The sequence below is a fragment of the Dipteris shenzhenensis genome, chromosome 2, assembly GCF_047967505.1.
Source record: "Dipteris shenzhenensis isolate YYH24624 ecotype China chromosome 2, Dip_SZ_1.0, whole genome shotgun sequence".
Taxonomy (NCBI): Eukaryota; Viridiplantae; Streptophyta; class Polypodiopsida; order Gleicheniales; family Dipteridaceae; genus Dipteris; species Dipteris shenzhenensis.
This window is the reverse complement of record NC_141597.1, coordinates 6424478-6496566: the sequence shown is the minus strand read 5'-3', so window position 1 is coordinate 6496566 and position 72089 is coordinate 6424478. Positions and strand designations below refer to the sequence as shown.

Genomic DNA, 72089 nt, shown 5'->3' with positions numbered 1-72089 from the left:
GCCCATCCCTTTGATGTAGCCATAGTAATGAATGCTCCTACGGTTGCCATCCTTGCAATCGGGCTGAATGTTTCTTCATAATCAATGCCATATGTCTATGCATACCCCTTGACAACTAATCTTACCTTGTATCTGTTCATAGAACCATTTGCATTGTGCTTCACCTTATAAACCCACTTGCAGCCAATTGCATTCTTGTCTTTAGGCAAAGGCACCAATTCCCATGTAGCATTTGCTTCCAAGGCATCCATTTCTTCATCCATGGCTTTCTCCCAGTTTTCTTTTCCCATGGCTTGCTCAAAAGAAGTGGGTTCTGGTTCATGTATCACTTTGACCATATAGGCATAGTGAATGGCTATAAATCCATCATATTTCAGCCTATCCATACGATACCTAGCTCTGGTAGACCTGTGCAATATAGGCTCACTAGTAGGTGCTCTCAAAACATCCCTTGTCTTCCTTACTCCAGGTGTAACAATAGAAGGAATACCTAACTCATCATCAAGGCTCTATTCTCAGCCACTGGATTCACCATCCACATAAGAGTGACCTGCATTCACATCAACCATGGGCTGATCTACTTTCTCTTTCCTTTTCATGATACTTGTATACCACTATCTGCATTGCTTTCAGAAAATCCTCCTGATCTCAATCTACCTGTCCATGGTGAAGTATGTGAACCACTACTAGAGGACACTACAGGCCCACTAATATTTTGTGATTGCTGCTGTGAATTCTATGCAGCATTACCATTTTATGCATGTACATCATCAATCACATTTATTGGTTTATACCAGCTGCTCATCTCATCAAAGACAACATCTCTGCTCACTGTAAACTTATGAGTAGAAGGGATATAGCATCTATACCCTTTCTGGTGAAGAGAATAACCACTTCTTAACTTTTGGATCCAACTTGGATCTCAACTCATCTAGCACATGAACATAGGCAATGCAACCAAAAATTTTCAAATGAGAAATATCTGGTTTCCTACCAGTATACCTCTCCTCTGGCGTCATGCCATGTATTGCTGTAGTGGGAGTCCTGCTCATTATGTAGACTAATGTAGTAACTCCTTCAACCCAATAATAATCTGGCAGGTCTTTTCTATTGAGCATGGCATGAGATACCTCTCCAATATGCTTGTTTTTCCTTTCTACAAGTCCATTTTGCTGTGGGGTATGACTACATGAATATTACTGCTTTATGCCATGTTCCTACAGGAAACTTGCAAACCCGTTTGAGATGTACTCTCCCCCTTCATCTAACCTTAGGCAATTTATTTGCAGGCCTGTTTCTTTTTCAACCATAGCTTTAAAAGCTTTGAAATGCCCAAAGACTTCACTTTTCTTCTTCATAAAATACACCCAAACTTTTCTACTATAGTCATCAATAAAAGTGACAAAATAATGACAGCCTCCAATAGATGCAGCTTTAGTAGTCCACACATCAAAGTGGGTTAATTCCAATGGCCTCTTACTCTCATGAACATGTCTAGGAAATGGTTTCCTTGCCTGTTTTCCAATTTGACAGGCTTCACATACCTTATGCATTTTTGTAACCTTGAACTTAGGCAATCCTGCAATAATATTTTGGGCCTACATTGATTTAAGTCGCTATACATTAACATGACCAATGCGTTTATGCTAGATATCAATATCTGTAACTACACCGGTCCCATGTGCAAACATTGCTGCACTCAATTTAGGCATGTCTGCGTCCAACGTAAACATCCTACCCTTCTTCTTCCCTTTTGCTATCAAGCGACCTTTATTTTTCATATCCTCAACAAAGCATCCATGAGGATTAAATCTGACTTGCAAGCCCTACTCAACCATTTGGCCAACAAAAACCAAGTTCTTGGTGATATTCGGGACATGAAATACATCAGATAGGTATTTCTTTTTTTCCATCCTGCATAGACAAAGGAATTTTACCAATCTGCACAATTGGATGTGCAATATCATCACCAGTCTCCACAAATCCTGGTCTTTCCATTTTCCTTGCATCCTACATCCATTCTGCATGACATGTCGTGTGGTTTGATGCACTTGAGTCAACATACCACACATCATTGCTTTCTTCTACACTTGTCACAGAATTGGTCATGTGCTGTACCATAAACAGATGCTCATTTCTGTCATCACGTTGTCTACTAGAGGATGCATAATTGCCTTGCTGCAATTTTCTAGTCATGATGTCATTCTGCTTTTTATAGTAGCCTTTAACCATATGACCCATGTTACCATGGTAGTAGCATTCAACATTGCTATTTGCATTTTGGCCTCTCTACCATCACCATGACCCTTTGGCTCCCCCTGCCTCTAAAGTAACCACGTCCTCCTCCATAGTACTAGTTTTCTTGAATTTGCTGCATATTCTAATTTCTACCACAACCTCTAAATCGGTCCAAATCGGCCTGCTCTACCTCTGCCTCTACCTCTTCCAACATTTGAGTAGAAGATAGCTTCTTTTGAAGTTTCTCCTGAAGAAGATGCACCACCATTTCTTTGCTCTTCAGAATTAGAAGAGCAATCAACTCCTCAAAATTAGGAAAATTCTCATAGACTGCAATGGATGTCCGAAATTGTGCATAATCCTTTCCTAGACCATTCAAGGTCATAGAAACTAAATCATCATCTTCCACTGGTGACCCAATAGAAACCACGTCCTCCTCCTCTAAAGTAACCATGTCCTCCTCCATAGTACTAGTTTTCTTGAATTTGCTGCATATTCTAATTTCTACCACAACCTCCAAATCGGCCTACTCTACCTCTGCCTCTACCTCTTCCAACATTTGAGTAGAAGACAGCTTCTTTTGAAGTTTCTCCTGAAGAAGATGCACCACCATTTCTTTGCTCTTCAGAATTAGAAGAGCAATCAACTCCTCAAAATTAGGAAAATTCTCACAGACTGCAATGGATGTCCGAAATTGTGCATAATCCTTTCCTAGATGATTCAAGGTCATAGAAACTAAATCATCATCTTCCACTGGTGACCCAATAGAAGCAAGTGCATCTGCAATCTTCTTCACCTTCACGTGGTAGTCATTGATGCTCATATTTTCTCTCTGCACATTATGCAACTCCTACTTGAGCTGCATTTTCCTCGCTTGCATATTTGTCCTATACATTTTTATCAAAGTATCCCACACCTCCTTCGACGTGCTTGCATTCCTGAATATGCACAATCATAGAATCTAAAACACTAATAGACAACCAGTACATAACTTTTCTGGCTCTCTCATGCCATCCTCTAAATGCCTGCAACTCCTGTTGATTGGGAATATTAGGAATAACTGGTTCTTGTTCAACTCTAGTAATGAACTCCCAATAGCCATTTCCCTTAAGGAAATTTGTCATTCTAAACTTCCATGCTTGGAAGTTGTTCTTGTCAAGCTTTTTAGTGACAATCTATGAAAGAGCATCAGACGCCATTAGAAAACACTGCAAAATATTCTCTCACTGCAAAAAAACACAACTTCTGCCTCACAAGGGCAAATCTGCAAACCTAATGAGAGTGGTATTTGACCACACAGTCACTTCCTAGTGATGATTATGCATCAACAGGCAATACCATAGCATATGCTACCCTCTCACCACACTGTGAAGGGTGTCCCAATCTGAGACAATGCACTCTTGAACTTTTGGGCTGTGCTACCTGCAGAGATTTGCTCCCAAACTCAAAAAAAATTGAAAGCAACACTGATCCTGCAGAGATTTGCTCCCAAACTCAAAAAAAAGAAAAGCAACACTGAACTTGGTTTGCTTTCTTGAGCTCCTTACCACGAACCGAGCTCTAATACCATGTCAAGAGAGTGGGAGAAAAGGAAGGAGTCTCACTTGCAACCTTCTCACATACACAATGGAGGAATATACACACAAGTGGAGGCTGAAAACACTTTTCCTCTTCTTAGTTGTAAAAGCCAAAAAAACTCTTTTAGTATAAAACAATAGGTGAACCCTATATGTGGGTCTCAAACCAAACTCAGCTAACTAAGGTGGCATACTAACTGAGCCACCAACTAGAGTACATAAAGATAGCTGTCATCCTACTATTATTCATGGGCGGTGTACCAACCGCATCTGCAGCTAACAAGTTGGTGACATAAATGCACAACGGTCACCCTGGCATATCACGAGTGGAGCTCGATATCTCAACATGGTGTGCCTGGTTAGGTGTCAGTAGGTGTGATTGAGTGAATCTAGGTGTGTGGTGTGTGATTGAGAGATTCATGGAGGTGGTGGCTTGATTATAGGATCTTGGTGGCTTCTGTTGTAAGATCACATATGATATACACTGGGTATAACATGGTGCCTATATAATGGCCCTCTATTCATGAATAAACAATCTCTCTCTTTTCATCATCTTGTGTCCATGCTACTCCAACAACACCATTCTTGGTTAGATGCATGTAGTGACTCGTACTTTTTTATCTTTCTTGGTTTGATGCATCTCTCACCATTGATGCTCTTCTAAACTCAACATGTCATTCATCAAGTCTTGTGCACCCAGTTCCATCAAATGCTCATCCATCTCACAACTCTAATCTCATGTGTTGCTCTCAATCAAATGCATATCAGGACTTGGAACTTGTTTTTGTGTACACTCTATGGTGGCCTAGCTCCTACGCTAGCTCTCAAGGTCATGGGGGCCTTGATGACTTCTATTAGTACTCATCATTCATGAAACAAGACTCATTCGTAGCTCACCCTCTATAGTGTGACATTCCTTATCTGAGGTACACCTTACCTCAAGGATTGATACTTACTCAACTGGTCAATAGCCATGCTCATAGCTTGGCTCATAGGTAGGTTATTTGAACTATTCTGAATCTTATCAATTTGAAGAAAAATTTTCATAGTATTCAAAATGTGAAAGCCTCAAGGGCCTTTTTGAGAGTGCTCTCAACGGAAGCAAGAATGGAAGAAGGAGAGAGAGTGAGACAGAGAGCCACACAAGTTTTGGTGGGTGCAGAACCACCCTAATCTTCTTTTTCATTCATTTATATATGTGTTTGAGTATTGTACATAACTGGGGTTAAGGCACAGTGACCTTTAACCCCCACAACCTCCCACTTAAAGGACAATGTGCCTTTAAGGGAGAACAACCAGTGAGCATACTATCCAATGCCCATCAATACACGATAATACTCAAACCGCTGACTAGGTAGACTCTTCGTCAGCATATCTGCAGGGTTATCATCTGTATGAACCTTGACAAGCTCTATGCGCTTGTCCTCAAGTACCTCCCTGATGAAATGGTACCTGACCTCAATATGTTTGGTCTTTGCATGAAAGACCGGATTCCGTGCTAGCTGAATAGCACTCATGGAATCACTATGCAATGTCGGTACACCTGTATGAATCCCCAAATCTCCCACTAGCCGATCAAGCCATATAGCCTCCTTGCAACCCTCTGTGGCTGCAACATACTCAGCCTCTGTGGTAGACAAAGCCACGCACTTCTGTGCACGAGACATCCACGACACTGCACCACCTGCAAAGGTGAACACATAACCAGAAGTGGATCTCCTACTATCCACATGCCCTGCATAGTCTGAATCTGTGTACCCAAGTACACGCATGTCTCCTTTACCAAAGCAAATGCACATCTCCTTGGTACCCTTCATGTACCTCATGATGCACTTAACTGCCTCCCAATGCCTCTTTCCTGGATTAGCCATATACCGGCTAACAACTCCCACTGCAAATGCAATGTCTGGTCTAGTAGCTATCATAGCATACATAAGACTCCCAACTACTGATGCATAAGGAACCTTGGCCATCATGGCCCTTTCCTCATCTGATTTGGGACTATCTGTATGACTCAGTTTCACATATGGAGGCAATGGAGTACTCACTGCCTTCCCCCCCTCCATATTGAAACGCTGTAATACTTTTGTAACATACTCTTTTTGTGAAAGCCAAAGGAGTTTCCTACTCCGATCACGCATGATGCGCATACCAAGAATATGACCTGCAAGTCCCAAATCCTTCATATCAAAGGCCTCATGCAACTTGGCCTTTAATGCATCTAGCTCATAAGTATTCTTGCTAGCCAATAGCATATCATCCACATATAGTGCCAAGATTATCAGGCTATTATCCTTAGCCCTTTTAGTGTAGAGGCAATGATCAATTTCACTCCTCCTAAAACCCTGGGACCGAATGAAAGCATCAAACTTCTGATACCATTCTCTAGGCGCTTGCTTAAGACCATAGAGACTCTTCTTTAGCTTGCAAACTAAATGCTCTTTGCCCTTTTCTTCAAAGCCTTCCGGCTGAACCATGTAAATTTCCTCATGCAAATCCCCATGCAAGAAAGCTGTCTTGACATCCATCTGCATAAGCTCCATATCCTCTATTGCCACTAGTCCAAGCATGCATCTAAGTGTGGTCATCTTCACAACCGGAGAGAATATCTCATCAAAGTCCACACCCTTCTCTTGCTTGAACCCTTTAGCAACCAAACGGGCCTTGTACCTAGGCACATCATCACTTGTGACCTTCATTTTGTAGACCCATTTACATGGCAATGCTTTCTTTCCATGTGGCAAAGAAACCAAGTCCCAAGTCTTATTCTTCATAAGTGAACTCATCTCTGATTGCATAGCATACTCCCACTTGCATTGATCCTCACGCATCATAGCCTCTTTGTAGCAAGAAGGCTCCCCGCAATCAGTAAGCATCACATAGTCTATCCCTGGAACAAACCTATCAGGCGGTCTAGACACTCTAGATGATCTTCTCAAGGGCATTTCAGCTTGCTGTCCCACTTGCATATCAGCCACATTTGGCTCATCATTTCCACCAATAGATGATCCATCATCTACCCTTGATTGTATACCTGTGGGAGTACTTGGTTGTACCATTTCTTGCACATTTGGTGCATGGACAGCTTGCTGTCTATCAACATATGCAGGTGGATTCACATCCTGGAAAGTGATTCTCCTCATTTCCACATCCCTCATGGGTGCCTTATGCATCTTCTTCTCATTGAAGACCACATCATGGCTGCGTATGATCTTCTTTGCTTCTGGATCCCAGAGACGATAGCCCATCTCTCCACTTTCACCATAACCTAGAAAGATGCATTTCCTAGACTTAGGATCTAGCTTCTTTCGAAGCTCTTTTGGCACATGTGCATATGCCTCACACCCAAATATACGCAAATGAGAGTAAGAGGGCTTCTTGCCACTCCATGCCTCTTCAGGAATACCACCATCCAAACTCTTACTAGGTGATCTATTGATCACATGCACTGCAGTCTTCATTGCCTCAGCCCAAAAACCACCAGAAAGACTTGCATTGGAAAGCATGCATTGCAACCTTTCTTGAATGGTACGATTCATCTTTTCTGCAACTGGATTTTGCTCTGGAGTACGAGGGGATGTGAGCTCCCTCTTAATCCCACGAGTATCACAGAAATGCTGAAAGTCATGAGAGAGATACTCTCCACCATTGTCAGTCCGTAGGCATTTAAGCGTTCTACCTGACTGATTCTCAACCAAGGCCAGCCATTTCTGAAATACCTGGAACACATCACTCTTCCGAGCTATAGCATAAGCCCACACTTTCCTAGTTGCATCATCAATGAATGTCACATAGTATTCAGCCCCGCCTAATGACCGTGTAGGCATGGGACCACATACGTTTGAATGCACCAAATCAAGCATTTCAAACTCTTTCTTTCCCCTTCTTTTATGGGCTGATTTAGTCTGCTTCCCATAGAGACAGTGCTCACAAAATTCAAAATCAGAGAAACTCAAATGCGGTACATAACCCAAATGGCATAAGAGTTTCATTCCATTCTGGCTCATGTGCCCCAACCTGCAATGCCACAAAGAAGTGCTTGGCTGCTCGGTTATTGCAACAACATGATCAAATACCCCTGATACATGTAAGGGATACAAAGTCCCACACTTGGCACCCCTGGCCAAAAGCATAGAGCCCTTCTGAATTTTCCAACTCTGAAATCCAAAAGTGGTGTGAAAACCAGCATCATCTAGCTGACCCACTGAAATAAGACTCTTGGTCAGCTTAGGCACATGTCTCACATGTTTCAAAACAAATGCAGACCCATTTGCAAAAGAAAACTTTATGTCACCTGCTCCCACTATGTCACATGCATAGTCATTTCCAAGATGCACACAACCTGTCTTTCCACTGTCATAAGTGGAGAACCATTCCCTATGGGGAGTAACATGGAATGAAGCACCAGAATCCAAAATCCAATCCTGGGAATATGCATCATCTGAAGTGGTAAGCAACTCTGCAGATAAAGTAGACATGAAGAGAACATCATTGTCACTATCATGTGTGACTGCATTGATCTCCTCGATCTTCACTTTTCCTTTGTCCTCCCTTGGACTCTCTTCCTTTTGATTTGCACCCCAATTTGCATTCTTTTTCTTATCCTTTTGCTCTCTTTTCAGCTTGTAGCAATCCTTTTTCATATGGCCCTTCTTGCCACAATGGTAACACTCAATGTTCCGTGCCCTGGATTTACTACGAGACTTCCCTCTTTCTTGGGACTTCCCCCTGAACTGTGATCTGCCCCTTTGCACATTTAAGGCTGCATCCTGCTTGTTGCCATCCATAGACTTCCGTCTAATCTCCTCGGCCAACAAGCTACCCACAACATCATCAAATTTCAGTACTCCACCAGGTGCAGAGTTACTGACAGCTGTACGGAAGGTATCCCATGAGGATGGCAATGAACATAAGAGAAATATTGCCTTAGTCTCCGCATCAAAATTCATTTTCTGAGCCTGAAGCTGGCTGAAAATAATATTGAATTCATTCAAGTGAGAAGCAATGGAGACCCCTTCCTTCATCTGCAGCTCAAACAACCTCTTCATGAGGTAAACTTTATTAGAGGCAGTTTCCTTTTCATAAGTGGCACATAGTTTCTTCCACAAATCTTCCGTAGTCTGCTCATTTACTACTGTGAAATAAACTGACTCTGCAAGATGAAGTCTAATAGTAGACTTTGCTAATGCATCCAACTCATTCCAATCATCCTCAGACATATTTGCAGGCTTAGCTTCAATCCCTGCCAAGGGTTTAATCTGCTTCTTTTGAATAAGCACATCCCTTATCTATTCTTTCCACAAAGAAAAGTTTGTCCCATCAAACTTTTTAATGCTGAAAAACTCCTTTTCAGGCATGGAAGAGGATGCCATGATGCAAATAAAGCAAAATCCCAAATGCTAGTGCCTGCAAGAGAGAATCACACCAAATACCAGGTGCACCCAAATGTGTATGCCACAATAGAGTGAAATATCACCAAAACTCAAAACTCAAAGCATCTGACTCATGTGCATATACTATGCATCCATATGAGCAAATCTGGCCCAAAAGAAAATGCCAATAAGTGCCAAATGACTCAAGCATAAACACTGTCCACTGGCATATGCATCAATAATGTCTCATCCAAGAGAGCATAGCACTATCAGTGCATCACCTGCAATGTGTCAAATCTGTCCCTCAGCTTAAAATAGCATCCATGTGCAAAGCGTCCATAAAAAATAGCATCCCACAAGGCAATTTGGGCCTATCAGTGCATCCAACAAGGACCGCAATGCATCCAAATGGCCTATAAATCATCCACTGCAACCCAATGCACACCACGAATGAGCACACACTGCTCAAACTGCAACCAGAGTGATCTGCATAAGGTATGCTCAAGAAATCATAGTCCCATGGTAATGAGCGCTACTGAAAATAGAACCTGAGATCCTTCAAAACATGGGTGCCATCGCATAATTGGACTCAGCAAGAAAATCTGCAAATATCTCTCTTCTGCCAGAACTCCAAAATCCCAACCGATGAGTGAGAAATGGGAGTCAACACTTATCCACTGCCATGTGGCATAAATCTAAGGTTTCAAAACCTTAGTATGAAAAATGCATAACAGAGAGACGAAATCGAATACACAGAGATCTATAACTCTGAAAATCCTCCACCAAATCGCGCAAGAACTGATAGGTAGGGGTTTTTGGGCGTCCGGAACGCAATGGGACAGACGGTTTTGGAAACCGTGGTCTCAATCACTGGGTCCAACACACGGACTGAAAAACGTTTTTGGAAACAGAGCTATCTGTAAACTCCACCGGAGTGCGAATGATGAGCAACATAGAAGTTTTAGGACCTCCTGAGTCCACCGGAACTGACAGATCTGCAAATGGTTGCTCCAAACTTGAGTTCCAACACCCGGGCAAAAAACGCAGGAACTGACACAATGAGTCAGAAATCCAATGAAATGATCCCAGATTCAAGAATGAAGGTGTTTCCAAGCTCCTGAAGTAATGTGGACACCAAAAGCAACCAATAGTTGCCTCTACAAGTCAATACGGAGTCTCTGTCATCGAACGGAACAGGGAAAAGCTCAAAAAACGACTTTTTCTTTGAAAGCTCTTAACAGGCTCTCAAAACCACTTCGTAAAGCCAAAGTGACTTTTCCAAAGGTTCCTCCAAGGTCTCTGCACACTTCGATGCAAGTAAAGTCACCCACAAAGCTTCCCACAAAGCTTCTCCTTCCTCCCACAGAGCTGCTGAGCTTCCAAGCATTCACGCACGCTCAGCTAGATCACCCGAGCTCTGATACCAGTTGAGAGTGCTCTCAACGGAAGCAAGAATGGAAGAAGGAGAGAGAGCGAGACAGAGAGCCACACAAGTTTTGGTGGGTGCAGAACCACCCTAATCTTCTTTTTCATTCATTTATATATGTGTTTGAGTATTGTACATAACTGGGGTTAAGGCACAGTGACCTTTAACCCCCACACTTTTTTGTCCATCTCCTTGATGCATATTGTTTTGCCAGGATTCATGCATGAGGTACTCAGACACCGCGAGATGATACTTTGAGCATGGAGAAAAGAGCACAATTTTTCCTTGGTTGATCCCTCTTAGAGCTCTATCACAAAGTTCTTTCAACCAGATGACATAGACCCCAATGAGATGAGGCCTCGACATAATCGTGACTCGGAGCATGTGACCCTATAGCTCAGACAGGGGGTTGACACACAGATCACACTTGGGGATGTCCCCTCCTTGTTTATAGTCGGAGCCCTGGTTAAACACAGAGCTACAACTAGGAGACGTGTCAGGACTGCACGTTTGAGTGGCTGACAATACTCTATTGCCGATTTCATGCCCCCATTGCCTCAAACCCTGATGTCCTGCTGCTAATGATGATGATGATGTTGATGACGATGATGATGCTGAGATTTATTTATAGTCGACCATTGACATGACTATGTTGTACTTAGGACTTAGTACTACCATTCTGCATTTTTGCATTTTGCATTGGTGTGGATGCTCGTTTAGTAGTAGCTCCACTACCACAACTCATTTGTACCAAGTTTTTCATAGTCTCATAGACCCATCTATCTTCTGAAGACTTTGATAAACTCTCTCTCTCTCTCTCTCTCTCTCTCTCTCTCTCTCTCACACACACACACACACACACTATTAACTAGAAAAGAATTTGAGGCATGAGGCTAGACGCTAGGCATGGCGACGCTCGAGGGCCATGGAGGAAAAGGGAACGTGAGGGAAGAAGCATTAACATAGGTGGGGAAAAAGGGATTAAGAGGGGTGGGAATGAAGAGGGGGACTATGGCACAAGGGGAAAGGAAGAGGGGGAAGAGGAGCATGTACAGGATGGGAGGTGGAATGTAGAGATGGAGACATGAAGGGAAGAGGGTCATGCTTTATTGGAAAGGAAGGATGGGGGGGGAAATCAAAGTACTAGCTAGGTGGCTTTACAAGAATGAGCATGTCCCATCAAGGAATAGCCTCCTCCTTTTATAGCCAAGAGAGGGGGTCTCTCCCAATAAATACATCCTCCCACATGCATGGTGTGTGTGGAAAAGTCTCCCATGTGGGCTAAGCGGTTACGCACTCTCAATTGTGTGCGACAACCCTTGGCTTCATTTTTCCACATATATCAACACCCATATCCCGTCTAAGATACTCCCTTGGTCTCTTCCCAATTTTATAATACGTTCAAACATCTAGGAGGACAAGTGGAGGGCTGGCACAAGGAATCTTGCCACCTCATCCTACTTTCCCATTATTTAACTTGCATTCTTGGACTTTCTATACCCCCCCCCACATGGGCCTATCTTACATGGAGGGAATAATCCAATATAATATCCATCTCCACCTATTTTATATTACTTCTCCCATGGTCCTTGGGCCATATCTCACTAAATGCAATCATAGGACTGCCTAGGTGGAGGGGTGGTACATGGAGGACCCATGCCACCTTATCATTTTATATTATTACTACCGTGGATTATGTACAACACACCTTATGGGTCCTCTTAGATGAAAGGATGGCACATGGTCATGCCTTGCCACCTCAACCCTGGGCCTTATGCACACCATATTTTATCATACTATTGCCACACATACAAGCACACACACATATTTATGCCTTTTACTTTGGTCAAATTTATCCATAATAGTTCCCCCCCCAGGCAGGGAATGCATAGCATTTCCATGCCTGGGACCATCACGCACAAAGAAGGGCTTGAGATAATGTTTGTTGATCACCTTCTTACCATATGGCTCATGCAGCTCTTGTACTTGTACAGACCCATTGCTACGTTCCTTGATGACTGTGTATGGACTGGTCCACAGTGGAAGGAACTTTTTATCCATCTGGTGGTCCAATCTATTATCAAAGTATAGCACAACATCCCTCTCAATAGTGTCTTTCCCATCCCTTGCGAATCTTAGCATCCATGTGGGCCTTTTGTCGGTTCTTGTGGATCTCTGTTTGATGGAGTGCAAGGCGTCGGGTTTCATCTAGCTTCTCAAGTTGTACCAACCTGGCCTCTATATGTTCATCTTCTGTCATCCTCTGTTCTCGTGCTAATCTCAAGGCTAGAATCTCTATCTCTAGTGGTAAAACTGCCTCAGTATCATACACCAACTCAAAAGGAGTGTGACCTGTAGACATTTTATGAGTGATGTTGTAAGCCCACATAGCTTCAGTGACCTTCTGATCCCACTGGCTCTTGTTCCCTGTGGCCATTTTTCCCATGGATTTACAAAGGAGGCCATTGGTCCGCTGTGTTTATCCCATGGTGGATGCTGGATAATAGATGCTAGAAGTGTGATGATCGATACCCATGTGATCCATGAGCAACTCCACTGCTTCATTTAAGAATGGACTCCCATGGTCAGATACTATTTCCATGGGTGTCCGAAGCCTTGTGCAAATACATTCAAATATGAAATTTGAAACTACCATACCATTTGCATCAGGGAGGGCGATAGCTTCAGCCCACTTAGTGACATACTGAGTGGCTACCAGAAGATACGCACAAAAGGTTGATTAGGTACAAAGGGATTCCTTGGTCGAAACATTACCAACCATAGCCGAGCCCTAGAAACCTTTGTAATGAGATCAAGAAGAAGTCATTCATGACGAGCTTATCCACAGGAATTAATAAGCAGATGCGCTAAATCTCCCCCTAAGCTTGGGGAGCATCCCACCCTTCGAAGAATGTCACCCTTTTAATTACCTACGATGTAGCAAGTAGCTCGATCACCACACAATGAGTAGAATTGAAATCAAAGTCCTCCCAGTGTTTCACTAGTTCTTCACCTTGAATCATCCACAGTGTATGATCCCACCTGTCATCTCCTTGAACAATAAAGATCGACATGAAGATCAAGAAAGAGATCTCGCTAATTGGTAGCCGTAATGAGCGGAGGACCAAGCACCAAATCCTTGAACTCGTCGAGAAGTGACATAAATATCCACCCTCCTCGTGTGGCGTGCATCCAAGGAGTGATCTTGAAAAAGTTCAAAATCTATGATCTAGTATCAGATATGAATAGAGCACATGAAATGAAGTACTTTTGCTTTTTATAACAAGAGGAAACTCCCTACGGTTAGAGAGTTACAATTCATGAGATTTCACCATATAAGCAATATCATTACACTTTTATCACTTCCTATTTGTTGGCCCATTGGTAACTCTTCCTTTTGTGAATGGGAGACCTTGGGTTCAATTCCCACTCCTTAATAAAAAGAGAGGAGACGAGAGGAGAAGAGAAGCGAAAGAGTAGGAGAAGAAGCAGCAGTAAAGGACAAGGGCGCGAGATCCTTTGCAAGAGCTCGAAAAGTCTGTTTGTGATGCACAGGTGCACCAGAAGACGTAGGAACCCAGGAAAACAGTCACGATCTGTCTGCGACACGCAGATGTGCCAGAAGACACAGGAACTCAGAAAACAGTCGCAATTCACGATCTATCCGCGACACGCAGATGTGCTAGCTGCAACCAGGGGGCATGCAGGTGTTGCAAATGCGCAGGCGCGGTTGACTAGAAGACATGTGGCGCTGCGCAGGAACCGCATGTTGAAGGCACAGGAACCTAGAAGATGTGCAGGAACCACAGGCTAAAGGCATAGAAATTGAGAAGTTCTGCAACTGCAGAGATGGAGAACTGCAAGCAGAAGATACGCAGATTGGAGGTGCAGAAGCAAAGAACCGCACACGGAAGGTGCTGCAGAACTACACCCAGCCATAGGAGTAACGAATTTTACACCACTAGCTGTGGAAATTTCGATCCCAGCAACCACACCAGTTCTATTAAATAGAAAATAATTCGAGGCGTGAGGCTAGACGCTAGGCATGGCGATGCTCGAGGGCCATGGAGGAAAAGGGAACGTGAGGGAAGAAGCATTAACATAGGTGGAGAAAAAGGGATTAAGAGGGGTGGGATTGAAGAGGGGGACTATGGCACAAGGGGGAAGGAAGAGGGGGAAGAGGAGCATGTACATGATGGGAGGTGGAATGTAGAGATGGAGACATGAAGGAATGTAGAGATGGAGACATGAAGGAAAGAGGGTCATGCTTTATTGGAAAGGAAGAATGGGGGGGGAAATCAAAGTACTAGCTAGGTGGCTTTACAAGAATGAGCGTGTCCCATCAAGGAATAGCCCCCTCCTTTTATAGCCAAGAGAGGGGATCTCTCCCAATAAATGCATCCTCCCACATGCATGGTGTGTGTGGAAAAGTCTCCCATGTGGGCTAGGCAGTTACGCACTCTCAATTGTGTGCGACAACCCTTGGCCTCATTTTTCCACATATATCAACACCCATATCCCAAGTCTAAGATACTCCCTTGGTCTCTTCCCAATTTTATAATACGTTCAAACATCTAGGAGGACAAGTGGAGGGTTGGCACAAGGAATCTTGCCACCTCATCCTACTTTCCCATTATTTAACTTGCATTCTTGGACTTTCTATACCCCCCCCCCACATGGGCCTATCCTACATGGAGGGAATAATCCAATATAGTATCCATCTCCACCTATTTTATATTACTTCTCCCATGGTTGGGCCATATCTCACTAAATGCAGGCGTGGGACTGCCTAGGTGGAGGGGTGGTACATGGAGGACCCATGCCACCTTATCATTTTATATTATTACTACCATGGATTATGTACAACACACCTTATGGGTCCTCTTACGTGGAAGGGTGGCACATGGTCATGCCCTACCACCTCAACCCTGGGCCTTATGCACACCATATTTTATTATACTATTGCCACACATACAAGCACACACACATATTTATGCCTTTTACTTTGGTTAAATTTATCCATAACAACACACACACACACACACACATAGAGATTCTTTTGTGACTAAATCGTGGTCTACCTTAAACTACATACTAGGTACAAGAGCTATGAATTACAATCTTGTTAAATGAAGAGCACTTATGGTTCTCGCAAGCATTTTGTATGTAAAAAATGAGTGAGAAGCAAGAAATATTACCATTGGTAATGGCCATTAGTAAGAAATATTACATTTGTAATGTGCCATTATAAAAAATGAGTGAGAAGTAAGAAATGCTCCATATTAATGCTAGTAACAGGCCTACTACCATTATCAATACCACGAATAATAGGCCTAATACCACTAATAATAGGCCTACAACCATCAACAATAGGCCTACAACCATTTGTAATAAGCCTTTTACTACTTGTGATAGGCCTACTACCTTAAGTAATAGACTAACTACCATCCATTAGGGGAAATATGGTCATGCCCTACCACCTCAACCCTCGGCCTTATGCACACCATATTTTATTATACTATTGCCACACATACAAGCACACACACATATTTATGCCTTTTACTTTGGTCAAATTTATCCATAACAACACACACACACACACACATAGAGATTCTTTTGTGACTAAATCATGGTCTACCTTAACATACATACTAGGTACAAGAGCTATGAATTACAATCTTGTTAAATGAAGAGCACTTATGGTTCTCGCAAGCATTTTGTATGTAAAAAATGAGTGAGAAGCAAGAAATATTACCATTGGTAATGGCCATTAGTAAGAAATATTACATTTGTAATGGGCCATTGTAAAAAATGAGTGAGAAGTAAGAAATGCTCCATATTAATGCTAGTAATAGGCCTACTACCATCATCAATACCACAAATAATAGGCCTATAACCATCAACAATAGGCCTACAACCATCTGTAATAAGCCTTTTACTACTTGTGATAGGCCTACTACCTTAAGTAATAGACTAACTACCATCCATTAGGGGAAATATGGACTCAAAAAGGGCCTCTTCCATTGTTTCTTGAGTGTGTATTTTATGCAGTGCTATGTGAGAGAGCCCCATTCTCATGAGGGATTCACTCCTACAAAGGGAAGGAAGCTGCTTGCATGCATAAACCTCATGATGAAAACCCTCTATACACAGCCCTTGTGAGCATAACAAAACACGCCTTTAATAGATACCTCCAATATCTGTGTTCCTATGAACTTGACTCAAATATATTGATTACTTGATGTTGAAGAGTGCCGAGGCGAGGCAATGCATGAAAATGAAAATCTTGGTGATTGTTGAAGGTCCTCACCTATGTCGAGGAAACGAGTTTATCCCTTCTGGTTAGTTTTGATTGAGGTTCAAAGATCTATGTCAAGATTTTTTTAGACATCTTGTGCACGACTGAGAGATGAACATCTTGAATTGCTGATCTTTTTTATGATGAACCAATTTTTAGTCTCTCTATCATTTGAATAACAAGATAACTTTTATAGGCATTATGTGTTATTATTGGAATTTTATTTCAAATCAAAGTCAGCAATTAGAGATTCTAGTTCATGTGTTGTCTTTACAACAACTCATTTGGGCTCATAAATCACAAATGGCTTTTGAGGATTTGACAAAAAGGTGCACACAGAAAATGAAGGAAACAAAAGATTACATGTCAATGTAAGACAAACAAGGCAAGTAACAGTTGGGAGAGGGGAGGGAGGTTGAGGAATGCACCTAGGTAAGATCTAGAGAAAAGAAAGAAGTTAAGGTCCTCAATGAAGAAATAAACAAGCTAAAGCATACAAAAATACACCATAAGCACCTGGCCAAAGATGCAAATAGCCAACGTGGACCGGGAATCTAAAGGTCCACATCAAATGCCTTGAATCACAAGTGTACATGGCCTCAAACTACCAACATTTAGAGCTAAGATCACTAAAGTCTAGTCACTAGTGAGGGATCCATGGTCTTTGAGTGGATTAGGCGCCAAAGAGTAATTGCAAAGGGAAGTCAAGGAATTACTCCAATTGTAGACAAATCCTACAGATCCAGTTAGATTAAAGTCTTGAAGAGAAGATGATCCCAAAGGAGAAGTAGAAGGGAAACCTACCACAATGACCCTAGCTGCATTGAGGTCAAGGCCACCCCGACTAAAGTTCCACAACAACTCCACTAAAAATGCATTTACAAGTACCCAAACAAGCCAAGGTGGAGGAAATGAGCAAACAAAGCTGACCAAACAAGACCTACTATTTGAGTAGAAAATGATAAAAGTATCTGGAAGTAGGAGTAGAGATCTCACCACTGAATTCAAAGCCAAAGATTTTGAGCCACCACCAATTACCAATGCCTTGAGGACTCGATAGTAGACCTACTTGCAGCTCACTAATCTAGCCCACTATGAAGTCCAATGGAGGGAATTAAACTTGCCAATATCTTCTAGAATCTCTCTAAAAATGGATCAAGCATGGAGAAGGCCAATAGGGTGTGAATTCCAAAGTATTCAAGAGGTGGCAACCAACCAATGAAATAAGCTACTAGACATAGTTGAAAAGGTTTGAAGTCCATAGAGCTAACAAAAAGTTGTCTTCTACCTCAAGCTTGCATCTTGGAGGTTAAAACTTCTCAAATATACGGAATGCTTTGCAATTGTTGCTGCCAAGATGGATAACATAGCACTAGATGGCACAATTATGAGATATCCAAGCTATGAGGGCACATGTTGAGCATTAGTTGAGGTTAATGTTAATACTTGAACCCCCTAAATGAGGACATGTGGTTTCAAAAAAGGGCTAGACCGAATGAAGGATGAATGTCAAGTAGTGAAAGAATTTAGCAAGGAAGAGAACAAACATACATATTAGGCAAAGAAAGCGGTGATCCATCCACCAAAGTCAACATTATCTTTACAAATAAAAAATAAACATTGTTGCATCATGCCAAATCAAGATGGTGGGACCACCTATGTTAGAGGCTTCCCCACAAGTGTCAGGATATTAGAATATACCTGTGCATTTTGGAGCTTGACTTGATGGAACCTAGACATTTGGTAGATAGTTAAGAATGAATGTAAATACTGGTAGGTCATACATTGGCTCTTTTATTTGCATGATTGTTTTCATGAGTGCATAGTTGGAGCTTTCCACTTGAATAGCCTTTCCTTTTCAAATATATGTCAACCTTAGTGGTTCCTTTCTTTGTCTTGCTGACCTTTTGGAGTCTCGTAGTCCTTTGGATTCTTCTTCTTGATCTTCTTGCCTTCTTGTATTTGACTCTATGTATTTTGTTCTTGTTGACATAATTATCGCCTATGTATTTGCTATTTCACTTTGAATCTTCATCAAACACTACAAATCTTGAGATAATAGTTTTCCTATAGACCAGATCATATAGTTTGCATACTTTATGGTGCTTATTATATCCAACCATAATGTACTTTCTTGATTTGACATCAACTTATCTCCTATGAGCATCATGTATATGTGGCATGTGCTATGCTACCCAAGGGCATATCTCTTTTATCTACCATGTATCTTTTTCTTGTCTTGCCACGTATTATGATGTGGCTACTACATCTCATTTGTTTTCAACATCTTTTATTCTCTTGCTATCTTGGCCATGACTTCTATTATTCCTTCCAATTCATGTCTTCGAATCCAAGTTGTTTCTTCTATTGCTTAGGAGCCTATCTTTATGAGTGATTCACCACATTGTCATTTCCTCATGTACTTCCATTAGAACTACACAATATTCCACATCAAAGTCCACTTCTCTCCTTTTAGAATTGTTGTAGAGTAGCTGAGTGAGCTCTTGCAAGATATTGGACTTCAACTTGATGTGTCCCTCTTCCTCAGTATAAAAACATTTGAACCTTTCCTTCCCCTCATCTTGATCTTGTCAGGGCTCTCAGTCCTAATCACTATAGTTCCTTCCTTGAGCTTGTGCGTGGTGCGGTGGCCTTCCATCTCTTGGTCTGACTTGTTCCTATGTCACTCGATTAGCATCAATAGTCTGCTTGTTATAGCATGAATATTTTGAGCTATAATAACCATGCTTCACAAATCTCACAATATTTGTGTGAAATTATACTTCACTAGTATGACCATTATGAGAGGATTTGTTACACCACTTCTTGTTAGATTCAAGACTTGCTTAGATGGCTAGCTCTTGCAATGCTTTCTTTAGTTACATAGTTAGTGCTTCTTTATTTATTCCTTTGGGGATGGGCTAGCCTCTTCTCGATGAAGAATTTTTTCACAAGTTCTTTTGGAATTCACTATCTTCAAGGATTGAGATCCATCGTCTTGCTCCACAATGAGGTGTTACCATTGAATAACCACTCAATTGATTGATCAAAGCCCTCATTCATAGAATAAGTCTTGGATTAATTCTCCCTTTCTTTGTTTCAAGTTGTTAATCTTGATTTGGACATCCTCTTCATTCAATTTTTGATGGAAATACCTAACAAAGGATTCCATCATATGTTGCCAATCCTAGAAATAGCCGATGAAAATTGGTTGAACCACATGTGCACCATCTTCACCAATGAAATGTATTCAACCTTTTCTCCTAGTTTTATTTGTACAAATACTTTATTCATATACATAAACCCTTATTTGCATGAACAAGCCCTTCTTCATACAAATGAGCTCATTATTTGCAAGGCCTAAATGATATCATTGCATATATCATATTCTTTTTACAACTCCTAAATGTGAGCTATAGATCTAAAGTTATAGCCATGGAGAGGGATCCCCACAATGGCCATAATACATGATCTATATTTTTAATCCTCTGTCCAATGAAGAATTAAAAAATATTTATATTTGTAAAAACATATTACAAATACCATGGTATTTATTTCATATTTTATTTATTAAGTGCTTACTATGCATCCAAATGATGTAATACCGAATTGTCAACATTAATAGTTATGATTTATATTATTAAAAATAGTACTCAAAATGTATTGACCGACCTATATTGAAGTACAAAAATATAAATCGATCTTAAATTTAGGGTGCCAATAGAATTGCTAAAGATTTTATCAACTAGGACTCATAGGACTTATATAAAGCTATTTATTATAACACCATCCTTCCTCCCAACTAATGTAGATGTGGATACTTGGCTCATTTTTTAATGCAATAATCCTTTTCATAGCATTATGTTTGGATTATATAAATATATTGATGAGGCTATTTCAAAAAGTTCTATCATGAACATAATTTCTCATATTGCATTGCAAATAAAGAGCAAAAAGTTGGAAGAAACTAAATTCTAGCTCAAGTTGGTGGTTCAATGGCCCTTAGAACCAACATAATACCATGAGTAGAGTAGTGTGATGCACACATTAACTAATAGGTCATTTTTACTTTTCAAAATTAGCATTTTGTATTCAACCATATATCAGCCCCTTTTTGTGTTTTACCCTGGTTTCCACTCAAAGTGATTGCCTACATTTCAGCTATACATCATTTTGGGTTGGATTCCTCTCATTCCTGCCTGCTCAAGCTACATCTCAGCTTCCAACGGATTCCTTCATTCAGCTCTTTAATTTGAAACAAACCAATCACATCTAGCATTAATAAGCACAAATCAGAGTGTGATTTTATCCGTCAAAAAGAGGGGGCACTTTGCCTCTGCCAAGATTAAATTGAAAATAATCGAGTAACTTTCTTCAGGACTCTTCTTAGTTATGTTACATTGCATTCCTATAAAGGCTATCCACACGAGCCAGGGTTGACTACTTATACTTCAAGAGATTGGCAGAAGCAAAAATGTCAAAAGGAAGCCAGCAATCCTATATCCTTAAACATTTCTTACACACCTGTCCCATTGATCCCGGTAAGACGAGTAGCTACTATCAAATTTGGAAGGATCTTACGAGTGAGAATGCCTTACAAGACTGCAGGGCGCCTACGACACCCTATAATCAGGTCTTGATTTGTGTATATTTCATATATAGAGCCTGTTTGCTTTAATATTTTACATAAATTGACAAACAATGTCAAGACATGATCCAAAAGAGAAAGTGACAGATCCGTAATGTATGATGTTTAAATGGAAATGCCCAAAATACTCCAAAGTCTTGTGAGTCTAACTCAAACAAGAGGAACGTATCTAACACCCATTTCTGCATGCTTCTTTAACGAGCCATCTGGGAGCTTATCAACAACTAATAGGTTCTGTCATTCAAACGGAAACGGGAAAGAACAAAACAAAAAATATCTCAGCTGAGGCCGACCACGGTTAGAAAACTGATCTTGAATTTCTGAAATTGGCTCAATCTTTAATCAAGCCTTAAATTACTAATAGAATTATAGTGGATCCAAAAAAAAAAACCACAGAACCAATTGAAACATTTGACTGCAAAGAGACTACTTACCTGCATGCCTTGGCCCACTGGAATAACCATCCGTCCTCCAGGTTTTAATTGATCTGTAAGAGCCTTGGGAAGATCTGCTAACAATAAACACAGGCATCCAAAATTTTGTGAAACCACAGCATCTTGGCTGCTGACAGAATTTCAAATGTGCAGGGAAACCCCTTCTTGAATGGCTACTATGTTTGGTCTTTTTAAAACACTGGATAGACACCCTTGGTGTCAACTTCACCGTTTGAAGCCCCAAAGCCAAAATCGTAGCTGTACCTATTAGAATAGGAAATCTCTTACGTCCCAAATAATTCAAATAAAACTAATGTGGTGATAATAAACAATGTACCGGCAGCTGCTGCTCCAACATGAATAGCATCAAAGGGTGCTGCATCCCGAAACCCCTGTTTACCATCAGCAACTGAACCCACAAATTTAGTTTACTTTTAGAAGAAGATAGGACATTCGCCTCCAAATTACTTACAAGAGCATGATTCAATGTTGGATCTCCTGGCAATTGTTCAAATTCAAATGCATTAAATTACCATGCATCAATTTTTTCAAACATTCTGAACAAGATCTTTGTGTTGCTATCTCAGCCATACTAAGTTAAGAAGACGTCTCGGAGTTTGAGAGAAGCTAGTTGCACCAAAACAAATTCTTTCAGCACTAAATTCAAAGAATCAGTTGCTTCTTAGCCAACCTGACCTTCAAGAAGACAGTCAAAGCAGATTAAATCCACACAAACATCATGTCATGAAACCAGACTTTGTAATACCATGAATTGAAAGTCTTCCACTTTCCAGAAGATGAGCAGCCTTGCCCATTTTTATGGTGTCCAGAGATCTTTGAACAAGCTCCGGTATATGTTCAACTCCCACAACCCTTCCAGTCTCCCCAACCTTGAACAAACCCCAACAAATGTAAGCATGAAGGGAAGACAAAGGGAAGTCAGCTTCCCAGTTTTGGGATAGCTACCTTGTAATATAAAGCATTCAAAGATTTCACAAGAACCAAAAAAAAAATGTGCGCACGCATGTACACGTTTGTGTGTGTGTGTGTGTGTGTGTGTGTGTGTGTGAGAGAGAGAGAGAGAGAGAGAGAGAGAGAGATTAACGTCTGCGGAAGGCCTCGCGGGCCTATGGGGCAAAGTACAAAACGTCAAAAAGACTTGCATCATCTGGAAAAACCCCAGAGAGAATCGAGGGAGTGCCAAAAGCAGCTCAGCCCCAAATAATTATAGCATAACTACATTCAAATACTATCTTAAAGGTGGCCTGAATAACATCACTTTAAGACTAAGAGCCTTTAGGTTTGAATTTATTAATGCTTTTCCATCCCTGTAAACAGCCCATTTTCCTTCCTTTCGAGCATCCTTCACTGTAGTCAATTCAATGGCCTTCATTTTGAGCTGAGTCGGAGTGAGCTCCTCTGCTATCCATATTGTAGTACCTCTCAACTTATTAGTGTGCTTGAGAATCTTGCTTGGAAGCATACTTTGGCTTGTGTCCCCTCCTGGACAACAAGAAGTACATCTTCAGCTCCCCACTCTACCTGTAGGATTCTTTTCATGATATTATCCAGTTTTACGTCGTGACTTTCTTCAGACCACCAGCCCTCTGGTAGCCCCGCCCTATGCGTATGATTCTTGTGTTTGCCACCCTTCTGTACTTCTACATATACATCCGATGTGTTGATTTTAGTGCCCAATCCTGTTTCACTAACTTGAGCTGAGTTGTAAACCAAGTACTGGACTGTAGTTACCATCTGTGGCATGGGTGCTGCTGCATTGTGTATCCGCAATACTTCATGAAGGATTTCATGCTTTCCTTGTCCTTCGCAAGCATTTGTTTTCCTTTCTAGAGCTGCAAGTCTGAGCTTGAGCTTACGGATTTCCTGCTGTAAATAATAGATATGTTCTTGTACCATTCTCTTATGCTCTAGACAGTTCTTTGCATACGGGGAAGGTGTTTTTGCAAACATGCACCGGGGGGGCAAACTAAGGGCCGCAATGGAGGAATGTGAGCTTTGGTTGGAGTCGAGGTAAAAGTCTTGAACTTGGGGAAATCCATGGGTGTCTTGGTATCCCCATCCATGGTGGCATGCATGTATTTTGGCACCCCCCCGCTGTGACTAACCCCCAGGGTTGGGTTGGGGGCTCAGCCCAAACCTTGGAGCTAGATATGCCCTGCTAAGGAACTCCTCCTGATGGCATGAACACCCCTGGCGGCACGAATCTGTTGTACAGTAAGCCTGTGGTACGTCTACGGCTATACAGTTGTATGGGCTCCTAGCCAGGCTGTACGACTGAAGCTAGGTGGCTAATGACTAACGGCTTGAACTGAACGGATGCGCTGGGGCGGTAGTGCAAACGACGATCTGAGTGGAACGCTAACGAAGGGCTAACAAACGGGCTGAGGAGACAGCTGAGAGAGAACTACAGGCTCCTGGCCTGGCTGTATGACTGAACCTAGGTGGCTAACAGCTAACGGCTAACGGCTGAAACTGAACGGATGCACTAGGGGCAGACGACGAGCTGAGTGGAATGCTAAGGAAGGGCTAACAAAGAGCTGAGCGGAGAGTAGAGAGAGAAAGAAAGAAAGAGAGAAAGTTCATTAAAGTCTTCGGAAGACCGACGGGTCTCTAAGACTGATAGAAAACTGATACAAATCAAGCAGAAAGGATGGAGCTACTAAACGAGCATCATCACCCATGTTGAATGCTAAGTGCTATGTAGTACATAGTCATGTCATCAGTAGTGACATCATCATCATCGTCATCAACATCATTATCCTCGTACTCAGGTCACCATTAGGGCTGGCTGGCATTGGTCCATGCAAGCGACCCCACAGAGGTATATGTGTGTCGAGGGGATACTGATATGTAGCCAGTGATGGAGCGCTGGCAACTATCTGTGGGTGTCACCCGTCTCGGTCTCCTGGCAATGACTTTGCTCCTGACCAAGGCTATAGTAACCCATGAGGGCCGAGCCCCAAGCCTGAACGGGGATAAGAGGTCGCTCAGTGTGATATGCATGTCAGTCTGTTGTCAAGTGCGACGTGCCTCAGGCTCCGGGTCTCTGTTGCATCTGCTATCACTGACTATAGGGAGCGTGCAGTCTGACTAGAAAAACTCTATGATCCTGCTCTCTGAGAGGGAACGGGTCCTATGTTAGAGGATTGTCTCTGCGTCCTCAGTAAGTGCTCCCTATAGCGGACCGCCTCATGGATGAAGGTGGCGAGGCATCCCTGGTCTAGGTATGAGAGAAGTCTGGATAATGGCCCAAGACCGTCCCTAAAAAGGCAATGGTATCAACCGCAGATCTCGTAGTACACAAGGCATCTGAACACAAAGTGCTCCTCTGACTCCACCTCCTGTCGATCACATAATGTGCATATGCGTCTCTCCCTGGGTATCCCCTCAACTCGCTCACTCTCAATACAGAGTCGGTGTGATGAAACTCAAAACTGCCCGATAGAGATCCTCAATGAGTTTGGCAAGTGGATCCGAGAATACTCTAGTGGGACAATGAAACCCTCCTCAGAGATGTGCAAACAATGGTCTTTGTAGAAACTGAGCTTCACTGGAAGCTCCCCCGGCTCCAACCAAGTCCTGAATGTGTGTAACTGTAGTAGATCTTCTCAAATAACCCGGTTGACCTCGTAGTATCCCAGTGGGATATATGGAGCGTACTGAAACGGAGGCAACCTGTCTATGTGAAGTTCCAATCTTTCAAACCACCTGCGTGTGTGGGCATACCAACCTCTCTCATCCCCACCATCTGCGAGGCCCATGGATGAAGATAGAGCCAACCATGGCAACCTGCGTCGCTTCACTGTACTAGACCCGTACTGTTTGACGCGGTGTAGATAGGTAATGTTCTGGAACGCTGCATCTAGCTATAATGAAGGGGAAAAAGAGGCCAAGTTAGAGGCCCTTTGGTGGAAAATGTGGAGGGACTATATAAGTCTCCATCCACCCCCTACTATGTACTTTTTGATGTGACATCTAATCCTATCTACTCTCCCTTCCTCCTTCCTGCTTACGCTCACTCACTCTCTCTCTTCCCTACTCCCTCTCAATCTCTCCCTCTCTTTCCTACCTCATTCTCTCTCTCCTACCCCTTTTCCTCTCCCTCTTCCCCTCTCTCTCTCCCTTCTGCTCCTCTATCCCCCTTTCTCCAAATCTGTCCCTACACCCTTCTCTACATTGGTATCAGAGCCCGATTCTAGCACTCTTGCTTCCTCTTTCACCCTTTATTCTGAGCTACATCAGCACCCCTACGACACACTACTATGAGGGCATAATAACGTACAACGACCGGCTGACTAGCGCCACAACGCAAAAAGCCTACATGTGTCGCCATCAGCTCTCTGTAAGCTAACTCGAGCATGCCATACGAGCAACACGAGCCTACCAGCAAGCTCTAATTCAACTAGGGCACATATGACTAGCAGGTCGTAAGAGCCTACAAGCGAGCTCCAATTCGGCTAGGGCACATATGACGAGCAGGTCGCCTTACGAGGGCTACCCGATATGGCAGAACAGCCCCGAAATGTCTAGTGCTGCACATGACTAGGAGACCGAGCGGCAAGATCATCGACCTACTGCCGTCCACCTATCGCCACCCCTCATCATGAGCAGCCAACAAGAATAACGCCAGTAGTTAGTCCCTGCCATCAACCCCCGTCACCGTCAACACCCTTATCTTGCGCCTCTGTCTGCCCGTCCACGCCTCTCTGCGCCTCCGTCCACACCAATCTGCGCCCGTGCGCCGCCGTCCACACCCACTTGCAAACCTTAGCCTCTAAGGTTGCTAACTACAGTGGGTTAGTGGGATGGGTTGGTTGTTAGGTTAGTTTAGGTTTGGTTAGGTTAATTAGTGGGTTGGGTTACTTTGGTTAGGTTTGGTTAGTTTGGATGGGTTTAGGTTCAGTTAGTTAAACTAGGTTAGGTTAGTGCTAACTAGGGTTAAATTGTCTAGTTAGGTTACCTTAGGTCAATGTCCTAACTGTCTTACCAATCTTTAGGTTAGGAATCCTAAGTGTCCTAGGTGACCCCCCTCCCCAACCACAAAAAAAAAAAGGGGCAAAAACTCAGAATTCCAGCCTCTTTTAGGGGGGCCTTCCACATCCCTATTTGGGCTCATTTGGAACCCATTTTCGAAGCTTCTTCGACGACCCTTCTTCCGAGCCTCTCCATTGACATTTTCATGTTTCCATGCACTATCTCTGGTGCTCCTTACGCAAGGTTTTGTTATCCATTTCTCCTTGCCTACATTCGAGCTCCTCTCTCCAGGGCCAATCACCATGGCACCGAAGCGTGTCCCTCGTGATATATTGCATGACATTGATGAGGCTGCTTAGATGAGCAAGTGTCTGCCACAGTGGTTGCATCCACTGGTGGTGCAAAGGTTCCTTTCACTCAGCCTCTCTCCTGCATCTCAGGAAGTGCAAGCAGCGCAAACGCAGTTCCTGGATGCCCTTTCCTCTATGCTCCAAGGTGCTTTCCGCCAGATAGGACAGGGGTTCAGCTAGCAGCTTACCACAGCCATGGCTATGCAGGATACTGCTCTTGTCCAAATGGGACAGCAGATTGGTCAACAGATCACATCTGCCATTGTTATGTAGGATAAGGGTAAGCAGCGTGCACCCCAGCACGGGGACCATTCAGACAGTCAGGATGTTTTGTCTGCTCGACGTAGGGGTTTTATGGCAGATGCCCATCATGCCTATGAGAATCAGTCTTCTGGACCATTGCATGTACCCCAGCTTGGGGATTATCGGGACATAGATGATGCATTTTCTGTGCCACAAAGCACCTTCTTGCAGGATGTCAGGCCATCTTTTGGCTCTCAACTTTCTGCATCTATGCAGATTGAGCCATGGGCTGACCCATTCGTGTGCATCCGGCTAGTGCTCCTTTCACCGCACCAGCAAGTATGCCTGGAGTTGGCTTGGGTTTATATGGTAGCCCACACCCCTGGGAGAGAGGTCAATCCTCTTCTCAGCCCTTTGGTATGCAATCAATTCCAAGAAATGCATTTGGCAGAGAGACCTAGCCCAGAGTTTATGCACCTATCGCTCCGCCAGCGAGCACATATAGCCAAACGCAGCTAGTGCATCAAATGGCAGCAGCTTCTACGCAACAAGGGGTTGGTGGTGGGCAGCAAGCCACTTTTGATGATATGTTGGCAGATTCTTTGCGTTCATACAGGGCCCTACCTATGCCCTTCTCCGATTATGTGAACCTCAAGCGTGATGATGCCCGCACTTCTGGAGGTTACACACACAAGAATTATGCAGCCAAGGATATGAAGGACAAACTCACAATGCATAAGTTTAAAGGGGACACTCACACTCCCAATGAGTTGGAGGAGTGGCTCACGAAGCTCGAAGACTATTTCCACTTCTACCCCAAGTCTAAGGAGGAGCACATCACTTTTGTAGGTAGGCATATGTAGGACTATGCCCACACATGGTGGCGATACATGAGGGATTCGCCTCAGAAACCAACCACTTGGAGAGGTTTCAAAGAATTGATGGTTACTACATTTGTATCTCCACTTGTATCGGATCAATACTTTGTGAATTTTATGCCTTGTCACAGACCGGTACGGTCCAAGAGTACTTGCAATGCTTTTGGAGGCTTTCCCTGTTTGTGCAGGACGTAAGCGAAAGCTGTTGCATTTCATCCATGGGTTAAATTCTTCTCTCACTGCAAATGTGAAGGCACGTAGCCCTCAAACAATTGAGAGGGCAGCTCAGCTTGCAGAAGTATTTGAGCCTAAATATGCTGGCAAGCACAGAAATGCCATGGGCAGCTCACATGCTATGGGGTATGACGCTAAGTCGAAGCCTAAGTTTGCTGAGTAGACTGACAAGAAATCTGCAGCAGCACCATTTCCTCGCTTTCCTACTGTCTCGAGTAGTAAGATGCCGTATGCCAGGCCTTACAAGTATCCTGATGCCAAGCCTAGAGGCAAGCCTACTGCTGGAAATGAGCAGGCTGAGATAAAACAGCATACACGGGCAATAATGGACAGCAGAAAGAAGGCCTACTTATGTTTTAAATGTGGCGAGAAATGGACTCCTAAGCACAGGAATGTATGCAAGATGCGCAACAGTGGTACTGCCAAGCTTAGCATGATCATTGACCTCTCAAATGACGAGGAATTGTTTGATGCCCCAAGTTCTTTGGATAAGTCTCAAGATGAGATGGAAAATACACATGATGCAGATGAAGCTCTTGACACTGGAGCCACGAAGGGCACCAACTTCCCTTTTGATCCTGGTGGTGCTACTACGCATGACACTCATGCTTCGCGTTCATATGAGATTCTACCCACTGGTGGCATGAGAGGCCATAGGCCAACACTCTTTTCTATGGAGCATCAAGATGCGGTACCTTTTTATGCATGTGAAGATGCAGGTGGTAATGCTCCCCTGAATGAGGATGAGGTTTATTGGGATGCCAAGCCAACACTTTGTACTATTTCCATGCATGCCCTGATGGGTGCCAAAAGTGCTGATACTATCAGATTAACAGGGATGATTAATGGCAGGATTGTGCATGTGTTGGTGGACAGCAGTAGCACCCACAGTTTTGTTAACTGCAAGACCTTACAGGGATGCCCATCCAACACTTTATACTGTTTCTATGCATGCCCTGATGGGTGCCAAAAGTGCTGATACTATCAGATTAACAGGGATGATTAATGGCAGGATTGTGCATGTGTTGGTGGACAGCTGTAGCACCCACAGTTTTGTTAACTGCAAGACCTTACAGAGGGTTGGACTGATTGCTACTGAGATAGACCATGGGCTGAGAGTAGAAGTGGCCAATGGACAGCATATGATCAGTAGATCTTGTTGCCAAGATGCAAGGATTAAGTTCTCTGATGACTATACTTTTGCAGGTGATCTCTTGGCACTTGACATGGGCCCAATAGCTGTTGTCTTGGGCTGTGATTGGTTGCAATCACTGGGCAAAATCAGCATGGATTTCAATGCCTTAACACTCATGACTATACTTTTGTAGGTGATCTCTTGGCACTTGACATGGGCCCAATAGATATTGTCCTGGGCTGTGATTGGTTCCAATCACTAGGCAAAATCAGCATGGATTTCAATGCCTTAACACTCAGCTTTGTCCACAGGGATGGAGCAGTTACATTGCATGGTATTACAGCCCCTAAATTGCAGGTCATTTCAGCAAGGCAGTTGGCCAGAGAGCTCAAGAGGGGCAGCACCATATATGCATTAAATGTGTCCGTAACTAAAGAGGGTGGCACTCCCCGTGTTGATGATTGTGATATGCAGAGATTGCTCTCAGAGTTTGCAGATGTGTTTGCTGATTTGCCATCACAGTTGCCTCCAAGAAGAGATGTAGATCATGCCATAGTCCTGGAACCTGGCAATAAGCCAATCAATAAGGCCCCATACCGACTCTCTAAGGTAGAATGGGAAGAAGTGGCACCTCAAGTGAGGGACTTACTTCAGAAGAGTTTCATCACTCCAAAAACAGGTTTTCAATCCCCAGGATAGATGACCTGTTGGATAAACTCAAGGGTGCTCAGTTTTCCACTAAGATTGATTTGAGGTCCGGCTATCATCAGATTAGAATGAAAGCTGGGGATGAGCACAAGACAGCCTTTCACACAGAGAGGGGACTATATGAGTTCAAGGTGATGCCTTTTGGATTGACCAATGCACCAGCTACCTTCCAGGCACTCATGAACAAGATTTTGCAGCCTCTCCTTTTCAAATATGTGTTGATATTTTTTAATGACATCCTCATTTACAGCAAGGATAAGCAGAAGCACATTAGACATGTCAAGCAAGCGCTGTAAATTTTGAGGTTGCATCAGCTTTATGCTAAAGCCAGCAAATGCACTTTTATGGCACAAGAGGTTGAATATCTTGGTCACATTGTGAGCAACGATGGCATTCGAGTGGATCCTGCAAAGGTGAAATGCATTGAGGATTGGCCACAGGCACGCAACCCTACTCAGTTGAGGGGATTTCTAGGTCTTGCTTCCTTCTACATGCGCTTTATTCACAAGTTTGCCAAGAGGGCAGCCCCTCTAACACACCTTTTGAAGAAGGATGCTTTTATGTGGTCTATAGATGCACAGCGCAGCTTTGAAGACCTGAAATTTGCCCTCACTCATGCTCCTGTGTTGGTATGCCCTAATTTTTCACGTACTTTCATTGTGGAGGCAGATGCCAGTGGCAAAGGATTAGGGGCTGTGCTAAGACAGGAACACAGGGTAATTGCTTTTGAAAGCAAGAAATTGGATGCCAAGGAACTAGATTATATGTGTATGATCAAGAAATGTTGGCTATCCTCCATGTTTTCGAAAAATGGCACCACTATCTGTATGGTAGCAAAATCAAGGTTTAGAAAGATCATAGGACACTCAAGTATTTCCTTACACAGCCCAACTTGTCAATGAAGCAGAAGAGGTGGCTGGCTAAGGTTCAGTCTTATGACTTCGACATCAAGTACAGGAAAGGGAAAGAAAACGTGGTTGCAGATGCCTTATCCTGTATGTGGGCTTGCAGTTTGTCTGCCATTTCTACCATCTACCAGAAGTGGATTCATGATATTCAGGAAGAATACATGCAGGATTCTAAGGCAACTTCCATATTTGTGGAGTTACAGAGCTGAATTTAAGCTGCATAATGGGCTATTGTGGTGCAAGGACAGAATTTATTTGGTGCCAGATTCAAAGTACCGACTGCTGGTCTTACAGGAAATGCACTCATCTCCTATGGCAGAACATGCGGGTATTACTAAGGCATATGAAAAGGTCAAAGAGCTTTATCTGGGATGACTTGTGGCGGGATGTAGTTGAATTTGTCAAGGAATGTTTGCCCTGCCAGCAAAATAAAGCTGACAGCCGGTTACCCGCAGGTCCCTTGCAGCCATTACCTAAAGGCAAATGGACTCACATTGCTATGGATTTCATCACAGGGTTGCTTCCACAGAGCAAGGATGGGATAGCATTTTTGTGGTGGTTGACATACTGACAAAGCAGGCCAATTTCATACCCACTAAGATCCGTTATTCAGCATCACAGCTTGCTTGGCAGTTCATCGAGGATGTTTTTAAGCATCATGGTTTCCCTCCGGAGATTGTCAGCGATAGAGATGCAAAATTTATGGGTCACTTTTGGCAGGAATTATTTACAGCAGTGGGTACTTCTTACACCTAGCACTGCTTACCACCCTGAGACGGATGGACAGTCAGAAAGGGTCAACAAATGGCTGGAGGAGTATCTGAGGCATTTCTGTCATGACACACATAAGTCTTGGGATGAGTGGTTGGCACTTGCTGAATTTTGTTACAACAGTACCAAGCACATCTCTATTGGCATGAGCCCATTCGAGGCTATGTATGGATGCACAGTGGGTATGCCATCTTTAGTTGCAGACATGGCTGTGAAAAATCAGCAGGCAAGAAATGACTTGGAGAGTATGGATGTCCTTCTGCAATTGTCTAAAAAGAATATGCAGGATGCACAAGCCAAGCGAAGTATGCGGATAAGCACAGGAGGTATCTGTCTTTTGAAGAAGGGGATTATGTGCACTTACGCCTCCATAAGAACCGTTATGCCTCGCTGAAGGGTAACACCAACACGAAGCTTGCTCACAGGTATTACGGTCCCTACAGGATCATCCACAAAGTTGGCGAGGTGGCATATGAGTTGGAGCTACCCAAGACCTCCAGGATTCATAATGTTTTCCATGTGTCCTTGCTGAAGCCACATGTCGGACAGCATGTCCAAGTCCTTCCTGAGCTACCACCTATGGATGACGAGGGTCACATACTCTATGTTCCGGAACGCATCATGGGTTTCAAGGATCACGTACTCCGAAACAAAGTCTACACCGAGTATCTTATCAAGTGGCAGGGACTCCCTGAGGATGAGAACTCATGGCAGCCAAAGAGCATTGTCCAAGACGAACCCCTATCTCCTGCCAGGCTGATTATTATTTGCTGTTGCTGCACCTATTTAACAGCCCGCATATGAAATTTTGAGGAAAAAATTCTATGGGAAGGGATGGCTATAATGAAGGGGAAAAAGAGGCTAAGTTACAAGCCCTTTAGGTGGAAAATGTGGAAGGACTATATAAGTGCCTACACTCTCTCACTCTCTCTCTCTCTACCCTACTCCCTCTCAATCTCTCCCTCTCTTTCCTACCTCATTCTCTCTCTCCTACCCCTTTTCCTCTCCCTCTTCCCCTCTCTCTCTCCCTTCTGCTCCTCTATCCCCCTTTCTCCAAATCTTTCCCTACCCCCTTCTCTACACTAGCTATCATGGGGACGCGCCGAACTCGGCCCGAATGATGTGTTGTGGCACTAATGGCTTGCTTCGGATCATCCGCGAGAGCAAGAGGATCTGTAATCGCTCCACCCGAGCCCACTCTGTGTCTGAGAGATCCGGCCCCCAACAGGGGTTGCCGTACATGCCTACTGGTCGAACCAAGGAGTCAAAAGGGTCCTGAAAGTGTGAGTGGAAGCATTGTCTCTCTAGGCGAGCAAGTGAGGCATATCCCCGGCTCAAACGAGCCTGCATCGCTGGTCTCGTCATAAAAATTAGGCCAAAGAAGACGACACCCAAGTAGGTATATGAGGAGACGATCTCAACCGGTTATCCATCAAATGTGAATTGCTCTCCTTGCATGACGGCTTGAAATGTGTTGAAGATCATTACCTTGGTCTTGCCAAGGTTGACCTTCAGATCATGTGACTCACAAAAAACCTGCTGTAGTGCATCCAAATGTCGCTGCAGGGCCTCAGCAGATGAGGACATCAAAACCACGTCATCCGCATATAAGAGTATCTGAATCAGCGTGTCGGCGAGAGAGCAACCAGCCCCTCCCAGTGATCCCATAAAGGTCTCGAGCTCGTCTATGTAGAGACCAAACAAGATTGGTGACAGTGGGCAAACCTATTTGATCCCAATAGTGCTCATAATCTCATCTGTCCATCCAACACCTGTCCAAACTCTGCCTGAGACTCTCTCATAGAGTGCCATAACAGCCCATATGATCTCCTGGTCATACCCCAATGTCTATAGGCATCTAATGAGGCAAGCTCGTGGAACCGTGTCAAAGGCTTTGCGGAAATCCACAAAGCAACAGTATACTCTCTTTCCACAACCTGGCCTCCTCTATGACCCCCCTGAGTGCAAGTATGTGATCCACGGTCCCGTGATCACGTCGTAATCCTACCCCCGGCCCTGAGCCCCTACATCTCTACGAATCTGCTGACCTCTGTGTCAAGTACTGATGCATAGATCTTGGACATGACACGCCCAATCATAATGGTCCTATAGTTTTTCGGGCTCATGGGATCTCATGCCTCGTGAATGGGCATGATGGGGTTTGAGGTTCCATGTGTGTGGGAAGCCAAGGCAAACCGCATCATTGAAAAGCCTTGCGAGGATTGGGGCCAAGACGTCAATCCCATATGCAATAAACTCGATGCATAGCCCCTCATGATCTTTTGCTCGGCCATTATGGACCTTCAATGCCGCGTCCTTGACACCGCCTCTAGTGAATAAAGTGCAAGTGGGGGAGAGAGAGAGAGAAAGAAAGAAAGAAAGAAAGTCTATAAACGTCCACGGGAGACCAAGAGGTCTATGGGACAACATGAAAGCCATCTAGTACATCAGCTTCGGGGGCGCAGGGCAGCTCCCAAAAAGTGCAAAAGCAGCTCCATTTATTTAGAGAGTACCTATATCGTAGCCTAGATAAAACACACACACATATATATAGTTGGCCTTACATCAGTTTAAGACTGAGAGAGAGAGAGAGTATCTAATGTAGTCTCCTTAGTGTCCAATGGCGATACTAATCCATCATCATATATTACTGATAACAAATCTCGGAATAGCTGTTAAGTACATCCAAATATTTAAACTAACTATGTGGTTGGTTGACCCAAAAGGACATATCTCAGATTGTCAAATATCTCAATCATAAACATAATGCTTATGTCCTGCGTGCCCTTCTTCTTTGAACCATGCAATAATTCAGTCCTGCCTCTTAGAATTATACACAGGAGGGAGAGCAACAATGTGGGACATGAAGAGTACAGGTACCTTCTGGATTTCCTGGCATTTATATTGCTATGTATAGTTTTTATCTCGTCTTTCCCACTTTTACCCCCAAAGTTTGCTTCACAACCTCCCTTGCCTCTTTCACCTTCATTGATTACGGGATGGATGTTGAATTCAGGGAATGTTGCAATAGCAGTGTGCTCAGGTCTTTTCTCAAAATAATAAATCTACAATTTGTCCTATCAGTGGTAAGCCAGCCCCTTACCTCAGAGGGATTATGTCATCCTAAAACATCATTTTTAAGGTGCCTCCCTCGTCCACATTCCTTAAAGAATTGAAAGAGGGAAAGGAAGGAGAGGAGGGAAGACGGGATAAAGAAGCACAGAGAGCAGAGAAGGGACTCAGGGGGGCAAGGGTGATGCAGGGTTTTGGGGGGGACTGATGTTTGCATTGGAAGGATTCAAACCACTCCAACAGCTATGTTATCTCATCAGGCAACCTCAAGAATGTAGAAAGGTCAAGCAGATCTCAGATTCTGAAGACATCCTGAATTGCAAAACAGGACTATCAGTCTTCATGAAAGCAGATACCCACTTGGTAAAACACACCAAAGGCCCTCATTCTCCATCAAAACAGAAGTCATTAGGTAATAGCAGTTCTCGTTCCCTTGAAACCTCACATAAGAGTGTGTTATGAACAATAACAAAGCCATCTAAGCTTTGCTAATATATCTCGATGAACAAAAGCCCATACCCAATCTCATTAAGTGCAAGCAAACCAAAAAGCGATCCTCATGATAGTCCCCCGCAAGTTTTGAAACTATAAACTTCACCATACTTAGAAAAGACTATCCCCACTGACATCATAAACATTCAATGGTCGGTGCAGACCATTACAAAAACATGCGCTCACTCGTATCATTAAGGTCGTGCAGACCATTGCAAAAATAAATGTGCACGCATCAACACATCCACATACATATGAGCATACACTCATATAACATCCTGCATACAAAATTTCTGTCACTGATACGTGAAAAAATGTCAAAATTAAAAGTACAAGTCAAAGCAGTGTGTTGACACACAAGCTCCACATAATAAAGCACCACATATAAAATCAATTTTTTACCATGAGTGCAAAGACTGCTGTTAAGTAACCTGATCCAGAGCCAACATCAAGCACAGATGACCCAGGCTTCAAGTGTTCAGAAAGAAGAGAAAGGCAGTATCCATGCTGCATGTAGAAATGCAAAATCCATTTTAGCATCCATTTAGTCCACGAGTTGCTAACTTTAGACAGTCAAATGCAAAATCCAACAAAACTCCAAAGAAAATAATGTGAAAGTTTGCATCACTGACTAGATAGCTCTAGATTTCACACAAATTAGGAGCAGATTTTGCTCACACAAATGAAGAGATGATATAAATTGATAACATCATCAAATAAAAGCTGTTCTATCACGATTCTGTTAGGATTAGTGAATGTCAATCTTGAAGCTAAGTTAAGATACAAAATTGACAGCCTTCTAAATGTCCATCACTCATGCCAATGACGTGTTAGTCCACATCAAACAAGGGGCCAGGGTCAATGCAGCATAAGCATTGGGGGCATCATTCATTGATATTTGAAAGTTTGCCTATTGCATCAATTAGGGGATTTATTCTACAAATCAAAAAACATTTTCCAGGATCACCACATACCATGGGCATGAACTTAGAACTCTTACAAACACCCTCTCCCCTAACACACTCTCTCATTTTCTTCATTGCACAGTTCTTTCCCTCACTGGACTCATCTATGCAAAATATGCTATGAATTCATGAATCACACAGCAGAACGTGAATGGAGATGGAAGCGAAAAGAGACATTCTTTATCAAAAGAGGGAGTTTGCATTCTATAAAAGATGAGAATACAATGGGACTTTGCCCCCCAAACCCCCCCCCCCCCCCCCCCCAACACACACACAGATAGTTTATTGAAAGTATGCGAAAGACCGAAGGGTTTATGAGACTGAAAAGATCCAGATACAATGAGCTGAATGGAGGAGCCTCTATGCAGGCATCTACACCCAAGACAAATACAACACAAGCATAGAAACACTAGTACATAAAATGTCTTATCCCATGGAGGGAATGGAAGCTTTGGTATGACATCATTCTGATGGTACTCTGGAAGCTGGTGGAGGGGTCACGCCCAAGGGGAGCCTGATGATGTATGAGGCGGTGGCATAAAACCTGTAATAGAGCACTGGCGACTGTCAATGTGCGTGGTTCGCTATGGTCTCTTAGCTGTGGCCATGTGTTGAACAAGTGCCACAGTCCCACCCGTTGGCCATGTCTCCAATCATGTGAACGTGGGGGGAAGATCACCAAGCCTAATCTGTGCATCGAACCGGTAAGCGAGTCTATCGTGTCTCTTGCTTCGGACTCCGACTCTGCTTCCTCCTTGGGGCTTGCTGGTCCGTGCTATCTAGCTGGAAGAACTCAGTGATCATGCTCTGAGTAGAGCCTGGCTGTGCACCCTAGTCTTGACTGTGTGTCTTGAGTAGATAGTCCCCATTTTGAACGGCCGCATGAATGAGAGTCGCCAAGCATCTCTGATCTGGGTAAGATAGGAAATTGGATAGGGATCCAGACCCATCTCTAAAAAGACAATGGTAAAAACCTTGGATCCATAGTACACAAGGCATCTAAAAGTGAAATGCTCGTCCAATTCAATCTCATGCAGATCGCATAAAAATACAAATGTGACCCTCTTTAGGTATGCCCTCACCCATCCACTTCTCAATGCATAGTCGATGCTATGAGACACAAAACCGCCCGATTGATATCATGAGGAAATGGGGAAGGTGCTTCCATATATAGCCTAGTGGTTCGATGAAGCCCTCCTCTGAAATCTGCAAGCAATGGTCCTTGTAGAAGCTGAGCTTCACAAGAAGCTCGTTGGGTGTCAATCAAGTCCTGAATTTCTGTAGTTGTAAGAGATCCTCCTGGATAACCTCGTTGGCCTCGTGGTAGGTGAGTGGAACGGAAGAGGCCTCAATGCTATATTAAAAGGGAGTTTCTATAGTGGTCCCATTAGAAGTTGAGCTTCACAAGAAGCTTGCTAGGTACCAACCAGGCCCTGAATGTGTGTAGCTGTAAGAGATAACCTGGTTGACCTCATGGTAGGTGAGTGGAACGCAAGGGGCCCAAAAGAGAGATATAGAACTCCACACTCTCAAACCATGTGCATGTACATGCATACTAACACCTTCAATCCCCCTCAACTACTAGATTCATGGATGAAGATAGGGCCAACCATGACAACCTATGTCAGCCTAATGTATAACAGCCATAATCTATAACTCCAGGAAATGGGGAAGGTGCATCCGTATATAGCCTAGTGGTTCGATGAAGCCCTCTGAAATCTGCAAGCAATGGTCCTTGTAGAAGCTGAGCTTACAAGAAGCTTGTTGGGTGCCAATCAAGTCCTGAATGTCTGTAGCTGTAAGAGATATTCATGGATAACCTGGTTGACCTCGTGGTAGGTGAGTGGCACAGAAGAGGCCCCAATGCTATATTAAAAGGGAGCTTCTACAATGGTTCAAGTTGAGCTTCACAAGAAGCTTGCTAGGTACCAACCAGGCCCTGAATGTGTGTAGCTGCTGTAAGAGATAACCTGGTTGACCTCATGGTAGGTGAGTGGAATGGAAGGGGCCCAAAAGAGAGATAATCTATATATATAGAACTCCACGCTCTCAAACCATGTGCATGTACATGCATACTAACACCTTCAATCACCTCAACTACTAAATTCATGGATGAAGATAGGGCCATGACAACCTATGTCAACATAAGGTATAAAAGACATAATCTATAACCAAATGATGCCTAAGCTACAGACGAGATGCCCCAAATGCAGCCAAAACTATCTGATGTGCAGCTAATGGATTACTACGGATCATCTGCTACGGCAAGGGAACCTAGAACCTCTGTACTCGAACCTCGTCTACCTCTCATAGGTCAGGCCCCCAACAAGACATGCGTACTCGACGGACAAAGGGGTCAAAGGGAAGAGACTTGGTCCCTGAAAATGAGAGTTAAAGCATTGTGGCTCAAGTCTAGCAAGTTTGGCGTATCCGCTACCCAGGCGGGCCTACATCGTAAAAATCAAGCCAGAGAAAAGAACCCCCAAGTATGTATAGGATGCGACAACCTCCACTGATAATCCGTCCAACATGAATTGCTTTCTGTGCATGGCTGCTCAGCAGGTGTTGAAGATCATGACCTTGGTTTTGCCAAGGTTGACATTCAAGTCATGTGTCTTGCAGAAGGTATGGAGTGCATCCAAGTGTCGTTGGAGGCCCTCCATTGAGGACGAGCGTAAGATCACATGGTCTGCGGCAAGATCTGAATCAAACGCCGGCAAGAGAGCAACCTACCCTCCTTAGTGTCCCAATTAAAGTCTCATGCTCAACTATGTACGTGCCAAACAGAGTTGGTGATAACGAACAACCATCTTTGATCCCGATGGTGCTCATAATCTCCTCTGTCCACCCTGTACCCATCCAAACCCTACCTGAGACCCTCTCATGGATGCCATGACTGCCAAATGATCTCCCTGACTACACCCTATATCCTATAAGCCGTTTGATGAGACGAGCTCTTAGCTCTGTGTCAAGCTTTGCAAATATCTACAAACCAAGTACTAAACCCTCTGTCTCTGTGCTCTGGCCTCCTAAATGGCACCTTTGATTGCATGTCCCTCGGCCCTAAGTCCTTGGAGCTCTACGCCTGTCTCAAACATTGATGCATAGATCTTGGACATGACATGCCTCATCATAATGGTCCTATAGCTTTCCCGGCTTATGGGACCCCTTGCCTTGTGAATGGGAGTGATTGTTAAAAGTCCATGTGTGAGGTAAGCCGTGCAAACCACTTCATTAAAAAGCTTTGCTAAGATCAGGGCCATAGTATTCATTTCATTGCAATGAATTCAGTACAAAGTCCCTCATTATCTTTCGCTCGTCCATTATGAAGCTTCAAAGCTGCGTGTTTGATACCAGTGGCTATGAAGATCATGCAAGAAGTAGGACGGGTAAGTATGAGAGGTTAGGTAATGTCTAGTGAGGAATGTCATACAATGTGTGTGCGTAAGAGTGCCATAGTGTGGTGTCCCAGAGAGGAGATGGGAGCGGATCACACCTATCTCTTGTTCAGTATATCCACCCCCCATCTAACGACATTCCAACACTCCCAAGCACACTATATATGACGACATACACTTTAATCATAGCCTTTCACTTGAGTACTCCGCACACCTTTCCTTTCTATCACATATATCGATGACATACTGCTCCTAAAGGACCAAGCCACCCTGATCACTCGCTCTCTCAGGCCACCCTGCACAATTTCACACACATCACCTGGTCTAATTGCCCTCGCCGCCTCTTGCCTCGGTACCCTACAATAGCCAATACAATGATGAGTGTAAGCCTCTACACCGTCAACTCAGATTCGAGGCTCAGCATTAGCTTCTAAGTGATGCAAAGATGATATTGAATACCGTGATCTGGTTCACTGGAAGAAGTAGGCTGTTGTTTACCAAAACAAAGAGTTAATAGACATTTTGTTTACTAATAACTACTAGTGGAACTTTTTCGAAGATCCAAAGGTGGTAGAAAAACAAAGACGTCGGTGATATGCAAGGTGAAAAAAAAGGATCCCATGAAATAGTCAACTACACTGAGTCCCTCCCCCCCCCCCGTGCATGCGGGAAAAAAGTGAATCCACCCGAGTGAAGGCCATCGATCTAGACATAAATAAATAAATATACCTTTGTAAGACTAGAATATATCCAATCATACAATTTTAGAGTTTTGTTGTTCTAAAGTCCAATTTTCTACAAAGAAAATAAAAGAGAAAACCAAAGAGAAGAAAAATGAGGTAACAAGAAAAACATGAAAAACAAAAGGAAGACATACTTAGCCAGCAAAGCAACACATATGTCATCATCAATGCCCAAGCATATATCATATCATGTATAAGAATGTATGCCCATGAGATGTGATCGAGTCTCGCCTTTTGGCGAAAACTCGAGACATCCCTACCTCATTTAAATCAACATCTAGCAACAAGATAGAGTCATTGTGAAACGCATGCACATCCTTGCATTGAAGTCTCCAACAAGAAGAACTTCCCGACGACTCAAGAAATCCATGATATAGGTGTATAGAGCTGCGTACGGTGCAATTTCAGCCTCCTTACGTATGTCTCTAGCAAAGTGTGAGGTCTTAGGGGAAAGTAACATGCTGCAATGAAGAGGCCCTATCAAGAGAGGTGCCAGTCTAAATCCACAAAAGTCTAGCATGTGTGTCATGCCTCTCAACAGAGATCATCCCAATGAGAGATTATATGTATAGTATGACCACTCCATGCACTCCACTTGTCTCCCAAGTCTCGTCCCAGTCTGTTGCCTCCCACATTTAACCACTGACAACAAACAAGAGGTTCCTTTGGGCTCTGATGATTCTCAGAATAAAAAGCTAAATCTAACCCTATGTAAGACTCCAAGAAATTCCCTTGATCTAACCATAAGGTGCTATTAGTCTCAGTGCTCTAAATCTCATAGACCCCGCACCCTTTGTACAACCTCCTTGCAGGCAATGTCCCACTCCAGTAGAAGGGTGTACCTCTCCTAAACCTGCAGAGGTGTGAGGTCCTCATCCAAGTAGATCTTGGGGTGATCACATAGAACTAATCATCAGATAATGCTTCAAGGCTTGCTTGAGTGTCCCCTAAAGCGGATGAAAAGAGACTGCTCTTAGGTGGGGTCCCTTCCTATGCACACTAAGCGTCCTCAATCCCATGCTCCAAGACTCCCAGGGTAGAAGCCACGAAGCTAGTTGCATCATCGATGGGAGAATGGTGGGCGTGCAAGGGATTCCCTAGACTCTGATGTAGAGAGCCAGGATGGTGGCCAAAACAGTGACCTTCGAAGGCTCTCATTTTGCGGCGTCTCCCCATCTAGAAGTCTCTGCTATAGCCAGTTGCATGGTGGCTATCTGTGCCTCTACTGCTAGCCCAATGCACCGCGCCACCGCTACGGCTACCACCTCCTTGTGGAGCATCATCGATGGGAGAATGGTGGGCGTGCAAGGGATTCCCTAGATGCTGATGTAGAGAGCCAGGATGGTGGCCAAAATAGTGACCTTCGAAGGCTCTCATTTTACGGCGTCTCCCCATCTAGAAGTCTCTGCTATAGCCAATTGCATGGTGGCTATCTGTGCCTCTACTGCTAGCCCAATGCACCGCGCCACTGCTACGGCTGCCACCTCCTTGTGGAGCTGTAATGCCTCCTTGACCAAGGCTATGTATGAGGCAATCCTGCTCCATCTCTCGTGCACAGAATCTGGGAACCTCCACGACAATCTGCTCCCAAGCCTCGGGTGGAATCGAGTGTGCCTGAAGTGACGAATATGGGTAGGGCACGAATGGGGGATGAGTAATGGAGGGTACGGACCTCCAGGGGGTCACTCTTCATAAAACCCACATAGCACGTGCGAGCAAGTATGTATTAAAAATACCCCAATTCTTGTATTTTTTACATTTTCTCATAAATTGTAAAATCTCCTCTTACATGCCTCCTGGATCAATTCGCAATAGTCCTACAACCCTTGGGAAATCTAGAAAACCCTAATCACAACAATTAGACAGCTCACACTTCGCAGCAAACCCTCTCCTAATGCAGCTCGGACATGTGAAAAGACGAAAATTATGAGGCTGGGATCATCCCTACGATCATCTGGGAAGGCATGGAAGCACAATAGGAGTTCGCTGCAAAAGAACAGTGCTAGGAGGGAAAGGAGACAATACACCACACTATGGGCTAGAAATAAGGGCTGCCCCCCCCCCCCCCCCCCCGAAGGTCTTTATTGCAATAGAAAATAACTTTGTACAACTGACTCTGAGAAGAGCATGAAGCTAAGTACAACCTTGAATGAATCTAGGAGCTCTGAGGCCCCTTCTTTTATAGACTTGACCTAGCTAAAAGCTAGACCTAATTTTCTAAAGCTAAAGTGAGCTTTCCTCTTTTTACCCACTTTGGGGCAACTTTTACATCCTTTTTAGAACCCCGTGGGGCCTTCTTTAATGGCATCATCTCCCAAGTGCTTTTTGCCTTGTGGGACTTACTTTTTGCCACTTTTTTAGCCTTTTAGCACTCTTCCAAGTCCTACACAAAGTCCAACACTTTAACCCATTAGGTTACGAAATGCATGCATTCCTAGTTCTTGGACTAATCCTAGTCCCTTGTGGGCGTCCCCTTAGTTCTCTTTTACCAATGCAAAGTAAATGTAAATCAATAAAAACTTATTCTTAGTTAACCAAAGTCAACATTCTTTGACCAAAGTCAAATCTTCTAATAAAGATTATACTTTTTTTCTTGAGATAAGTACCGAATGGTGACATCCCCTCGGCTTCTAATCAGTTGCCCTCAATTGAAAAGCTTCTTGATACAGCTGCAAAACTTGAGAAGATTCTGAAAAGAAGTCCTCATCTACCCACTTGGCATCAAGTCCTGAACAGTTCTTAAATTTATCTGTGGATGACCTTGCCTCTGGCCCCTTTCTTTTTTGTGTCATATACAATTTGTTCTAGTTGGAGGATCTCCATCTCTTCCACCTTTACACTGGTTCTGTGGGCCCTGATTCTTGGTACTTCTTTAGAAGACTCACATGGAAAAGCATTGTAAATCTTCCAAGTCTGGGTAGCTCTAGTCGATACGCAACTTCATTTAAGGGCTCACCAAAGCAGAAGGGCCCATAATATCTAGGAGACATCTTTGGGAATACTTTTTCTTCCCCTTTCATCCTTTTGAGTCGTGCGTCTTCAAACTTAAGAACACCCAGTCTCCTTCTTGGAGATTCAGATCTCTCATGTGCTTATCTACAACCTTCTTTTGCTTCTATTGAGATCTTTCAATTGCTACCCGAACTTGTGAAAAGTCTATGTGCAAGTCTCAAACATACTAATTAGCAGCAACTATCTCGTCCTTTGTTCTGAGGATAGGTGGCAGAATCACCTTTCCATAAATGACTTTGAATGCGACTTTCCCTGTAGAGCTGTGAATAGTATTATTGTACGCAAATTCCACAAGAGAAAGATACCTTTTCCAGTCGTCTTTCTGTTCGGACACATAGCACCTTAGAAGGTCTAATACCGTAATGTTGGATTCCGCACTATCTTCGCATTATACTTACCCGACTATTTGCATGTACAGAACAAGAGCTTCACATGGAATATAGACTGAAATGAGCACACAGAGCTAGATACAATGAAATTCTTCATGTAAACTTAATTTATTTCAACTGAGGACTCACAACATGACCACGACTCTCTGCGCAACCCCATCGGGTTTGTTGCATATTTTTACAAAGGACACTTGACTCTCTACAAGACTCTATGACATAGCACGAGCAACTACTCTACATGCAAACGATAGTCTATTGTATTACGACTCTCATGGAGTTGGGATGGACAAGAAGAAGAAGCATTGTAGAAAGCACACTCGACCTTTGTACAAGAGGCTCGAAGAGGCATCGCCATGCAACACTGCCAAGCAAGAAATACCCACGTGTTCTCTAGCTCCACGTTCATTCACCGCCTTCAGCCTTGGCCCTAACCTCCTCTCTAAATGGTGACCTCCAAAGATCACATCTCCAACAATCCCCCCCATGAGCTGAGAAGGTAACATATAGAACTCAGAACCAGAACACACAAAAAAGTGTTACCATCCACACACGGCACGGTGACGAAACATGACCCATACATGGCACGATGTACCAATCTAGGTTACCCACACAGGACACAACCATAAACAAAAATGTTCTGGTGAGACTAAAAGGCCCAATTATCCTCTACCGGTTCCTCGTCGGCTACAACGAGTCTTGCGAAACCTTCACTTGGGGGAGTCTCCTCAGCTACTAACACCTTTTCCTTCTTGGACTGCAAGTCGTATGCCGATCATCATGGCCTTCTTTCCCACGGTACGAACATTTCACAAACTCTTTCTCTTTGCTTCTTTTTCTATCATTTGCTACTAGACGCTATATATGGGGGTTCCCTAACTAGATATTGTAAACTTAGCCTTCTCTCTTCGCTCAGTAAAAGAGCAACCACCTCGAAAAAATTCATTTCATCCGAGCTGACCCGTAGGGTTTGCACTAGATCAAAAAACCTCTGAGAGATAGCAAAGAGAAGTATAGCTTTCAAGTCCTCATCATCCGCCTTGGATCCCAGAGCAGACAACTGCTTCAAGATAGATTGCAACCGGTTCAAACAGGTGCCTAAACTCTCACTTTCTCCCATTTGAAAGCTAAATAACTCTTGCTTGAGGAAAGACTTAAGAGTGTTTCATTTTTATGCCAAACAAGGTCATAATTGTCTGAAGCATTCTTTGACACATCTAGATGATGGAAAAAATCCGGTCCCAAGAATTCACCTAAAATTCCAGTCGCCTTTTCGTTTTTCTGCGTCCATGAATCCATCACAACAACGTTATCTAGCACCCGAACCCCCCTTCAAACCTCTTCTAAAAAGATCGAGTGTATTCTTCTTGTCCATTCCGACTCCATGAGAGTCGTAATACACTCAGCTGCTCATGCTAGGTCATGGAGTCCTGTAGAGAGTCAAGTGTCTTTTGTAAAAAAGCTACAACCAACCCAGTAGAAGTTTACATGAAGAATTTCGTAGTATCCAGCTCTCTGTGTTTTTGCTATTAGCACATGTGACCTCATAGTCATTCCATCCAGTCTATATTCCATGTGAAGCTCTTGTTCTCTACATGCAATAGACGGGTAAGATATAACATGAAGATAGCTCAAAACCCAGCAATTGGCATCAGAGGAGTGTCATGGGCATCTGTCAACGTTTGCAGGGCCTATCCATGAGGTTTATATCAGTGGACACACTCTAATACCAATTGTTGGATTCTGAGCATATCTTACCTGACTATTTGCATGTGAAGCTCTTGTTCTCTACACGCAAATAGTCGAGTAAGATATAACGTGAAGATAGCTCGAAATGGCATTTTCACTTTGTCCATCTGCCTGAGAGTGAAAAGAAGATGAGGAATCCAACTTTGTACCCATGTCATCAAACAATGCTCGCCAAAACAAACTAGTCATCAAGGGGTCTCGGTCGCTAACAATTGACTTAGACATCCCATGGTGCTTGAAGATAAATGCTAGAAACAATCACGCCATGTAGTGTGCCTTAATGGTTTTTCTTACTAGAATGAAGTGGGCCTGTTTAAGGTCCCTATGATGAGCTATGGTAACATTGTTCACGCGGCACCTTCTGGATAAAGCATCTGCTATCATGTTCCGGGCTCCTAAAGTATAGACATTCTCGAAATGAAACATGGATAAGAAGTTTGCCCATTTCATTTGGAAATGAAAGATGGACAATCTTTGTTTGGGCCAAGAAATACGCGAGACAATGATGGTCAATCTTGACTGTAAAGTTAGCTCCCAGAAGATAATGCTTCCAAATGGTTAATGCATGAATGACCGCTAGCATCTCTTTTTCACACACCCATGAATCTTTCTATGTCACACAGCCTCCGACTCTCATAAGCTATGACTCAACCATCCTGGAAAAGGGCAGCTACTACACACTCCCCACATGCATCACAATCCACATCAAACTATTTGTGTAATTCTGGAACGACGAGAATCCATCAAAGAAAGTACCTGTGAAATTCTTGTAGGGTCTGACATCCTGTCCACATGCGATTGAAAGTGGTTGTTGCATCGGTTAACTGGAGGGGCATCACCAAGAACTCATAAAATCTGAAAGCGATCCGAAAAGCTGTCTTATGAACATCCTAAGGATGGATCCTTATCTAATGGTGCCCGCTTGTGGCTAAAGATCGTTGTCCTTTTAGCCTATCCAATATATCGTCTATGCGAGGGATTGGAAACCTATTCTTGACCGTCATTTTGTTGAGGGCTCTATAATTCACACACATACGATAGGAGCCATCTTTCTTTTGAACTAAGAGCATAGGTGAACAGAAGGGTAAGGAGCTGCGGCTGATGAGTCCTTTAGAAAGTAGATCATGTGCATGTGCCATGATTTCATCGGTCTGTGCTGCGCTCACATGATAAGGTGGCCGATTCGGAGGCTCACTTCGTAGAAGGAGCTCTATAACATGATCTTCCGGCCGCTCCAGAGGAAGCTCTCCTAACAATCTTTGCAAGAATCAAGAAACTGAAATTTTTCTTTCTCACCAGGATTCACTTTCACTTGGGATTCACCCTCTCTCTCATACGAAAACAAAGTACACAAAAATAGCTGATTTTATTAACTTAGCAATGGAAATATTATATAAAACTAGGATTGTCTCGCCTCTTTCTTTAGCCAAAATCATGTACTCCTTGTTTCTGTGCATGAAACTAAGAGTTCCTGGCTTGGATGCCAAGATTTACTCTCTTTTTGTGGAACCGCGGCATACCCAATGACATAATGATGTTTGAGGGGTGAGACATAGAACTCCTCATTGTCCACATAGTCCTAGATATAAATGTCGGAGATGAAAAATTGGACCCACACAATCAAGCTTGGCTAGGCCTAAAGCAATCAACTGCAAAACCCCACTCCTTCCAAGGAGGTAAACGCTTACAGGCAAAGATGGGAGCCGGCCTGATGCACGATGAAGTATGGGTGAGCGTGGCTTTTGTTTGTATGATTCAACCACTAGTCCAAGATATGCGACAAATAATATAGAGAGTTCTAATGTATACTAACCCGAACTCGATTGCAATGAGCCTGCTTCAAAATCCCAATTGTCCCGCCTCAAACGGAGAAGCCTTTGGATCGTTGCACCACGTAATGTCGCAAAACCATGCGACCTCAGGAACACTCTCTTCGACAAATTGCATTTCTAGAACAAATCAAAACAGACTTGGCACATTTTCATAAGCTGGAAATCGAATTCGCAGTAGTTATTTGGCTTCCAATTGGCTGGATAACAGTTCACAGCAGGGTTTTAGGGCCTCTTGGATCAATTTGCAGTAGTCCTAGAGCCCTCAGAAAGCTGGAAAACCCTAATCAAAACAGCTAGACAGCTCTCTGATGGCTGGAACACACTTCGCAGCAAACCCTCTCCTTCTGGCTGCTCCCACGTGTGAAAAGATAGAAATTATGAGGCTGGAATAATCCCTACAATCATCTGGGAAGGCGTGAAGCACAATAGGAGGAATTCGCTGCAAAAAAAAAAGTGCTAGGAGGGAGAGGGGGGCCAGAAATAAAGGCTGCCGCCCCCGCCCCTCCCTGAAGGTCTTTATTGCAATAGAAAATAACTTTGTATAATTGGCTCCAAGAAGAGCTTGAAGCTGAGTACAACCTTGAATGAATCTAGAGGCTCTAAAGCCCCATCTTTTTTAGACTTGGCCTAGCTAACAGCTAGACCTGCTTTTCTAAAGCTAAACAGATCTTTCCTGCTTTTACCCGATTTGGGGCAGCTTTTTAAGAACCTCGTGAGGCCTTCTTTAATGGCAGCATCTCCCGGGTGCTTTCTACCACTTGCTCCATCTTTTAGAGCCGTTTAGCACTCTTCCAAGTCCAACACAAACTCCAACACTTTAACCCATTAAAGGTTAGTGAAATGCACGCATTCATAGTTCTTGGACTAATCTTAGTCCCTTATGGGCGTCCCCACAGTTCTCTTTTACCCAAAAGTAAAACAACTAACTTATTCTTAGTTAACCAAAGTCATAACCAAAGTCAACATTCTTTGACCGAAGTCAATTCTAATACAGATTATACTTTATTTCTTGACAGAAGTACAAAATGGTTTCGTCCATGTTGTGGGTTGCTGATATTGCGATAATTCTATCTTTCTTGATTGGTATATTGCCCTATCAGCTAGATCATTAAGCATTTTTGCTTAGAAATGTTTGTTTGAGAGAGATTAAAAATAGTATTTGCAAGGAATTGTTGCTGGATCATATATGAATAGACAATGAGAGCATTGAGCTAATGTCTTTGTCACACAATCCAACACATAAGAGTGCGCACATGAGTCACTAGAAGAGCAAGTACAGAAGTTATGAGATGAAAAAGTAGCATGTTTCCAAGAGATTCACTGCTTACAAAGCACGATGACACACAAGAAATGCTATCCCATGCATAAGAGGGCGAAAGCGAGTCATTGGAAAAGCAAGTAGAGCAGTTTACGAAAGAAATGTTTGGAAAACTTTTGGTATCATCTTTAAATTCTTACCTTCTGGTCCCACAAATGCTCCAGCTACCTTGCAACAAATGGTGAATGAAATATTCAGGCCTTATTTGAGCAGGTTTGTGGTGGTATTCTTAAATGATATCCTAGTTTATAGTAAAACAACATGATGGTTACATGAAATCCATCTTATAATTATTCTAGATATTCTAAGGCACGAAGGTTGTATGCCAAAGAGTCTCAATGTGAGTTTTTGAAGTGTGAGATCTTATATCTTAGCCATGTCATCTCTACTGATGGGATTCATACTGAATGGCGCCAATGTTAGAAAGGTATTGGAATAGCCTATCCCTCGTGACAGTTAGACAATTTGATATTTTCTAGGTTTTATGGTATTTTTCCAAAATCATATTCATGATTATGCTCCAATAGCTCTCCCCTAGACAAAACTTCTATGGGGATAACAAAACAGCAACAAACCTGCAAGTTGGAATAAAGAGTTGAACGATGGTTTCAAGACTTTGATGAAACATCGAGTTGCCACTACACCAACGCTAGCCATTGTTGATCCTAACCAGCTGTTTTTTATTAAAATGGATGCTTGGATTTTGAAATAGCTACTGCTCTTTTCCACCTGTTACCTTTGAAAGTAAGAATGATGCTCAACACACAAAAGAAAGAATTGTATGCAGTAATACATGCCTTGAAGGTATCAAAAACTTATCTATATGGCTCGACTTTTGCATTTATAGTTGATCATGAATTTTGGTAATCAGCCTGACTTGAGAGGAAGAAAGATTAGATGAGCAGAGTTGATGCAAGAATTTGATTTTCAGATTAGATATCATAAAGGTAGTCGAAATTGAGTAACAAATGCTTTAAGCAAGATTGTAGAGGTAATTGTGCTAAGCTTTATTGAGCTAGGAACACTCTATGGTTGGGTGATGCATTCCACATCAAGCAATTAGTAGGTCAGTTCCTAGTACGTGATTCATGAAGATGATCTTGGTAGCAGACTCACCGTAGGAGTTGTCTCCTACCTTCCGGATCTAGTCTCGACTACCATCCGGAATCCAAACAAGTCACCTATCCGGAATCCAGCTTCATGGAGAATTCCAAATCTAGCCTAACCAATCATCTGCCTCATTGTGCTCCTCATATGGGGGGGCTCACATGTGAGGCAATGATCTCTAATACACACTCTCTCTCTCCATGCATGTGGGTGGGCTCATGCAATAAGACCAAGAAGATGGCTAATAACATATTTGTGGTGAGAGCCTTTGCTTTCTCTTGCAGGTTGCACAAGGTCAAGATAACCTCTTTTCACACCCAAGAGAACTTGCTTTCCATCTATTGCAGAGTCATATGAGGTTATGTAGGGAGATTGGCAACATATGGCATGCCAATTTCTATTTCTATCTTTATCGGTAAGATTGTTATAAATAATAATCAAAGAAGTCATGATGATTGCTATGAACGATTTTATAGTGGAGGACACAAATGTTTATTTGAATGCCTAGTGGATAGAAATTGGTTTATTAAACCGCCACAACACGACAAGTATCAGGGTTCCCTCGATTGAAGCTCTGCTTAGGCTACCTATGCTATACATGAGTTGCATGTTAAATAAGTGGGTCTTGAGAGGCACTTTGGTTGACTTGACAAACATGGAAGTGAACTTCCAAGCTTTCATTCACATCTGATTTATCCTCTCTTGGGCAAGGTGACCCTATGACTACTGTTTGAAAGTATCCTTACGGCATGCACTCAAACTGTCATTGATTGACAATGTCATTGAATCTAAGCAAATCAAAAGATGCACAAGGATAAAAGGAAACCTTATTTTTATCATTCACAAGATTTGGTAAGTAGTTAATTGAAAAGCGGGACATAGGATTATTGCCACATGCATCGAATGCAGGCAGACGAGTTATTCTTTGCTGACTAAATGAGGTGAGAACTCACCATGTGAGGTGCTGAAATAGTTGCACCATGACCTGTCACAGGACAGTAACCATGCTCAAAACAGATACGTTATACAGATAAAAACTAAAACGGTGCAACTACTTATTTCTCTTGCTACATTGCGGTGTGCCTTTGCAAACAGTGACTAAAAGAATAACGTCTGATCAAGGCTCGAGAGAAGCTAGCAAATGATAAGCAATCACAGTTTCAGAATTGAGAAGGAACTCAAACAACAGCCAAGCCATGAGCTCAAAAATTAACCTTGAGACATTACAACCATATAATACTGCACCGTAATAGCATAGTGCAGATTTGCAATGTAAACATTAAAGTTGACAAAAAAGTTCATAGTGTGATCTTGGACTGACATTTGGCTAGTTTCTCCAACCGGAACAGTCCAAATCACATAAAGCCCTTTCTTCTCATGGTACATCAGTGGAGTCCAGAGTCTCCAGCCACACAGCCAATTCAAGACCATACGAGCTTTCTTCCCATCACCAAACGATATAATGTTCAACACTGTGCATAGTTTGGTAGGTTTGTAATCGCTGCCAGGAAGGTATCTTCATCATTTACACTGTTTTAATTCTAAACACATTTGGACTAGATGTTCCCTTCTATTACGTTCATATCGTATGCAACTTCAGGTTGCCATAAAGTGTCATACTTTCTATATCACTTATGACGATCTGTAATTACAGCTATTTTCCATTGAGCTATATATATAGTCGTACCACAGTATATAATAGAAAATTTCATGACCGTTATGAAGGCATTAAGAGATTCTTTGTTTCCAGATAGTGTCTCCATAGCGGAAATTGGGCTTGATTTCATATGGGTTCATATTGTTGTCTCTGATCGCGTGTCATACATATGTCTCTGTTCGATAGAAAAATAAGCTATGAGTGTCATAGGAAAGTCCTTCGTGACCCCATACGTGCACATGCTGTCATTATTTACTTGTTGGCAACGAAAAGTTGAACATACCTATTGGTTGGGGACAGTCTGCGTAAGGAGAGCCACCAGTCGGGACATAGTCTGCTCTGTCAATCTGGCGCATGGCTTGAGCAGCTGCTGTCGACGTAAGAAAGTTATGCTCTGCCAGAAAATCCGAGAAAAGTAAAACACCTTGTTAAAATTAGCATCACTTGATGATCGTAAAGGATACTGTTATTAGAGATATCATATCATTATTGCGGTATAGAACAGTTCAAGACAGAGGATTCCTCGAGTTTCAAATGCCTCGTGCGCTTGCATGGCTTTATGCAAGCTGCAACCCTGCTCCCAGTGAGATCGTTTCACCAGTCTTCTGCGCTTTCATACAAAAAAATAATTGTCCTTCGATCCAGTCTACAAGAGACAGAAAAGAGAAAGAGAAAGGAGTAGGCGGCCCACTTCGGAGTCTGGCAACCATGCTGGCGTTCGTGGAGGACGCTTCATTTCCCATCGCATCGGTTGCAAAACATAGAAGCGTCAAACGGAATAGCAGCAGGAAGGCAGAGACACCCACTCTGCAGATTGGCCACGAGGTCGTTGTTATCCTTGCCATGGCACGTCCAGCTCATCTGGTCCCGAAAGCCGTGGTCCGGAAAGAATATGTGCCGCCTTGGAAAAGCGAGGAATCAGGAAAAATGACAGCCGATCACAAGGATCTGCAAACACGGAGAAAGAGGCCATTGTTGACAAGAAAGACATCTTGTGAATGCGTGGAAATCAAGCAAGAAAATCGATCAAAGATGGGGGATGCAGATGCAGATTGCAAAGCAGAAAAGGACGATTCCAGGAACGAAATTGACATGAGCAGCTTACAAAAGATGGAGGGAGAACGGACTCGACAGTCGGAAGAATTCGGCAATGGCGATTGATAAGCAAGATGGTAATTAGCAGGCAGGTAGGCGATTAATTGGCGAGCTTAAGAATTCAATCAATCACCTTCCTCATCATACCTTACAAAGTAGTTGCATCAAACCCACGCCAGTTTTGAGAGAGAGAGAAACATTAAAGAAAAGGATGTAGTTGCCATCATTTCTCGCACTTTTTGGAGTTGCATTTTGTTATTAGTTTTCTATTGTAGAAAAGGCTCTAACAAGCATCAAACTTACTCTAGAGCTTCCAAAGCTCCATGGATGGAGGGGAATTCGATCATCAATGTGTGCGTGTGTGAGTGGAGAGAGAGAGAGAGAGAGAGAGAGGTGGGCCATTAAAAAAAAGGACATACTTGCCACCAAAACTCTCAATTTTTGGAGTTGCCTTTGATTGTTCCTTTTGTAGTTCATGCAACTATTTCAAAAAATGATGCTCTAAGAAGCATCAAACTCACTGGCAAGCATAAGAAGGAAGCAACATGGATGGAGGGGAATTCAATCATCAAAGTAGTTGCATCAAACTCAAGCTCCCTTTTTTTTTTTTGTATGTGTGTGTGTGTGTGTGTGTGTGAGAGAGAGAGAGAGAGAGAGAGAAGATCGTGCTGTTGTCACACTCAGATGAAGACATTGTGAGGTGTCGAATGGAAGATCAGCTTCTTGTAATTATCGCTCCCGTAGGGCCCTCCACATCTAGGAATGTGCCTTCCAATGTTGTCCCCATGAAGGATGTATCATTTGCTTGATTTTCAAATTCATAAGGAGCAACAACTGAATTTGATAGCTGCATCTCTTCCTTCTTCGCACATTCATCTTCTTCAATATTTTGGATAAACGCTCTAGGCCAATATGCAAGGCTTTGGGTATGGCGATCGTCCATGCTTGCAACTCGTACGAGTAGATTCTTCGGTCGAATTACTTGCTCAGAGTCTCAGTGCATGCCGTTTAGCTTGTAATATTGCTTCTCGCTCATCTTGCGTATTTGCCATCATTTGGCCCTTCATCTAGGTCTCTCCCCGATCATCCGATTCAAAGTGACATTCTTTGTTGCATTCTTCGTGACCGTAGTTGCACACAAACACTAGATACAAGCTCCTCAGATGCTCTCCCAACATAATCTTGTTTGATTTCGAAGGCTCCGTCACACTTGCATCTAGAATATTAAGACTACTCCTCACTTCTGCGGTTGTGTTGGAACATGATTTGCACCCTTCGCAAAATTCTTCTCGGTGTTAATTTGTGACTTGCAATGCTCGCCTTGCATCGACAGGCACATGACTTGATTGATAGCTTCATGAATTTTCTTATGTTCTTCGTGCATGTCTTGCATTATCGCAAATTCCCGATCTACAACATTCTCAAGTTTGGGATTCTCTTTGCCTTGACTCATTTGGGTATCATCATAGTCATTTTCACATTTTTCCTTGCGTTTTTCCCTGCATTCACATGCTCTATAATTAGAGTACCATTGTTGCTTTGACCTCTCAAAGACTTCTTGGCAGAGGCCATAGATGCTTTTTGTTGTTGTTGAGTACACCAAATCTGATCGCTAAACCTAGGCTCTACATGACTCTATCTAAACTTGCTGGAGATAAGCCTTGGCATTCGATCAAACTCCACACAATTTGGAATGGCACTAAAAAAAACGTCTGAGAACAGTTTGTAGAAGAACCATATCTTCCCCTAGATTCTGGGAGCAAAACAAGCCTAGTCTGGTCACCCAAGGCTTCGATCACTTTCTAGGTTCTAATAGGCCAGTAAGCCTCTTGGACAAAGCCTCAGATGTGGATAACCTTCATAGGGGAATGCATGTTCTCACGAGAGGTGTGTTGACGTATCAAGCTCCACTCGTGATATGCCAGGGTGACCCTTGTGCATTTATGTCACCGACTTGTTAGCTGTAAATGCGGTTGGTACACCGCCCATGGATAATAGCTAGATGACAGCTATCTTTATGTACTCTAGTTAGTGGCTCAGTTAGTATGCCACCTTAGTTAGCTGAGTTTGGTTTGAGACCCACATATAGGATGCACCTATTCTTTACTTGGCCAGCACTAGGACGTTTTTTCAAATTCTGAAATCCTGTGCTTCCACATGGCACAATATACACCCTTAGATTTTTAAATTCTGAAAGCCCAAAAGCTTTGAAAGCTTTTGAAAAGCTGAGTAAAAAGCCAACTGCGTAAAAAGCCAAGGCAAAACCTTTAAATATAGGTGAAACAGACGAACGTAAGCCAAAAACAACGTAGATTATCACGGGCTTTGGCAGAGGCAGTAGAGTGTGCTGCTCTGGCTCTTCTTTCACGTTTGGTGCGACTTCTCTGGCGAGCTGCAACCACAAAGAGTGCACCTTCAAAGCCCACTCGCGAACTTTCGGCTCCTTCACCTTCGGTAGAAACTTTGGAGGCTCCGCCTTAAAATCAAGTGGCGTGTATGCCTCAAGATCAGCTCCGGCTTCGTAGAAGTAATCGTTAATGAATTTTTGAAATGTTTCTGCATCAGACATCGGCCTTAAAGCATAGAAATTTCTTGGCCGGTGTTTCTCCCGTCGATCGATATCTGTTTGCCGCCTCCTCTATGCTCACAAACTCTTGCGCCCTCTCCGCCTCCGCTCGTGCCTTCCTCTCCTGTGCCACCCTATGAATTTCTGCCAAATCGTTTCTCATCTTCTCCACTATTGCCGCCCTCCTCCTTTCTAGCACCTCCTGCACCAAACCTGGAACTGTTACCCGCAATTCCCCTACGTTTAGAGCACGTTGAAGACCCCAATCACACGAGATCTTACCTGGTTTTGCGTCATCTTTGCTTCTGCCACTGCCTGCTTTGCGCTTTCCCATGCATGGACTTTGGCGAGAGCCTTTTCGTACCTGATGTCCCAAAGAAACAAGGGGTGGAACGATAGTCTACTTGTCAAATCTCTACGAAAGCATACCATGCCTTGGAAATCGCATTCAATTTGCGGCTCCCATTGTTCTAATGAAGCAATATTCTTTCGTCTCTTCTATTGCATTTGTCGAGAGCGAGATCAAACTCACTTGTTGTTAGTGCCGGCTTTTTCCTTCTCTTCCCACACTGCAATGTAGGCATTAGCCTTCTCCCGATCGACATGAACAAGAGCTATATTTGGAAATGCTGTGTGAGAGCTTAAATACTGCTTAAAACCAACAGCGAAGTTGAGAAAAAAATCGAAACAGACCTGTGCTCATTCCTGGCCTGTTGAACTCTCCATCGTAGGTGGTTTTGTGGGCAGGCCGACGTAGTGCTAACGACCATGGTTTCGGAGGAAGGCTAATGTTCAGCAAGTGGTGGACTGATTGCTTAGTGTAACTCTGAAGTTTGTATCGAAGATTGGTGGCCTGATTGCTTAGTGTGACTCTGCAGTTTGTATCGAAGATTTGGAAGGCAAGCTATATAATGATGCACACGGAAGTGGAAGACATGATTATGAGGACTTCCGTCAAGGGGGTAGTAGTAGGATGCCGCGGATGTTGAAGGGAGACGAAGGGCGAGCGGGAAGAAGGGGGGAAGACGGGAGCGCTAATGGGAAGGGGGGAAGGCACGCTGTAGAAGACATGTGACGCAGATTGATCATCGAGGAGTACTACTGAAGGCAATACCATCGAAACGTCTGATTCCTTAGGATATAGAGACTAAGAACGAATATTGGACTCTGCAGAAACTTTTCTATCGACTGAATCTTCCCCGTCATAACCTCCTGCTGAATCGACTCCTTCGTCTCGCGGACTTTGTTGTGTGCTTTTTGTGGGGGTTAAAGGTCAATGTGCCTTAACCCCAGTTATGTACAATACTCAAACACATATATAAATGAATGAAAAAGAAGATTAGGGTGGTTCTGCACCCACCAAACTTGTGTGGCTCTCTGTCTCTCTCTCTCTCCTTCTTCCGTTCTTGCTTCCGTTGAGAGCACTCTCAACTGGTATCAGAGCCCGGGTGATCTAGCTGAGCGTGCGTGAATGCTTTGAAGCTCAGCAGCTCTGTGGGAGGAAGGAGAAGCTCTGTGGGAAGCTTTGTGGGTGACTTTACTTGCATCCGAGTATGCAGAGACCTTGGAGGGACCTTTGGAAAAGTCACTTTGGCTTTACGAAGTGGTTTTGAGAGCCTGTTAAGAGCTTTCAAAGAAAAAGTCATTTTTTGAGCTTTTCCCTGTTCCGTTCGATGACAGAGACTCCGTATTGACTTGTGGAGGCAACTATTGCTTGCTTTTGGTGTCCACATTACTTCAAGAGCGTGGAAACACCTTCATTCTTGAATCTAAGATCATTTCATTGGATTTCTGGCTCTCTGTGTCAGTTTCTGCGTTTTTTGCCCGGGTGTTGGAACTCAAGTTTGGAGTAACCATTTGCAGATCTGTCAGTTCCGGTGGACTCAGGAGGTCCTAAAACTTCTATGTTGCTCATCATTCGCACTCCGGTGGAGTTTACAGATAGCTCTGTTTCCAAAAACGTTTTTCAGTCTGTGTGTTGGACCCAGTGATTGAGGCCACGGTTTCCAAAACCGTCTGTCCCATTGCGTTCCGGATGCCCAAAAACCCCTACCTATCAGTTCTTGCGTGATTCGGTGGAGGATTTTCAGAGTTATAAATCTCTGTGTATTCGATTTCGTCTCTCTGTTATACATTTTTCATACTAAGGTTTTGAAACCTTAGATTTATGCCACATGGCAGTGGATAAGTGTTGACTCCCATTTCTCACTCATCGGTTGGGATTTTGGAGTTCTGGCAGAAGAGAGATATTTGCAGATTTCCTTGCTGAGTCCGATTATGCAATGGCGCCCATGTTTTGAAGCATCTTAGGTTCTATTTTCAGTAGCGCTCATTACCGTGGGACTATGATTTCTTGAGCATACCTTATGCAGATCACTCTGGTTGCAGTATTTGAGCAGTGTGCGCTCATTCGTGGTATGCATTGGGTTGCAGTGGATGATTTATAGGCCATTTGGATGCATTGCGGTCCTTGTTGGATGCGCTGATAGGCCCAAATTGCCTTGTGGGATGCTATTTTTTATGGACGCTTTGCACATGGATGCTATTTTAAGCTGAGGGACAGCTTTGACACATTGCAGGTGATGCACTGATAGTGCTATGCTCTCTTGGATGAGACATTATTGATGCATATACCAGTGGACAGTGTTTATGCTTGAGTCATTTGGCACTTATTGGCATTTTCTTTTGGGCCAGATTTGCTCATATGGATGCATAGTATATGCGCATGAGTCAGATGCATCTTTTGATGCGTTGAGCTTTGAATTTTGGTGATATTTCACTCTATTGTGGCATACACATTTGGGTGCACCTGGTATTTGGTGTGATTCTCTCTTGCAGGCACTAGCATTTGGGATTTTGCTTTATTTGCATCATGGCATCCTCTTCCATGCCTGAAAAGGAGTTTTTCAGCATTAAAAAGTTTGATGGGACAAACTTTTCTTTGTGGAAAGAACAGATAAGGGATGTGCTTATTCAAAAGAAGCAGATTAAACCCTTGGCAGGGATTGAAGCTAAGCCTGCAAATATGTCTGAGGATGATTGGAATGAGTTGGATGCATTAGCAAAGTCTACTATTAGACTTCATCTTGCAGAGTCAGTTTATTTCACAGTAGTAAATGAGCAGACTACGGAAGATTTGTGGAAGAAATTGTGTGCCACTTATGAAAAGGAAACTGCCTCTAATAAAGTTTACCTCATGAAGAGGTTGTTTGAGCTGCAGATGAAGGAAGGGGTCTCCATTGCTTCTCACTTGAATGAATTCAATATTATTTTCAGCCAGCTTCAGGCTCAGAAAATGAATTTTGATGCGGAGACTAAGGCAATATTTCTCTTATGTTCATTGCCATCCTCATGGGATACCTTCCGTACAGCTGTCAGTAACTCTGCACCTGGTGGAGTACTGAAATTTGATGATGTTGTGGGTAGCTTATTGGCCGAGGAGATTAGACGGAAGTCTATGGATGGCAACAAGCAGGATGCAGCCTTAAATGTGCAAAGGGGTAGATCACAGTTCAGGGGGAAGTCCCAAGAAAGAGGGAAGTCTCGTAGCAAATCCAAGGTACAGAACATTGAGTGTTACCATTGTGGCAAGAAGGGCCATATGAAAAAGGATTGCTACAAGCTGAAAAGAGAGCAAAAGGATAAGAAAAAGAATGCAAATTGGGGTGCAAATCAAAAGAAAGAGAGTCCAAGGGAGGACAAAGGAAAAGTGAAGATCGAGGAAATCAATGCAGTCACACGTGATAGTGACAATGATGTTCTCTTCATGTCTAGTTTATCTGCAGAGTTGCTTACCACTTCAGATGATGCATATTCCCAGGATTGGATTTTGGATTCTGGTGCTTCATTCCATGTTACTCCCCATAGGGAATGGTTCTCCACTTATGATAGTGGAAAGACAGGTTGTGTGCATCTTGGAAATGACTATGCATGTGACATAGTGGGAGCAGGTGACATAAAGTTTTCTTTTGCAAATGGGTCTGCATTTGTTTTGAAACATGTGAGACATGTGCCTAAGCTGACCAAGAGTCTTATTTCAGTGGGTCAGCTAGATGATGCTGGTTTTCACACCACTTTTGGCTTTCAGAGTTGGAAAATTCAGAAGGGCTCTATGCTTTTGGGTAGGGGTGCCAAGTGTGGGACTTTGTATCCCTTACATGTATCAGGGGTATTTGATCATGTTGTTGCAATAACCGAGCAGCCAAGCACTTCTTTGTGGCATTGCAGGTTGGGGCACATGAGCCAGAATGGAATGAAACTCTTATGCCGTTTGGGTTATGTACCGCATTTGAGTTTCTCTGATTTTGAATTTTGTGAGCACTGTCTCTATGGGAAGCAGACTAAATCAGCCCATAAAAGAAGGGGAAAGAAAGAGTTTGAAATGCTTGATTTGGTGCATTCAGACGTATGTGGTCCCATGCCTACACGGTCATTAGGCGGGGCTGAATACTATGTGACATTCATTGATGATGCAACTAGGAAAGTGTGGGCTTATGCTATAGCTCGGAAGAGTGATGTGTTCCAGGTATTTCAGAAATGGCTGGCCTTGGTTGAGAATCAGTCAGGTAGAACGCTTAAATGCCTACGGACTGACAATGGTGGAGAGTATCTCTCTCATGACTTTCAGCATTTCTGTGATACACGTGGGATTAAGAGGGAGCTCACATCCCCTCATACTCCAGAGCAAAATCCAGTTGCTAAAAAGATGAACCGTACCATTCAACAAAGGTTGCAATGTATGCTTTCCAATGCAAGTCTTTCTGGTGGTTTTTGGGCTGAGGCAATGAAGACTGCAGCGCATGTGATCAATAGATCACCTAGTAAGAGTTTGGATGGTGGTATTCCTGAAGAGGCATGGAGTGGCAAGAAGCCCTCTTACTCTCATTTGCGTATATTTGGGTGTGAGGCATATGCACATGTGCCAAAAGAGCTTCGAAAGAAGCTAGATCCTAAGTCTAGGAAATGCATCTTTCTGGGTTATGGTGAAAGTGGAGAGATGGGCTATCGTCTCTGGGATCCAGAAGCAAAGAAGATCATACGCAGCCATGATGTGGTCTTCAATGAGAAGAAGATGCATAAGGCACCCATGAGGGATGTGGAAATGAGGAAAATCACTTTCCAGGATGTGAATCCACCTGCCTATGTTGATAGACAGCAAGCTGTCCATGCACCAAATGTGCAAGAAATGGTACAACCAAGTACTCCCACAGGTATACAATCAAGGGTAGATGATGGGTCATCTATTGGTGGAAATGATGAGCCAAATGTGGCTGATATGCAAGTGGGACAGCAAGCTGAAATGCCCTTGAGAAGATCATCTAGAGTGTCTAGACTGCCTGATAGGTTTGTTCCAGGGGTAGATTATGTGATGCTTACTGATTGCGGGGAGCCTTCTTGCTACAGAGAGGCTATGATGCGTGAGGATCAACGCAAGTGGGAGTATGCTATGCAATCAGAGATGAGTTCACTTATGAAGAATAAGACTTGGGACTTGGTTTCTTTGCCACATGGAAAGAAACCATTGCCATGTAAATGGGTCTACAAAATGAAGGTCACAGGTGATGATGTGCCTAGATACAAGGCCCGTTTGGTTGCTAAAGGGTTCAAGCAAGAGAAGGGTGTGGACTTTGATGAGATATTCTCTCCGGTTGTGAAGATGACCACACTTAGATGCATGCTTGGGCTAGTGGCAGTAGAGGATATGGAGCTTATGCAAATGGATGTCAAGACAACTTTCTTGCATGGGGATTTGCATGAGGACATTTACATGGTGCAGCCGGAAGGCTTTGAAGAAAAGGGCAAAGAGCATTTAGTTTGCAAGCTGAAAAAGAGTCTCTATGGTCTTAAGCAAGCGCCTAGAGAATGGTATCAGAAGTTTGATGCTTTCATTCGGTCCCAGGGATTTAGAAGGAGTGAAATTGATCACTGCCTCTACACTAAAAGGGCTAAGGATAGTAGCCTGATAATCCTGGCACTATATGTGGATGATATGCTATTGGCTAGCAAGAATACTTATGAGCTAGATGCATTAAAGGCCAAGTTGCATGAGGCCTTTGATATGAAGGATTTGGGATTTGCAGGTCATATTCTTGGTATGCGCATCACACGTGATCGGAGTAGGAAACTCCTTTGGCTTTCACAAAAAGAGTATGTTACAAAAGTATTGCAACGTTTCAATATGGAGGGGGGGAAGGCAGTGAGTACTCCATTGCCTCCATATGTGAAACTGAGTCATACAGATAGTCCCAAATCAGATGAGGAGAGGGCCATGATGGCCAAGGTTCCTTATGCATCAGCAGTTGGGAGTCTTATGTATGCTATGATAGCTACTAGACCAGACATTGCATTTGCAGTGGGAGTTGTTAGCCGGTATATGGCTAATCCAGGAAAGAGGCATTGGGAGGCAGTTAAGTGCATCATGAGGTACATGAAGGGTACCAAGGAGATGTGCATTTGCTTTGGTAAAGGAGACATGCGTGTACTTGGGTACACAGATTCAGACTATGCAGGGCATGTGGATAGTAGGAGATCCACTTCTGGTTATGTGTTCACCTTTGCAGGTGGTGCAGTGTCGTGGATGTCTCGTGCACAAAAGTGCGTGGCTTTGTCTACCACAGAGGCTGAGTATGTTGCAGCCACAGAGGGTTGCAAGGAGGCTATATGGCTTGATCGGCTAGTGGGAGATTTGGGGATTCATACAGGTGTACCGACATTGCATAGTGATTCCATGAGTGCTATTTAGCTAGCACGGAATCCGGTCTTTCATGCAAAGACCAAACACATTGAGGTTAGGTACCATTTCATCAGGGAGGTACTTGAGGACAAGCGCATAGAGCTTGTCAAGGTTCATACAGATGATAACCCTGCAGATATGCTGACGAAGAGTCTACCTAGTCAGCGGTTTGAGTATTGTCGTGTATTGATGGGCATTGGATAGTATGCTCACTGGTTGATCTCCCTTAAAGGCACATTGTCCTTTAAGTGGGAGGTTGTGGGGGTTAAAGGTCACTGTGCCTTAATCCCAGTTATGTACAATACTCAAACACATATATAAATGAATGAAAAAGAAGATTAGGGTGGTTCTGCACCCACCAAACTTGTGTGGCTCTCTGTCTCTCTCTCTCTCCTTCTTCCGTTCTTGCTTCCGTTGAGAGCACTCTCACTTTTATGCTCATGGGAAAGAAGAGCTTCGACGGATAACAAAAAGGGGAGGGGAGAGATGAGAGTAGCTCCCCCGACTGGAACAATTACAGCATGTAAGGGTCCAAAAAAATTGTCGGATAATCTCTGTCCCAATTGTTCACTGCCTTGCTATTAACTCTGAGATGATCAAAAGGTGCAACGAAGACTCGACCCTCTACAGAACTGCTTAGCTTTGCATATGCTTATGTCTCGTCATATGAATCTTCTATTAAAACAATGGTGGCTCTTAGCCTTTCGATAGATTACCGCTAATATGGTGGGAGGACCCTGTCCTGAAGATTCTGATTATAGAGATGTCATTGCTTCCTTCAGTACACAGGACTCCTATGAACTTAACGATGGCTCTGTGCTGAGGATCGGGTCCTAACAGACCCCGTGTCGCCTCTCATGTCGACATTAAGTTGTTTGTTTCAATGGAAATCATCGTACAAAATTCACTTTTAATAGCCCAACTGGCTTTAAAATTCTCTTTCACCACTACACTAGAAGGCAATGCACACATGCTTGACGACGGAAAGGCTGCCCACGTTGATCTAGGAACTGAGCCTCCGAGAGATAGATATCAGCACACGGACGATGTCTGACGTTGGATTGTGTGTAGCTGTTGTGCTAGAATTTATCATCTTTAGGAAATTGCACATATGCTAACCAACATATCCAAACATGCAAAACACGAGGAATGCATATTGACTAATCATATTTGTTTTTCAGATTCCAACATTCCAGCAAAGAAATAGGTGACTTCTCGTCGAGCTGTGGACGTCACAAAGGACACTCCACGTAAGTAGAATGTACGGTCATTTCAATTCTGAAATGTTTCTGCACCGTCTGTTGCTCTGGTCCGCATTAATGCGCTACACCTCCAACACTGGAGGTGACTATTCGAAACGGGGGGATGGCACGTTCCCCTATGATATATAATTTTTGGAGAGACATGTGCCAGCTCTCCACCATACATTACGTATGGTTTTTTTTTTTTTAACTCCTCATCTTCAGCACGCACACTTCTTCGCACATTCTGTTTCCGCAAGGGAACATTACATTTGCTTGGTTCGACCAACATACTAATCATGTCTGCAACACTTCTGTTTTCGAGATGTTTGCAGCCTCCAAACGAGTGTCTTCTCCTAAAGGTACGCACAACAAAATGTATTTGCTTGATTCAAGTTATTTTATCAATTCTTTCACCTTGTAAAGATAGATGTTTAGTCCATTTTGGTTTTCCTGTTGCGTTTAGACAAAACCACGTGAGTGAAATTATAGCAAAGTTTCGGATGTTTTTTATTATTAATTCCTGTAGGTGTTTAAACCCGAACATAAGACATCGATTCATGTCACGATGTAGAAATGACCACCGGAAACTCCTTCGAACATGACCATTCGTCAACGCTCAGAGCAGCCAGAGGTCGAGCTATTCAACTTGATATAACATCAAGAAAGATGTCCTTGAGGCCAGCTACGTCATCGTGGTTGACCATCGCAGATAGATACAAGCAATGGGTTAGTAATTGCGCAGCTATTTTCTCTAGCCTTCAAATCTGCGGTGTCTGTGGCATAACCACGCTACTGTCTGCAAACCAAAGGATCGTTTCTTCGCAAGGCATAGGGATCTCAAGCCACAGCGCCGCACTCGGAAACATGATACTTTTGGATGCCTGCGAGAATATGGGCATGCAAGTGACTTACTGGAAATGCCAAAGCTGCACAACGAGATGCCCAGCGAAGCAGATACATTGTGCGGTTGATGCCACAGTACTCTCGGCAGTTGCTTAAAACAAACCACCTCCACACGCAACTGCTAAGCATCATAGATGTATCCATTTTAGTTACCACGACTGCAAATGCGATTGCTCGTGGCACACTCGATCGAAGGTCACTTCTAGACAATCCTCTGATATCTTGGCGAAACGTCCCACTAAGCTCGGCTCAAGAAATCGTGACGAACGAGCTATCAAGTGTCCTCGCATACAACATCGAGAACAATCCAATATTGCGCAAGTACAATTCTTTAGCAGAGCGTGCGGACATCAAGATGGGTATGTGCATCTTGAGTCCTCAAACAATTGCAGGTATCTTGGAACTACACGATGAGACAGCTCCCTTCAAGTTAATGTCAATAGCGGAATCTCAGCCTGAGCTCCTACTTTTGCAAAACATGGTGGACCCCGCGAACCGTCGCACCTTTGATGCAAGGGACAAGCATGAGTTTGCCTCCATACAGCTACGGGGTACAGAAATGCTTTCAGAGAGGGTCGCTTCATTCCACGTCGACGGAGTAGCAACAGCTGGTAGTGCGTGCGTTGACATAACCATGGAGTCAGCAGTGTTCCCATTCCTGTTCCCTTTCGGACGGGGCTACTATGATGGCTGCATACAGTTCAGCAACTATATGAAAATGAGAATATGCACCTTATTCTCTATCTACATGCTCTACAAGCCGTACCTGTTGATCATGTTCCAGTTAAAACAGGCAGTGATGATTGCCAATTCAAGCAACTCTACATGCTTGCAACGAGACATCGACCAATATAGGAAAGCCAACCCTGCCACGACCGATGAAGACACAATGAGACACGTGCTTCGCTACAGCATGCCATCAACAATGCCGGGGTCCCCATCGTGGCATCGACGGCAACTGAAGGACCTCATAACGATGGTCAATGCTTGGGGCCTCCCAGATTTCTTTCTGACATTCACTGCAGACGAGGTCACCGATACACGGTGGCAAGAAATTAATGTGATCGAGAGCATCGCAACGCATTATAATGCGCAATTCACTTGGAAGGACTGTCCTGTTGAATGCGTGGCACTTTTCCATGCACGCTTCCACATGTTCATGCGCAAGCATTTGCTTTCATCCGACGGTCTGCTTGGCCGAATACAACACCATGTCGTTCGTTATGAGATACAAAACAGGGGCTCCCTACACGCCCATGTCATATTGTGGGTCCACCATGATGACCGTCAGCGAATTGCAAATGAGATTGCAGCTTACGTCCCCAGGGACGAGGCCCTGGATCCTCGAAACACAAGGCTGCGAGAACTAGTTCTCAGGAAGCAATTGCACGTATGTAGGAAAGCGTGCTACGTCGGACCGTCACACCACAGTTGCAAGCACGGCTTCCCTTTCGCAACACAGCCAGAATATGAACCCATCCTCGACCCTCTGACGCAACGTTGGTTGTATTACCGGCCGGGACATGAGCAGCGAAACGTTGTCCCTTACCACCCTTCCGTGTTACTGTTGTGGGGTGCACACATGAACATATAGCGGGTGACAAACTCTTCAATCTCTCACTACCTCCTCAAGTACGCGATGAAATCTGAACCAATGGGCAAACTGAACATCCGTTCAGAAGACGCCTCACGTTTGGGGTTGCAACATCTCGACGAAGTAAAGCTGAAACTCATCGCTGCGAGCCTCCTATCAAAACCAACCTCTCCAACAGAGGCCACGCTAAACTGCATGCAGATACCAATAATCACAAGGAGCGAGACCGTTCACTATGTCGACTCCTTGCCACCATCTCTAAGACAACGCATCGTCTCGCGTAACAACAACGTCACCATGCACCTGGTCGACATATACTGCGGGAGACCGAGCGTCATCGAGGAGAGCACGTTCTACGATTACCATAGGCAATATGTGATACGAAAGCCCAAGGAAACGCAACGTGGAACGGTCGGTCTTGACCTCTTCGGCAACAGGATCGCAAAATGTGAGCGAGTAGTCAGATTCACTGACTACCACCCTGTACATCAACCAGAGGGGTACTTCTACAACGTGCTCTTGCAAAAACTCAGCTGCCAACGCAGCTGGATCCTACTTTGTCGAATGCCAAATGCGCGACCTCATATTGAGCAACGAGGACCTCGAGATGTATGTGACCGAATACACGCAAAGGAACTTGCTAGCGACTGACCACACGGACCAGTTGATGAATATGATATTGCAAAAGGTTGCGATCATCCGAGACTGCCCGATGGAAGCGCCTAACATCGACCATCAAACCGTCGAAGGGCCAACACGCGCGAGGATGTTGCAAAAAATGGCCGAGTTTCGCACCGTCGCCAATGCCGCATTGACAGTAGAACAACAAAGAGTCTTCGAAAGCCTGGCTTCAACAAGCTCGGGGCTGCACGTTGTCTATGGAACACCAGGTAGCGGCAAAAGCTTCTTGATACGGTACTATGTTTCGCATCTGGTAGCGCAAAACAAAACGGCAATACTCTGTGCATCAACAGGGGCGGCTGCGACGCGGCTGAGCGGGATTGCAACCACTGTACACTACCAATTCAAGATCCCGGTGCGCAGCAGTCAGTACCCACTGAACATCCATGAGACAGATGAGCGACACCTCGCAATCAAGGAAGCCAACGCGATCATCATTGACGAGATGTCCATGCTAACAAGGATGACTTTCGATCTCGTGGTAAGACAAATCGTCAATGTCACTAATGGCACATTGCATGAGCCATTCAGACACAAAATGCTGATAATTTTTGGTGACCTGGCGCAATTACCACCAGTCTGCAAACACCGCGAGGATCTCTGCGAGCCGTGCCACATCACGTCCTCCGCGCACTGGCCTGCAGCGAAAATGTACCACATGCAATTCTCGGTGCGACATGCACGAGACATGCCGTTCCTGGCATTCTTGCATACCATAAGACTCAGGACGCCCACAACTGACGAGATTTCCGACTGTTTGGGGCAGTGCATTGTCGACAAGGAAGGTGCATGCCACTTCATCGATGCCGAAACAACCATCATTTGCACACACAGAGTCGATGTCGCTACCTTCAATGATGAGCTTGTGGAGAAATTCAACACTCCTGAGACGATTGTGCATGTTCAAATACACAGTAACGCCGCGAGCGAACCAGCTCTCAAAGAATGGTTGGAGGACAAAAGCTTCAACGAGATAGGAAAAATTTGCGTGGGGGCGAAGGCAATGATAACGGAAAACATCGACCTCGCAATAGGTGCCGCAAATGGAGCAATGTGCAAAATCAAGAGCATCAATGCAACTAGCAGGGGGGAAATCAACGGTATCACTGTCGTCGTGGACACAACGGCGGCCGTGCTCACATTACGACGCTCGAAGCATCAGCGAAAGGCAATAAATGGAAAATGGTTCCACAAGTCCACATTTCCACTGACCCTAGCATACGCTATCACGGGACACAAATCCCAAGGCGCAACCATATCCAACAAAGCGCTGCTCATATTCCGAGGAGTGTTTGCCCCTGCCCCTGGCCTAGCATACGTGATGTTATCCAGAGTGACTGAGAGAACGAGGCTGCGCATACTACATTGCCCACATCCAGACATATTCAGACCAATTCCACGAGAGTTCTCACAGCCGACAACACAACCACGCGCATAAAGGTATTCACTACTACAGATTGAAAAAGGCAGAGGCAAGTCATGAATATGTTGCGTCAAACATGCGTGCAAGGAAAATGGTTTTAATATCTTGTCTGTTGTCGAGAACACGTGCAGAGAATCATAAAGCTCGGGACATTGCAGCATAAGACATGGACGCAGACAAGGTAAATTCCACTAGCATGAAAGAATCTTTTTTTCTTGAAGATTTAAAAAGACGGCTCATTTGAAAAGACGGTGTAATAAGTCGTGCCTGCAAGCAGCTATTTGCGCTATACAAAAGCAACGCGAAGGCAACAAAACCTCCACTAGCAAAGAGGAGGTTCTTCCTAACCACAAAGCAATTCTGGCTAGCAAACAATGCAGGAGAACGTCCGGGAGCTTACATCAACGGCTTCAACACGTATGCGGAACTACGCGACTTCATTGACAACTGCAATAGGCGTTTGCCAGCTAAAAGAGAGCCGGGAGGCTTGAGATTTGCAAATGGTGCGTAATGCTTCCGAAAATTAAAAAAAATCGCAACAGTTGAGAAACAGAATTAACGAGTTGCAAGAACAACAAACTCATCCTGGATTGCACTTCTCCTGCAGGACTCCTCAAAGAGATCCTTGTCGAGCTTGACATTGAGTTCGATGAGACCGATAGGATGATGGAAAGTCTGGAGGGGCAGAAGCTACTAGACACAAAGACGAAAGGGATCACAGCGTATGCGTGCGAGCTGCTGCATTACGGGTACAACGTATCCTTGGAGTTGCTGAGGGACACGACGCACGATCAAGCAATGGCTATACTCGAACAATTCATGGAACAATTTGGAGGGACGCACGACGCGACGCACCCGGTGACGACAATGGAGAAGCTTACGTATATTTTCGACAGGGACTTATACGAGGAGCGCTTCGGTATTGGAAACGATCCTTTCACAGCAACAGAGAAAAACCAGGGCAAGTAAATAAATGCATTCTATTATGGACGTCAAACGGAAAAAAAAAGACCGAAAACCTCGATGACTAACGTAATTGTCAATGTTTACGCAGGTACGACATTGAAAGACGCGAGCCTCGAGATGAAGGAGGAGCCTCCACTGAAGCGTCCGCACAAGGGAATCGCGTGAGCCTCGTCGTCTACTGCATCACGTGCAAGCCCAACAACAGAAAGTACATAGGGAGCACGACGGACCTGCCGCAGAGGATCAAACAGCACAATAAAAAACCACCGGCGAAAATGAAAGAGGACTTGCAACGTTACAAGCCCTTCGAAGGAAATTTCGAAATCAAAGTTTTGGAAACAACAGACACCGTAGACAAAGCACGAACTTTAGAGCAGTACTACATAAGGAGCCACAACACAGTAGGTCCATTAGGTTACAACACGCTCGAGGGCCATCCGGGCAGAGCGCGGAAGTACTATTTCCTAAAGCGTAGGAACATAATTTGACCCAAAAAATAAACATTTGTGCCTTCGAAAAAAGGGATCCAATGAAGTTGCAAATGGTGCTGGAACTTTTGTCGTACATGCAATGCAGCTTTGGGTTTGGATTTTTCCTGTCACAGTTGCATGCTTCTGGCTCAATTTCGTTTTGATTTATTATTTATACATTTCTGAAATACATCTCCTCGTCGTTCGCTCGAAGTGGAATGACAATAGATTTGCTTACAATGCAAAGAATAGGAATTTTTCTCTGAAAAAAAGAAAAACTATGTTTTACTGTCGACATGAACAACATCTCTAAAAAAGGTTGCATGCAATTGAACATCAATCTTCTGCATCATTTCTGACAACGTGACTCATGTGAACCTCAACAAGATAGCAAAAGAGAGAAGTATTCATCAAGAGCCCAGCTGGCCAAGCACTCTAGTTTGTACTTAGAGTTCTTTTGGCTTTCACAACTAAGGAGAGGAAAACTGTTTTCAACCTCCACCTTTGTGTATATTCCCCCATTGTGTATGTGAGAAAGTTGCAAGTGAGACTCCCTCCTTCTCTTCCACTCTCTTCACATGGTATCAGAGCTCGAGTCGGGAAAAACGATGCGTTTATAGCTTATCAACACTGGAGCGACTCATAGTGGTGGACGACGATCTTCAAGAAGGTGTCTTGACAGACGAAGATGTTGGGGTAAAGGCACTGGCCACCCTATGTAATAGTTTTTAGTCTAGTACTGCTAAGTACACTAAGTATGCATTGTACTTAGTGCCTAGTGGTCCTAGCCTTATCCAAAGATATATATACTACTATGTGTACTTGGGGAGGTACCACTCATTGCTTATCTCTACCCACTAGTGTGTGACTACTGTGGGTGTGTCTCCTCACTCCCTACTCCTACTCACTCCGGTTCAGCGTCAACTGGTATCAGAGCTTGTAAATCGCAAAGCTCAGAGGTGAGTGGATGCAAATGGGGCTGGAGGTGTAAATTTTTGAAGAAAACTTGAAATTTCGAGCAAGCCGCGACAGTACCCACTCGAATGGAGACCTTGGTTCTTCCTGCCCAAGATCACCTTGCCTACCATCAAGATAGTCGTTCCAGGATGCTCGTAGGTATGGGCACCACATACTAGCTAGGTGCGGATGGGCCAGGCCCCCATTATTCAGATCACAGATCATCTCCTCCTTGCCATCGTCACTCTTGAGCTTCCATGGGACAATTCTCTTGAATCGTTGTTGTGCATATTTTTTTGCTAGAGAAGGAGCCTATACATGCTCTACTCTGTTCTCGGAGACATAATTCTCCTCAGAGGCAATACCTTCTTCATTGCTGCTAAACATGGCGGCCACATTGCTGCTCAGAAGGAGTGTCTCCTGTCCTTTATTGGTTTTCGGCCTCGCAACTTCACAAAGCAAATGCTTCTACCCAACCTTGCTGAAGCAAGCTGCACCGCCCAAAGACAGAAACATTACTGTTTTGAAAGCCTGACGACAAACCAAAGTCGCTGCCACCTTTTTTTTTACTATTGTGTAGCACTCAGCTGTCATCTTTCCTCAGCTGAAGCTGCTGCTCCTTTTCTGAGATCAACATCGCTAGTTGCTGCTACTGTGGCCGACCATAGTCTAAGCAGTCCTCTTCCAGTTGCTATGGGCTGCTCATTTTTGGTTTTGAGAGCTGCTCCTCACATTTTGCCATTGGCACATTAGCCAGGTACTCTGTATTACTTGCATTGTAGTTTCCATTCCTGCCATTTTCATTTCCTTATACCATGTACTGCGCATATACACGTACAGGTGCAGGGGTTCTACTTGTGGCAGGGCTTACACTTGCACTGAGGCTTAGCTTATGCCACAAACAGTGTCGAGACAGGTCTTATCACTTGGCCAGTGATTGTACGTCAGTGTTGGCACTGAGTGTATGCATTGGGCAAATCTGTGCTTGATACTTGCAGCGTATGCTATGTTGGATGCAACCCAAATGGATATGTAGTCAAATGCCTTGTGAGTAGCAGCTATTGATGACACTTACTGTGTTAGTGCACGGAATGTGCTGTCAGTTTATGGGGCTTATGATGCTATAGTGCTTGGAATTACTGCTGTAATTTGTTGCTGTGAGTACATTCACTTTTGGGGCAGATTTGTTCAATTTTGTCCAACTTTGACTTTTGTCAAGTTGGGGCTTTTGTAGCCTGACCGACAATTTGTCTAGTGAGAGTACTCAGGATGCATTCTCTTGTCTCGTGGAGCGCATCTATGCCTTGAAAGTGCAAAATGAATTTGAGGTTTTTTGGTCAAAAGTCAAAATTATCAGTTTTTACGATCAAATCTCTGATTATCTTCACGCATTCAGAGGGCTTTTGAGCCACTTCACCTCTAGATTGTATATTCAGTTGGGGGGGAAGTTACTGGAGCATTTGGAGGTCTAAAATAAGGGATTTTCATCAAAAAATCAAAGATTTACTGTT

At 43.7% G+C, this 72089-nt stretch overlaps 2 protein-coding genes across 5 annotated transcripts; both read right to left on the bottom strand.

Annotated features, from left to right (window-relative positions):
* Positions 1-21647: 21647 nt before the first annotated feature.
* On the bottom strand, positions 21648-53328 carry LOC147904282 (protein-L-isoaspartate O-methyltransferase 1-like). Of its 4 annotated transcripts, none has more exons than XM_087393893.1 (9): positions 53189-53328; positions 52638-52894; positions 52230-52340; positions 51243-51274; positions 36182-36286; positions 22760-22883; positions 22331-22402; positions 21994-22067; positions 21648-21793 (listed from the first exon to the last, which is right to left on the bottom strand). In XM_087393893.1, exons 2-9 carry the CDS (start codon positions 52789-52791, stop codon positions 21710-21712), a joined length of 756 nt encoding a protein of 251 aa, XP_087250019.1. In that variant the 5' UTR covers positions 52792-52894; positions 53189-53328; the 3' UTR covers positions 21648-21709. The 4 variants fall into 4 exon arrangements, with proteins under 4 accessions (XP_087250019.1, XP_087250035.1, XP_087250011.1 ...); XM_087393909.1 differs by having other exon boundaries at positions 52753-52894; positions 53189-53325; XM_087393885.1 differs by lacking the exon at positions 53189-53328 and adding an exon at positions 53052-53188.
* A 2274-nt stretch (positions 53329-55602) lies between these two features.
* Positions 55603-56320, bottom strand: LOC147904281 (remorin-like). The gene is made up of 4 exons (XM_087385195.1): positions 56301-56320; positions 56140-56221; positions 55890-55971; positions 55603-55809 (listed from the first exon to the last, which is right to left on the bottom strand). Exons 1-4 carry the CDS (start codon positions 56308-56310, stop codon positions 55603-55605), a joined length of 381 nt encoding a protein of 126 aa, XP_087241321.1. The 5' UTR covers positions 56311-56320.
* Positions 56321-72089: the final 15769 nt, after the last annotated feature.

Coding starts and splice junctions, on each gene's coding strand:
- LOC147904282 (XM_087393893.1), bottom strand. CDS start 52,791: ATGGCAAGGATAACAACGACCTCGTGGCCAATCTGCAGAGTGGGTGTC. Junction 36,287..51,242: donor CTATTTCAGCACCTCACATG/GTGAGTTCTCAC, acceptor TTCTACATGCAG/CATGGATACTGCCTTTCTCT. Junction 22,884..36,181: donor CAGCAGTCTTTGCACTCATG/GTAAAAAATTGA, acceptor GGTTTGTTCAAG/GTTGGGGAGACTGGAAGGGT.
- LOC147904281 (XM_087385195.1), bottom strand. Junction 55,972..56,139: donor AAAGCCGGCACTAACAACAA/GTGAGTTTGATC, acceptor TTGGGACATCAG/GTACGAAAAGGCTCTCGCCA. Junction 55,810..55,889: donor CAAAGATGACGCAAAACCAG/GTAAGATCTCGT, acceptor GGTTTGGTGCAG/GAGGTGCTAGAAAGGAGGAG.